The sequence below is a fragment of the Haliotis rubra genome, unplaced genomic scaffold (genome assembly GCF_003918875.1).
Source record: "Haliotis rubra isolate DU_JTF1 unplaced genomic scaffold, ASM391887v1 Scf144, whole genome shotgun sequence".
NCBI classification, from domain to species: Eukaryota; Metazoa; Mollusca; class Gastropoda; order Lepetellida; family Haliotidae; genus Haliotis; species Haliotis rubra.
Genome location: NW_025765381.1, coordinates 1,734,450 through 1,792,448, shown reverse-complemented (window position 1 = coordinate 1,792,448; position 57,999 = coordinate 1,734,450). Strand labels below are relative to the sequence as shown.

Below are 57,999 nucleotides of genomic sequence, written 5' to 3'. Positions count from 1 at the left end.
AGCTTCGTAGATCAGCAGTACCATTCGAATGATGTTTCGGTGAAAGAGTACTTTACTAAGTCCAAGCATAATTCCAAATTAGATCTGTAGGTGCAAAGAGGAGAAAAGCCAAAAATGTTTACTTTGATCGGATAATACATCTTCTCTGGATGTGTAGGTTAACATATGATCACTTAGAACATAGAGTTACTGCATGCTGACATGATAGTGTTTTTCAAGAGTAATGAAAAAGGTAACAAATTTCATTTCGCTGATTGCAGGCCTAACTTGTTTAATCGGATTTACGATATATACTGAAAGAAACAAATAAGGGAAGACATGAAAATTCAAGTGTTCCTTTCATATTTTCCAGTTTTCATCACCAGCTTTGAATAGCGCTGTGGGAGGAAATCTGAGAATAAAACAGGAACACTGCCATGAAGTGGAGACAAGTTAAATCAGTTGACTTATGAACATGAACAATAACAGTACAGTACTTTAAAGGTACCTAGGAGACAAAGTTATCAATATCCCCTGCAATGGAAAATAATCTTCATGAATACCTCAACTAGTTATGACTATGTCAAATGTTTTGGCGGGTATGTAGCTAATTTCTTTATAAATTTGTTTTAGATCAGGAACACTTTTGAAAGCATTTTTGTGACTTTGTTATTTCTGAATCTTCAATAACTATATTGGATTATTAGATAAGGGTACTTGTAACAGATAGTAACTTTGTACATTCTTCTCTCTTCAATCATGCCGTCATTTCTGAACCTGGTTTCACTATAACAACTTTCATCACTTTACCTAATGTTTCATGGGGGCCGTGGGGTAGCCTAATGGTGAAAGCGTTGGCTCGTCACGCCGAAGACCCGGGTTCGAATCCCCACATGGGTACAATGTGTGAAGCCCATTTCTGGTGTCCCCGCCCAGTCAGTCAGTAATGTTTCATGATCCATATGTTTCCATTTTACTTCAATTTGCCCAATTCTGTGGGTAGGTTTCCTGTTTCATACACTTTCACTTGTAATGGATGCTTGTGAAGAGTTAGTACACAAGTCTTTCTTGCTGTCTGGTGTAATGATAGGTCCACCTAATGACATCAACTTTTCTTTGTTATCTGCAAGGGCTTGAGAGTTTTGAAAGAACAGATGCACCACATCAGTGGGAAAAGTGAAAGTGTCAGTATTTTCCAGTGATTGCAGTTTTCTTACATCCTCATCTTCTACTTTCCCAACACAAATTCTTGACAGTAATTTTGAAAACTCAGGATCTCCTTTCTGCAGAACAGTTCGAGTTAGTTCATGCAGACAAAATGGCTTCTTCCTAGCCTTGTCTTTTCTTCATCTACTGACATGTGCTTATGTGATCTTTCTTGATGTGTCAACATCTTCCTGGCTTTGTCCTTTCTCTAGGAGCTGCTAATTTGGACACTGATCTGATTTCATCCTCTGTTTATTGTTCTCTCTATTTATTGCTAACTTGGATGTAGACATGGTTAATGGTCTTGTCTTACTGGTTGGGTTCAAGATATTGTCCTCACCATCAAGTTTAAAATATGATAAAGGAGTTCTTTCTGATTTCAGATGTATGACATTTAAACATAATTAGAAATCATATCAGAGACAGGACAATATGATTGTAAATCTTCAAGATATTGTCCTCACCATCAAGTTTAAAATATGATAAAGGAGTTCTTTCTGATGTCAGATGTATGACATTTAAAAATATTAGAAAATCATATCAGAGACAGGACAATATGATTGTAAATCAACTCATGGCAAAAAACAAAACTAGATTTGAATGTCAACAAAACAGTTTCTTCTTCAAACTGAAAATATCATAAAGGAGTCCTTCCTGACGTCAGATGTATGACATTTAATAGTCACATGTTTTTTAATAGTCACATGTTTGTTATTGTCGTTTATTTGATATCGGGCAAAGCACTTCCAAGTGGAGATGTTGCCTCCGTGTCAGAAGTGCTTGTGATGTTGACTAGCATAAATTGCAGGCTCAAGACTGTTTATTACGTCATCAATTCCGTTGTACATCATGATGTGTCACGCATTACACATATGGTCTAAGGGAGGCAACTCCAACTGGCCTATGTCACAGTGCTTGGAGCCTGTTTGTCTTCGGTAGATTCATCTTCAAAATCATCAGTGAAACAGGCCATGTGTGCATTAGATAGTAGCTTTAGCATATATGCAATTGTTTGATCCTTGGCAGCCAAACTCTGGTTCAGTCGAAAGATCTTTCTCTTCAGTTCCTCAATTTGTTGCTTCAGTATGTCTCCCCTACCAATCAGTAGATTGGATGATCTTCATCGGCTCAAATCATATTTTGAAATATCTTTGCAGGACATCTTGAAATTACCATATAAACTTTAAAAGACAAACATTTGCAAAAACTGAATCGGATGAGAGATATTGCACTTTTATTAGAAAAATGGACATTTGTAAGTACTGACTTGAATAACAAATTAATACAATGTATTGTCATCATGTACACATAAATCCAGATGTGTAAGACAGTATAAACATTGTTGTTAATATTGATCTAACGAAAAACATACAGATGTAACTATCCATATACTAGCATGCTTGTATCAACAACAGACTGCCTGAGTGCTTCCACGGTTTGATGTACCTCAGTAGTGTTGACACTGTTGATTTATGCCATTATGTTCTTGAATACCCACAAAGTGGAAAGGTTTTATACAGTTCTGCTCCAGAAAGGAGCACTACCACCAATTTCAGTTGACGTCAAACTTGTTGCCATGGAGACGCAAAAAAAACATTATATTCAGAAATCCAAAACTACCAAAGGCACCAGTTCACCACCAGACCTATCATGTGAAAAGTTTGGTGAAGAAATAATAAACGGTTTTAATGTTCTGCTCCGGAAAAGAGCAGCAACACCAATTTCAGTCAAAGTCAAATTTACTCTCTCATGAAAGACATAATGTATTGAAAGTTTTCTGTATCTCATCCTCTTGATAAGGTCAATGCATTACAAGTTTCAAACCGTTGAACAGAGGTTGGTACTGCCTTTAGACTGATACACTATATTACACTGATGGAATTCTAGATGATATTTCTGACCTCTCTAATCTGTTGTGATGTTAATTGACAGGAATCTTTTCTTCACCAAGGCAGACTTGCTTGTTCTGTTGTTCAGGAAATGTTTGATTTTTAGCTCACAACACTGAAAGTCAAATGAGCTTTTGTGATGGCCTGCTTGTCCATTGTCCATTGTGAACAGCATCTAAACATCTCAGAAATCATTGTATCAGTAAAACTGTATAATTTACATAGCATGCTTATAATGTACTGTGGAGGCCAGAATTTCAGAATGCTATGATCTCATGTTTAAGTCCTACATTTGCCCCGATTGCAGTTCTGAGTTTCACAGCACCATACCCATGCTTGTAGCTGGTAAGTTGCACCAGGGCCCACTTGCACAGAGCAATCTTAGCGCTACAATTATTGTAAATCTTTAAGATCGCGATCTTAGGCTTCGCTACAATCGCCATCCACTTGCACAAAGCGATTGTAGGCTAAGATCATTGTAAGTTACAATCGAAACTTACAATTGGTCCTGACTTGCAGAAAACTGTAGACAGGAGTTGAGTTTAAGAAATTTGTACCTCCACCGTTGAAGAGTTTGATCTTAAATACAAGCCGTCTTACAATCGCACTAAGATCGTCTTTGTGCAAGTGGATTAGCGTAATTGTATGGTGATTGTAAACTTGATTGTAGGGGCCTAAGATCGATTGTAACTAAGATTGTTCTGTGCAAGTGGGCCCAGGTCTGTGACTGGCTTTATATCAAGTGCTCTACCCACAAAGCTGGAATACAGTACAAATTTGCTTGAAAATCACACTTTTGTGTGATGGTCATCTAGCTCTGTGATACTTTGTACTGATGTTCCCAAACATTCATGAGCGTATTTGAATGAGGATTGGATGATGTCACTGATTGCGCTTGTCATACAACTGATATTGTTCAAGATGAAAATGTCTGGGAGATGAATGATCAGCTATATGTCCAAAACAAACGTAAACAATATTGTTGCTATCAAAAGTTGGACGGTCCAACTTATATTCTTGCGATCCATTATCTGTCAGTTACCTTGCAATACTGACAGTAATTTGTACTGTTTTACATATCCTCTTGCTTGTATATTTTGTCTTCTAGGATGACGCATTCACCAATAAAACCATTCCATATCAGTTCACCTTGGAATGTCTTTATTTATTTAAGTTCTTGTATCAGTACCCAACTTTCCAAAGGACAATTTGAAAAGCTGAACTGCAGAAAGAAAGTTTAGTAAGTTAAATGTTGCAGAGAAACTGCATGTGGTGATCCTTAGCTTAAGCTGTATGGAGACATCTCAGACCGATGATCATGTTTGTCGTCAGAGGTGACTAAACATTGACTTGACATAGCACAATTCAATGCCAATAGTGAATGAGTGAGAATATTTTTCTCGTAACATTTTCGGCTCCCTGGGGAGTATACAACCCAAGCTGTCTTTTAGGGTCATAATGCCATCAACATTACCATCTAATCCAACAGGGTTCTGCTGGGTGAATAAGTGACCTGTGTAAGGAGATGCTGCACCCAATAGGCTTCTCACTTTGTACCCTTGTAGGGATTTGAACCCGGGTCTTCGGCTTGACAAGCAAACACTGTAACCACTAGACTACCCCACTAGAGGTCTTGTATATCTCCACTCTGACTCCTGTTGTTTGAGCTAAGAATGGGTTATGGGGTAGTTAGTACAATGTGTGAAACCCATTTCAGGTGTCCCCTGTCGTGATGTTGCTTGAAAACTGCTTAAAGCAGTGTAAAACCCAACTCACTTGAGCTACAAATATGAAAGAGAACAAACACACATTACATTTACCATTATTCAGAATCACGCATAAAAGTTTATTTTTCATAACTGGCATATATCATTCATACTTCCGTCCAATTGTACAGACTCGGCTCACATGTATGCCACCTATTTGTTATGTATCGTCATCAGTATTTCAAGGCAACCAGTCGTTTATTATCACTTTCTCAGTAAAGTACAAATTCTAGAGTTTTTTAGGGGAATTCAATACTGACTCAAACCTTTGCTCTTAGACTGAGACACCAAATTGCCATCACACAAAGTCAGCGACTTTACCCACGCAGCCACCAAGGATTCCACAAATTTGGCAACTGGTAGTCAGCTATTAGATGTTGGTTCAATCCAATCATTGCTCAACCCAAAAAAGTACTAGAATTTCCACTGTACTAAGAAAGTGTAATCCACAAAATATTGAAAGTATCTGCAAAAAATAACAATATAGAAAAGTATCTTGTCACAGGGGATGTAGGAGCACTGTAGATAAAGATAAGGGACCATTCATACCTCCTCTCTCCCCCCAACCCCCCTAAAATTTATGCACAAAGTAAGTGAACCCCCTGCATGTCATGTACAAAGTCAATGCCCATAATTTTTAATCATAACTTTTAAATATTCCTATGTACGAAATTGTTGACATCCCCCTTACATGTGTGCTAAATTTGATTGTCCCTGCCTGGCCCCTACACCCCCATCACACTATAAAACCACAACAAATCATCATACACACGCATGCACGCCATTTCTCTTTACACGTCTCTTCCTCCCCCTCCTTATGAACTGTCCCCTAACACTTTTCTGTCATCTAACATCATGAAGTATGTCCCAGATCAGCTACGCCACATTAGCATCTCACTTCTAGTACAGTCTCTCCCCACAGTGACAGATACATCTCACTGATACAACCTACCAGGTACCCACATACTGCTGCACATTAAAATTTCAACATTAAAACATTACACACATGCAGAGATGACATGATGAAATACAATGATATGTCCATATTTGTATTTTACACATATTTCAGACAGTTCAGTTAAAATGTTCTGAAAACAATGCTGTAATATTAAATTCCCACAAATCATACTATATATATATATGTTTCAACAATATCAGTGTAAAATTCAACAGATGAGGCATATATATTAATCACTACAGGTAATCTGTACACGAGTAATACATGGCACAATACCCAGCATAAAGAAACCGTAGCCTTTCAGAGAGTTCAGAGAATCTGATAGCCAGTCTTTCAGTCTAAAGCGTTATTATTCATTGGTATGGTGGGTTATCAAGAGTCATGGGTTATCATTTAGAGAACATGGTGGGTTATCATTCTGCCTAGTGTTATTCAAAGAATCTTATGGTTATCATTCAGAAAATCTATTAGCTTTCAGGGATCTTTTAAAGTTCTTATTTTCTTACCTTTAAAACTAATTTAACATGACAGTCTGTGTGATAAAGTAAAACTAAGCATGGAGCCAAGTCCTATTGTTTGTCTAGTTAACAGTGAAATACAAATTGCCTCAACAAAGCTATGAATATTTACGTATTGGGGAGTAATTGATCCAATTTAGGAACTTCCTGAGGAAGTGGGTGGACCATCAGCCTCTAAATCCCTGGCTACCATCCCCCAACATCATAGGTCATTGCTCATTCCATCGACCACTGGTTGAGCCTGGTATCATGGTACAGGCTGTCGTGATATAGCGGGAATGTTGCGGAGTATGGCATAAAACCAATGAGGAATATGAATGATCATATCATGGATAGTGTAAGCCATGTAACAAAATGATCCAATATTGCAATCCAATAAAATTATGCAAATGAGGACCTACTTTTCAGTAGGAACTACTTTCAAAAAGTTCTTGTTCAACATAGTATTGCCATACTTTCCATTTGATTTGAGGCAGGTGTTTCTTGATGTGTCGATGTTTCCGTTGATAAATATGGCTTCAAATCATTTGGAATGATATTATTCATTTGTGGTTTCTAAAGTCATTCATATTCATTCAAAAAATATCTTAAACACTTCTTACACATTGATAAAGAGACCATTACCCTCATGTGTTTCCTCGTCATAAATATCATATATTAAAATATGAAAAATGATATAGAATAAAATTTAAAACAGGAATGAGAAATATGGATTCTACTTTCCATACATGATTTTTAATCCTGATAGTGAAAAATGAAATTTATGATATGGTAACAGAGAAGGATAATAATCTCAATTAATACATGTTCACAAACTTGTTTCCACTCACGATTATACGATCCTGTAAGATGCCAATATTCAAATATAAAACGAATGAAAATATATATATTATGACAAGTGTTTGTATCTTCAAGAGGTAAATCTTCATAAATAACATTCTGCATTGATAAAACTTGTAAATCTGTAAAAAGTCTGACTTTCCCTTGAGACTGATGCTGCGGTGGTTGACAAGGTCTCCCATCTACGCTTGGGCAAGGAAGGTGGAGATGAAGACACTGGTGTCGATGTTGAGGGTCCCGTGCCACCAACGGTCGGGGAAGTATATCAGCTGCAACAAAAGGTATGGTATGTAACCAAGACAACAGAGTCCTCTTTTCACGTCATGATGCTGTTTGGAGCAACCCTATTCAGTTGGACATTATGCTGTGCAGAGTTGTATCCCCTAGATGTGCCAGGATTCAATCATCATGGGTTGTAAAGAGATCTCCAGAGGCAGAGGTTGTGAAATTGGGGACATGCACAACCTAATTTTTATCCACTGAATTACATTTCCATTTTATTATAACCCGTGAAAATCCGTGTTAGAATTGGTCCTTAGTAACCCATGCTTGTCGTAACAGGCAACTAACAGGATCGGGTTGTCAGGCTCGCTGACTTGGTTGACACATGTCATCATATCCTAAATGCGTAGATTGATGCTCATGATGCTGATCACTGGATTGTCTGGTCCAGACTCGATTATTTACAGACCGTCGTCATATAGCTGGAATATTGCTGAGTGCGGCATTAAACAACAACCCACCACGACAAAGGCCATGCTCTTAAAATTTGAAAACGAGTAAGGCAAAAGATATTTGAGAAAGGTGCAGGAGAGTTTCCACTTTTTTAAAGGTGTGCACTGTCATACATACATTAGTTTTCGTATCAATTACATGAATAAAAGAAAAACTTGATGAGTTACTTATCATGCTGTGAGATATTGTGGCTGTGAATGTCAATTATTAACTGCTGAACAAAGAGTATTGTAACCATCATACTGACCTCCCCTTTAAAGTATTGTAACCATGATACTGACCTCCCCTTTAGAAATGGTACATTCCAGAGGTTTGTTCATATGATCCAGAAGCGGGTAGTCCTCAATCAGCCAGTGGAGGGTTGTCCGGTTGGGATGAAAGTCAGGGGTCTCATCTGGGGGGTACATAAACCACCTCTGGAAACACATGATCATCCATGGATTAACTAAATGATGGCACTGATAGGCAGGGATAAATACATTATGATTGTGTATCTTCATATTATGATGGAGTCTGAACATGTACATGTTCTGTGAAGTGTTGCTGCATTAGTACAACAGACAACAACATATACAGTACAACCAGAAAATTATTGAGAAGTTAAAGATTGTAATATTTAAATTTTTTCACTCATTACTCACGTATTAAATGTGAATATTAGCAGAACATAACTCCAGATTCAAAGACATTTTCTATTGGATTTAGGTCAGGGTTATAGCTTGGCCAATCTAATGTCATATTTTGGGTCCGAAACCAGGCCTGTGAATGCTTTGAACGATGTTTTGGGTCATTTTCGTGCTGGAAAATCAGAAAATTTCCATAGAACACGTGAGCAGATGGTAGTAAATGTCCCTCGAGAATATCTGTGTACCGCTCTCTGTTCATATTCCCTTCAAATACACAGAGGGGCGTTGCCCCTAACACAGATATGCCACCCCACACGTTAAATCTGGGACTGTACTTTGGGCACTGATACAAAGGTTTTTCAGTTTGTTTGGTCCAGAATTTCAGTGTATTAGGAAACAGCCACACAGAAATTTCATCTGAGAAAATCACATTGTCCCAGTTAAAATTTCTATGCTGTTGGCACCAGTTCAACCTTCACTCCTTTTGTTCAGGTTTCATGATTGGTGATGGAATTCCTCGACTTTTCTTCCAACCCATTGCATGCAGCTCAGTTCTAATTGTCTCCTTACAGACAGCCACAGTTCCTCTATAAATCATATCCAGCCTTAAGTTTTCTAAACTCCTTCGTTTGTTTTTAGAAACAAGAATACCAAGACGCCTCCTGTCACCGACAGTCAATTTTCTGGGCCTACCTGCGCCTCCCTGGTGCTCAATGCCATATCCATTTGCAATATTTTTCAAAACACGATAAACAGTGGACAAAGGGATGCCTGTTCTACTTGAAATCACTTTAGCTGATCTGATGTCCTTGTTATAATACTCTAAAATCAACTTCCTCTTCTCTAAATCATCCATACTGAGGATCACTGAAAATGTCGTCTGCTAGCAAGTAAACAAAGGGGGATAACTCTTCACAAACTAATGAAAAAGGATTAACGGAGTTGTCTGTCTTGAATGAAACCAAGCACTTGATAGCTGGTCAAGGTTGTTTATACTAGAAATCCAATTAAACATATTCCTAAAATTCTCAATAATTTCTGGTCATACTATGAAACATACCAACACCTGATCTCATCACACCATCATTCCACGAAAACCCACCTAAATATCCTACCTTCTACTAGTAGGTAGGAAAATAGATACTGCATTTGTGTAATGAGTTTTGGCCTCCCAATCTTGATTTTCTTTGCAAGATGCATCTTTGCTATCTTCAGATCCATCTTTGCTATATTACAGATCAATTTTGCTATGTACAGATCAACCACTGTTCTCAACAGAACCCCCTATGTTCTCTACAGATCCTTCTTGCAGATCAGTTATTGCTACCTACAGACATACCTTTTCTATTTACAAATACATCTTTGCTACCTCCAGAAATAGATCATCACTTGAGTTGCTCTTTATCACAAACAGGGACTTAATTAAAGAAATCCTCACCTTTCGTCCGAAAACAACTTCTCCAAATCCAGGCCCATGGAAATGGAAGGGCACCCCAGTGCCCGCACCTGAAGCACAAAACAGACTACGTTTATATTAAGTGACTCACATCAGTTAAATCAGTTTGATGCATGGAAGGATACACTATAGTGATTCAGATCTTCCACACCAACCAACATTTCCCATAGTGGTGACACTCACAATCATGGGCACAGTGCTGACAAGAACCTAATAGAATAGGGAATCTAACTCATTACATAGCTTTTTTGCATGCTTAAGAGAGAGTGAGTTTAGTTTTACGCCGCACTCAGCAATATTCCAGCTATATGGCAGCATGCTTAAGAAACACAACCCTGTATATAAAAGTGACTATTGTGACCATCAGATACCCATCGGCTTGAAAGTGTTTATTGTATTGTGAGTGTTACCTGCCAGACCGAAGCTGTAGACGGCAGACATCTTGGGCAGCCTGTAGGGAGGAGGCTTGTACAGGCTGAACAGGGTCTCCCACTCTGTGTGGTTGTTGTCTCCGAACCAGTAGAACGTTTCTGTGAGTAGTTCATGTCTTATCAACAGAGTTGAATATAACTTGTTTGTTTGTTTATTGCTTAACGCCGCACTCAGCAATATTCCAGCTATATGACAGCGGTATGTAAATAATTGAGTCTGGACCAGACAATCCAGTGACAGAGATCATGAGCAATCCAGCGATTGAGATATTGAGATCAGGAGCATTGATCTACGCATGACATTCATCAACCAAGTCACCATGCCTCACCACCCGATCCCGTTTATCGCCTCTTACAACAAGCATGGGTTGCTTAAGACCAATTCTAACCCGGATCTTCACGGGTGGCTGAATATAAATGGCAATATTGAGAATATCAATTTGAGGGCCTGAATGTCCTTCCCTGTCTCTCTCAATAATTGATACAGGGTCCTTGAAGACTTTGGAATTCAATACTCAGGTCCAACACTTCAAGATGTATGGTGCCCCAAAAACTTGAAATACAATCACTTTGTCAATTTGCATAATTTGCAGTTCTGCCCAAAATGCATATGCAAACATAGACACTTATGCTATTGTAGTATCCGTACTTCGGCGTTTTGTAACATAATCATTTGTACATGAAATTACTACACACTATTAACAAATATAACTGAGAACAAGGAAACTTTATGGAATAAGTTCATGAAGCCTGGCTTCAACCATGATGTCAGCAACTCACCGTTCCCGAGCATGTCAAGTGTCTGTGGTTTCATGATGTCATGGACATACTTGTGTAGACTCACATCCACTGAAATGTAACACAACAAAATAAGGGATAAATCGTTTCCAGACAGGTGCTGTGCCAGACTGGTGGGACCATTTACATACTCGTGGCTTCAAACAAGATACACACTCAATTCATACACTCAAATACTCAACACTTCCTGATTATTTAATAATTATGAGACTGAATGACCATAAATATGAACATTACTGGAGTAGACATATTATGGTCTCTAAACTTTCAGCATGGAAATAGTGGTCCAATTAGAATGTAACTGCTGATTTACACTTTCTCCACTAGATGTTAAGGGCAATCCAAGTTCAAGATCAAAACAGGATCGGAACTGTAGGCACACATAGACTTTCCATTCAGACAAAAGTGGAATGTAAAGGTTCAAAATGGTTTTGCAACCAGTATTTGACTTCCAAGGTGACCACATTGAAATTTCGACTGCCATAATATTAGCACATTTGGGAGGCATTGTTTGGGGAATTGTTGATTTTCTGTTTTTGTATGTTTGTTTGTTGTTTAACGCCACACACAGCAATATTCCAGCTATACGGTGGCGCTCTGTAAATACTGGAATCTGGACCAGACAATCCAGTGATTAACAGCATGAGCATCCCCATCTACGTAATTTGGATACAATGACACAGGGATTTACCTTGAGTACTGTATTTTAGGGTCCCTGGGATTAATACTATTAATTTTGAGTGGTCCTGGACTACAAAGGGGGCCCAGACACTTAAATATTATTATTATTACTGTTATTGTATAGTGTATCATGATCACCACATTAAATGTTACAGTAAGTAAATTGCAAATAATACCATAACCCAGCTAGTAGCAAACTCAGTGATAAATTATTGTTACTTGATTGGAATTTTTACAAAAGTTATTTGGACTTTTCTCGTCCCTTTGGACGTGTTAATAAATTGTTTTTCGTCCATTGTCAATTTTTATCATTATAGGATGCAGGACTTCGCGTCCTGTAAATCCCTGATGCCATGTGTCAACCAATTCAGCGAGCCTGACCACCTGATCCTGTTAGTCGACTTTTACGACAAGCATGGGTTACTGAAGTCCAATTCTAACCTGGATCTTCACCAGAGTTCTTCATTCTGAGCTTTACTGGACTCATTGAAAACTGAGAAAGATAGACAATAAACCACATACCAATGTAAACAACTACTAATCATATTTGTGTTTACCTTTATTATAGGAGTATGTGTTTGCTGAACTGAGACGTATCTTCTTTGTTCCATGCTCGGATAACATGTAATCTTTTCTGCAGGCATCTTGAAACTTCTGAAATGTTATGTCACTTTTCATTAGTGAAATTATTTAGAACAATATATGGAAGGTCATTTACTTACTAATATCATATACAAAAGGAATTAAGGACCATCAATTTTCTTCATACTACCAAACACATACAATTGTCAAGACATAACTATAGTTATCCGAAAGAATTTGGTAGTCTTACCTTAGAGTAGTATATTTGAGTGAAAGATTGTTAACCTCCCATATAACATGGCACAAAATTTTCTTGGTCTGGCCTAACAGTTATACAAGGAACATCAATGGAGGAATTTATGTGCCCGGAAGGACCTCAAAATGCTAAGTAACACTTTCAAATCTGAAAACACCTACTGTCTATTTCTTACATGTTGCTTTTGCTACTATCGCTGATAGAATTTACACATAACAATGCTGGTAAAGGTTCTGCCCCATGCTACACTATACTCACTGTGTTATCAGTTGCGTGTCGTATCACAACCGGCTGAGTGAAAGCATATCTAAAAGAAATTATAAATTCAACATCATCATCATCATCATCATATAATTTAAATCTTGACACGATGGAATGGATCACACAAAAGGTATCCAATTAACTGTCATAGGTAGAAATTACTGTCAATGTCTGCCAGACCAAAGATTGACAGTATGTAACATGCACCACATTGCTTTGGGAAAAATATTAAAGGAAGGACAGTCATTTGATGACCAGGATAAATTTGTCCCTGCAAACCAACGAGACTATGAGATAACTGAATGGATCTGATGGTGAAGCTTGGTGACCTGGGCCCCGTTTCACAAGCTCTCGTAAGCCTAAGATCTTGTAACTATTCTCGTAGCATTCGTACCTCCTATACTGTAACATTGAAGTCACGAATGTTTTGAGAAAAATTGAATCTTGAAAAGTTTAGAGAGCTTAGTAAAAGCGGTAATAACGGAACCATGGCTGAGTGCTAGTGTCGTCATCATAATCTAATGGCATGGATTGTTGTTCACACTGTGAGTCACAGTAATATCTGGTCAAAACTGAATTATTTACAGGCACTAGTTCAATATGGCTTAGTGCAGAGTTACATTACAAACAAAATTCAAGAACTCACAATATTTTCACATTGTCTTTGTTATTATGTTTATGTAATGAAACCATGCAATGATGTTAACTTGATAACCTATGACAGTTTTACTTTTATCAAAAGGAACCTATGAAGATCCAGTTTAGAACTGGCTTCAGCAGCCCATGCTAGTAGGAGGTAACTAACAGGATCGGGTGGTCAGGCTCGCTGACTCTGTTGACATGTCATCGTTTCACAATTGCATAGATGGATGTCATGATGTCAGTCACTGGATTGTATGGCCTGACTCAATTATTTACACTCCAGAGTGATGTCCATTCTCTTCCCTCAAGTCATATCTTCCCACATAACCTCTGTTCTAATACAGCCCTTTCATGGTGCGAGTGTTCAGGATTCGTGATTGGTTGCAATCAGAATTAGTTGTGCAATCAGCAACGTTGTTTCAAAAGTGATCATTCGCAAAGCCTCGGAAATTTCCGTATGCTGCGGAAAAACTAGAACCTCTTCCCCTGCACGATGCCCAAACGTTTCTCCTATGAGTCATGTAATCAAGGTAATGGCGGACCAATGGCATCTCCATCGCCCTCACTGACTATTGGATCTAAGTTGATGTAACATGTGTTCTGATTGGATAGAAAGAAGGGAGATAATTTGTGTTGCGATTTTTGCCGCCAGGAGATTTTACAAGAACCGGGAAATATGGCCATATTAGAACAGAGGTTACGCGGGAAGATATGACTTGAGTAACCTCTGTTGGAAGAGAATGACTGATGTCATATTGCCGAAATATTGCTGAGTGTGGCGTTGAACATCAAACGAAAGAGGACACAAGCTAAGAATAAGATAGATCAATAGTTGAACACGATACCCACTTCTCTAGAAACTCCTTCTGCGACAATGAGTCGGCCTCTCGGACCTCGATACTACATGGGCCAGGGTGGGCCAACAGGAGGTGCTTCTCTGTAGCCCTGGCAAACAGAAAAAAAGAGTCCAGATAATGTTACAAGATAGTCATGGTAGTCTTCACTGATGTCATCCACTTCCATCATCTTCACTTCAGGAGTGACATCACCTTTTCAGTTTCTCACTTACAGAATGTCTCAAAGCCCATGAACTTCTTATCAACAAACTCTCAATAGGCATCTTTGTTTTTAATTTTGAACAGCTCTATATTCAAATTCACTGTCCTGCATGAGAGGACCCTAGTTATATTGAATCTACAGTTTTAATGTTGTTTACATGAACATTGGCTAGCGAACAGTTATCGCCAATACATCAGTATCACGTGTGTGCAGTTCTTGTCAATTACAATTCCAATATTTTATCCCTCGGTATTTGACAACAATATAGGACAGTGAAAGAATAAATTCTTCACGGTAAGTAACATGAGGGAAAAATTAAAGATAAAGTTATGAACCCTATAACAGTTTTTAACTTAGTCGGGGGGATGTCACACGATCTATATAATAGCAAGTCATTAATTTTTTCATTCCCTATCAGTCTACTGTAATAAACACTCAATTAGTCACACAATTAATTATTCATGGTTACTTTATTATATGAATATATATTATTTCACAAAGGACATGAGAAATTCTGAAGTGGCGATAACTGTTACAATTAGTTGTCAGAAAACAATTCTTTGTACTGCCATGATTCTCTTCCACTACGTTATAGGAAAACATGATCGGGAGCAGTGAACGGGCTGGACACATCTGTGAATAGCTAATTAAGTATCATAATTCATTTTGTTACATTACTTTAAGAAACGGCGGAGTAATTTTGTAAATAGCGTTTAGTCAGCACAGCAGCCAATAGTCGAGAGCCAATATGGGGCCCTACAGTCATAATTTATATATGCGATGTTGAGTAATGTCTTGACTGTAGGACCTTATCGCGGCTCTCGACTGAGCCGCCAGTATGTTCTCCACAGTAGCTTTAGTCACTTTACTAACATGTGGCAGCTGATGAGATGCAAGCAGCAGTGACAGACAGTCGGCCAATTCACCTTTATTATCATGATCAATGCCATTATAACGTACATGCTTAATGGATTAACATTGAGCATGGTTACATCCCTTGAAAGACAAATATGTGAGCACTACAAAACAGAAACTCATCAAGAGGATCCCGAATTCTCTCTATTTCTATTTCAAAATTACTCATCGAAAGTAAAATCAATATACAAATAAACTGACGCATGTTCTAGGGTGCGCGAAAATCGAACCTGCTTCAGTACATTTGCGGTTATTGCATGGTAGATTTTAAAGTACGCAAGACTCACCATCCACCATCATCTTCGGCTTCTTCTAAGCATAAGCCAACTGTCCACAAATGAATTAGGAGCAAGATTCGCATGTCTGAACATCAAAACCAGCAGCTGTACCGGTCATAGACGCTGTCTGCTAGCGCTACACGTGTATTTCCGTTTTGTCGGAAACGAGGTCGATGTAAATAGATAACGACATACAACCTCCAACAACTTTGTTTAAACATGAAGTGAGTCACATTACATCAACTTCTTATCAAGGATAATAACACGATTAGCTATGATAATACTGTCTTGATTGATATACACTGCATGATATTTTCTCTCGCGCAAGAACATATGTCGCAAAATCGGAAAAGACTTATTTACGTTGAAGCATGCCGTTTGTTGATGAAAAGTGAAGCTATCTTGTGTAATTTACAAGGAGTAGTGTGCATGCAGTTCCGGCTGTTCAGAATGCAACACTGACGTTTACGTATATAACCACTGCCATGTTAGGGAGTACTGCACTAGCCCCATGTTAGCATGTGATGCCTTTATTTCCTGATATGTACAAACACATTTGGTAAGTTACGTTTAGAAATGGTTTTATGGAGGGTTGGCTCTGTTGATAGCTTTATCATTATTCACCTAGTTCATAGTAGTTTCAACTCACCGACAGATATCCTCTCTGATCTGTATAGAACCATGGATAAAAATACGAAACGTCAACAGATATGGTCTAGTACTACCATGTTTTCTTAATTTTATCATGTTAATGTTAAAAGACAACAAAATGACACTAACCAAATATGTTTTTATGATTGATCAGATTCAGTTCAAGATGAGTACTGGTGAGCAATGATTTCTTGATATTATGGGTTTTTTCTGTATTGCTAGTTTTAAACACACACATATACACACACTGTGTGACAGAGCTGTGTAGACAACACTAACATATTCTTTTCCACAGAATTTGGCATCATCAAGTGACCATGTTTGTTCTGGCGGAGATGAAGGATACTGTCCGCCTTCCTCCTTGGCTCTTCAACCTTGACCAGAAAGATGCCATCATTGAAACTCTCAACAAAAAACTGGCAAACAAGGTAATCACCATGATTAAACATGTTAAAGTCATGCTTCATTATGTAAATACTTGACATGGATGAATACAATGTCATCATGCTCGATATTGTCTTAAGTTGTCCACATCATAGGTGGCAGGAGTGAAAGTCTGTGAGTAATTGCTACGCATGTGCTGGCTGGTACACCTCTGAGCTTTGACTGACTTCCATGTACAGGAGGGCACATGTAGCCTACTCATCTGTGGCAAGGGAATTTGATGAGTGGAAACCTTTAGGCATACAAGCTTAGCAAATGATAATTTGTTTGTTATAAAAAAGCTTTATCAAATCAAGCATGTTTAATAAGGGTGTCAAGATGCCAATCACATACATCAGTGTATCTTACTATTCATGAATCATGCAATGATTCAAATCTTGATGCTTGGTGTTTGTCAATTTTGTGTGTTATTTTACTGTGTAACATTCTCTGTGTTTCTTAGTTAAGAAGGTTGGATTTTGACATCCCTCATTTCTGATATTGATTATCCTGTTTAAGGATAATGCTGAGAAGGGCAAGGCTCCATTTGACATTGTAATAAATGCCTAAAGTGAACATGGTACAGTTGCATCAAAGTGTGTATATTTCTGATAGCATGTATAGTCTAACTGGTACTTGATTGACTGACCTGATAGTGACACATGCGAAAGTTAACAGATCAGTAAACTTGATGAATCATCTTATTTTGATTATAATATACTTCATCATCCGGTTTCTCTTCTTCAGGTGGTGTACAATGTGGGTCTGTGCATTGCATTATGGGATGTTCAGAGACTAGAGGATAGCTACATATTCCCAGGAGATGGAGCATCTCACACAGTTGGTATGTAGCATTCTAAGATGCCTAGCTGTTAGAACAATCAAAAAAAACAAACATTATGAGACAATAAAGGTATAGTTTTTTGATGACGTAACAATTGAATGACGTTATCCCTTCACTGCGCCATTCTAGTGTGCCCCCTCGTAATCGAATTATTTTACATTACGTCACAATGTAAGTGCACAATGTAAGTGACGTCACGATGCATGTCAGTTGTCATCGCCTCGTACGGCCTCCTACAGTAAACTACTCCGTTGCATCCCGTTTCTTGGTTTGCAGTTGCTTCACGCAGCTAACATCACTGGTGGAAACATTACGTTTATGTTTTACAACAGTTAAAATGTGTCAATTCGACTCACAAGTTTTCAGCGACACGGTAGCGTTTGCAATGTTTACATTCCCACAATGCAATCGTGGAATGTCGCTGACTACTCCGCTTCATCTGGATGTACTGATCTAAACTTACGTTGGTACAAGAAATGCGACGTTGATATTGCCCCAAATGGTTTACGTTAATGACAGATGTAATTAAAATAATTCAGAGAAGATATTTAATCAGAACGTAAACCGTCATCAAACTGTTATCATTTGTTTTTTCTGGTAACGTTCGCCTTAACGTAGGGGGCAGACACATCAATAGAACAGCGCACCAGTTAGCCCTGAAAATGCGAGGATTCTTAATTTAGGTCACCAACACCGCCATTTGTTTTCTGCCTTAAATTAATCGTAATTATCCTTAGAAAGTATTAAATTTAGCATCTTAGAAAGATGTAAAGTTATTGACGCTCTACCCCAATGTGTTTTGTAATAAAAGTATAGTTTTGCCCTGAACTATTATAATTTCATCAAAGCACTCGGACTACCGGTCCTCGCGGCTTTTAATTATAATAGTTCAGGGCAAAACTATACCTTATTACAAAACAACATTTGGGTAGAGCGAATTAACTTTATTTATTAAGTATAATGTGGAACTGGAAATCTTCCAGGGTAGGGCTTAAGTACCCCTTGCTTGTTGTTAGAGCCTTTTTTTACTCCCGTGATCTAAAAATCAGGCGGGTGGTGGGGTAGCTGTGTGGTTAAAGCGTTTGCTCATCACGCCGAAGACCCGGGTTCGATTCCCCACATGGGTACAATGTGTGAAGCTCATTTCTAGTGTCCCCCGCCATGATATTAATGGAATATTGCTAAAAGCGGCGTCAAACTACCTCAGTCACTAAAAATGAGGCAACTTTATGAGACCTAGTTAATTGCGTCTCATTGTCCCCCAGTGACCTGGGTCATGGCTCATAATGTCAATCAGTGGTTTGTGTGGTCCAGACTGAATTATTTTCAAGGTGTCATCACACACGTTTGTGAGTGCAATATTAAACTAGCAGTGTACAAACGATGTCAAGGAATTACTGCGTTGCTGCAGTGTTCGATCTGATTGTAACTTTGTCAGTCTCAGACTTTAGCACCTGGTCTTAAGTACAAGTCTTTTGAATGTATGGTATGCCAATCTATTCATAGTCCATATATTAATATTGATGTGTGTCCACATTGATGCTCAGCGACTATTTTGGGGGTTGTAGGTGGAAAAATGTTTGGCATAGACGATCATAGTACTCTGACAACATGGATTCTTGCTCATGATATTGACCACCGGGTGACAGGATGTACAGGATGATTACTTTTAGTTTCAGTATAGCTGACTACTCTGCAAATAAATGTTACTCAAAGAGGAAGTTTTCAGGGGGGACAACTCTTGAGCTCCTAAGGCAGTCTTGCATCTTCAGATCCTATAGTTCTCATGATGTTCATTCAACAAGTCCCTGAGATAATTCCTGGTTAGCATTGGAACCAAGCAGCCTATGCTGGTTGCAAGAGTTGACCAAATGGTTTGTGGAGTTAACACACAAACACTGACTGACTGAGTTTAGTTTTACGCCGCTTTTAGCAATATTCCAGCAACATCACGGCGGGGGACACCAGAAATGGGCTTCACACATTGTACCCATGTGGGGATTCGAACCCGGGTCTTCGGCATGGCGAGCCAACGCTTTAACCACTAGGCTACCCCACCGCCTCCCCCCACAAACACACCAACCTTTTGCATGGCTTGGCATGGGTGATAGTTCATGAGTAATAGGGCAGTGGGGTAGCCTTGTGGTTAAAGCGTTCGATCATCACGCCGAAGACCCGGGTTTGATTCCCTACATGGGTACAATGTGTGAAGCCCATTTCTGGAGGTCCCTGCCGTGATATTGCTGGAATATTGCTAAAAGCGGCGAAAAACCAAACTCACTCACTCACTCATCAGGGGCGTAGCTACCATTATGAAAAAAAGCCCGGGCTTACACATGATTGTTGCTAAAAAGGTTGGGCAAGCCCTCAGTACTATCTAAATATATAGCTTTGCAACCTATCGGGCTTACACGAAACAAATGGTTTGCTACGTGCCTGCTCATGAGTAAGAGATGGTGATGTGGTTTTAAGAATGGGTATCTCTTGTAGGCAAATGGTCTTCAGTGAATCATTGAGATGTTGGATTTTAGTTTACTTTTACCATGGTGTCTACCTCTGTTTATGCTGTGTTGCATCCTATCTATAATCACATTTTAAACATGTTATACATCGATCTATCTTTCAGTTCACTTCCGCTATGTAGTATTTCGGCCCTTTGTGGACGAGGTGCAGTTGATTACAAGGGGAAGATCAAGAGCTGCAGTAGAAGGAGGGTGTACAAGGTGAGACAGAAATGTGTTGCATAAAAACATCAGCTATTCACAAAAAGATTGCAGTGGTAGAATTCCTTTGCATGTCCCTACCTCTGTTGACATATCATGCAGGTAACATCAAAGCTCAAGGCATTTTCTCCTTTAAACAGAACCACAAATATCCCTTTATTGCCACATTGTTGATGGAGACGCCATTGAAAACATCACAGGGCTATGCATCGCGCAGGGAAAGAGACAGTCACACATTCACTAAAATGATCAAAAACACACAACATCTGGAGGAATCCTGGGGAGGTAAATGAAACTTAATCATGTTGATATTAACTGCATGCCTCTAATACAACAGCTTTACTCCTGGTATACAGATTATGCATGAACACATAGAATCAACTTAATCATGTTAATTGAAAACATGGAAAATGTAAGAACTGTATTTGTATAGATGTTTTCTCAGCATGCTAACACTCTTACACTAACAGCTTATATTTTATAACTATGCTTACTTATCACTGCTTACTGTCTAGCTTATAGTTACTTTCATGTTTTTTAAATTTCAGAATTATTTTTTTAAAGTGTGTAATGAGATTTTCAGTGAATCTTTATGAATTTCTCTTTCCAGTGTCTATTGGATTCTTCGATGACATCCTCATCCCACCCGATGCTCTTCAGCATCCATCCAGATTGTATCCTTGTGACATGGTGAACATTGTCTTGTTTCCTCACGTGTAGTAGTGCTCATATCTCAAACTGACCACAGTCGCTATCGAGCTGGCATATTATCTCATTCAATACACTATTTAGAAATTAAAAAACCCAACACTTATCATGCTTAAGATAATGATAATATGACTATATTCCAAGTGATTCCATGGCTTTTGATCGGCTGCTCATTGTAGCCATGCTCTGAGGTTGACTACTTTACCTGACTGGCTTATAATTAGTCTTTGAATGGCATTTCACATAAGGAAGAGAATGTTTATGGATGTCAACTTCTTTATTATGATAATAGGGTGGGAGGGGCATGTGTGGCAGTATTGCTGGTTGTGATTATTTATTATTTATTAAACAAGATGTTATTGAGATAAATTCATTTCGACGTGGCGTGTTGGCCAATTTCGGGTGTTATTGAGTATTTGAAGCACGGAATTCATTTGGAACCGACGGCGCCAGCTTGAGGTTTCAAATGAAATATTCCCGTGCTTCAAATACTCAATAACACCCGGAAATTGGCCAACACATGATGTTTATCGACATTGTAAACACAAAAGTAAACCAAAAGGTCCACACACTGTTTTTGTGTCTGCACTCATTGACATCAAGTCCGGGTACAGCAGTGAAATGTCATCAGCCGGACGTTTTGGCTGTCTCCAATGGTAGCATCTGGAACTGCTCATTTGTGATGTCATTCGGACTTTACGTCACAATATGATTTTAATGACGTCATCACAGCTGACGACGTAACAATGCAATGGTGTGAGCGATGTTTGTATGTATTAATACACAGCGAATTGCCGGGAATCAAATACCATTTGATCACATTTTTCAACCAATCAGATTAAAGAACACAGTGACTTTTGGTTTACAATGTTTCTTCATACGAACTGAATTGCTTAATGTTTGTGTTTATGGAGATATAAATGTCAGAACTGTACACTTAGTGCAAACCTACTGTGCTAGTTTATGCAATGTGCAGAACTCTATTTATCTTCATGCTGCAATATACAGAGACACATTGGTATCTGTTCTCAGATACTCCACACAGGAGGAAAAACACAAATTTTGTTTGTTTTGTGTGGTTTTGGGTCTGCAGATCATGACGCCATGAGATAATGATACCTTTCCATATTATGACTTTTCATCCCTCACGACGCAGTACATATTTTTTCTGCATCCATTGTGTATGGTTGTGAGTACTTTGAGTACTCAATTTTGTGTCACGAAGAACGCTAATGAAGAATAGTCATTCCCATGTTGTGACCTTGACCTTGTGAGTGATGAGCAAGAGCAGCTGTGGGCATGGGAGTACCAGTTGGATGATGGCAACAAACATGACCTGTTCATGGACATCGGAGAGCAGATCAGGTGAGCTACCTAGTTGATTCCGGCAGCATGGTTGCCATGGTCACTTGATGGGGGTCACATGTGGTGGGAGACTTAGCTTCTAGAGCAGGTGTAGACAAGCACAACCTAGCAACGGCTGGGGAAACATCACCAGCCACGAGGTAGATGCTGTTGGTCATCCCCAACCAGTCCACATCATATTCTAGACTATGTTCTTATTAGGAACTTTCAAGATTTTCCTAAGACCGAGAATGACTAAGTGGCTATGTCTGACCCTGCCATGGACAGCATACTTGATATAGGAGCAGTGTTAGACGTCATCTTGCGACATCTATCCTGTTACCGGTAGCTAGTCGACCATTCAGACCCTGAAGCAAATATATGCAAGAAACCCCACGCAGGTCTAGAAAATGTGGCAAGTCTACATTTCCACACCTTCTGAAAATGAAGAAAGTCTCAGGTAGTGGTGTTCCGATGATCGAAAATCGATCGAAAGAAGGCTTAAAAATGATTATCGATTTTAAAAAATATATTTTTGATTAATCAGAATTTTGTTGTTTTTGTATAACACCCTTGAATTAAGTATACTAACCATTTAATTTGATGAATATTCACGAACAAACATGTGCTCAACAGCGTAAAGCTATGCGCATTGTAAAATTTTAACCTCTTATTGTTTAATTACAATTCCAGTGTCTTACTGGCATGCGTGGATTTCATTGTATTACAGTAATTTTTATTAAAAACCCATTAATTAGACAAAACCTGGGGAAAAACCCTTAAAATTGGTGATTACATTAAAAATGTAGTTATCATCCAAAACTGTGTTCCACAGGAGATATCGCTTGTGTGAGATCAAACGATATCTCCTAGGAGATATGGTCTTGACAGTAGATTTTGTACAATACCCTGACAATGCTATGACGTCACAATGCTATGACATCGCTGCACTGCAAGTCTAACGGCAGAACAGTGGTCAGAGATGTACATTTTTCAATGAAAACTAATGAAGAGTGATTTTTGGTGATAAATAGAATCTCACCATCGTGTCTACTTCAAATATATCAACCACTCGTTGATAAAAGTAAAAATTTGAAACTTTATCAACTCGTGGTGATATATTTGATATCAAAAGACACTCGGGTGAGATTCTCTATATGGTTTGATTATAATCTATAATCATTCAGCGCAAGTCCTCCGATAATCGATAGTGTATTTGGTTTCCGATTCCCAACACTAGTCTCAGGGCTCCTTTTCATTATATTTTATTTTTTTACTATGTTCATTTCAGAGACTAGTTGTTAGTGTACCTGTTAGCCTAAGCCGTGTTAAAATTCAATGGGACTATTCAAATAAATTTTTATGAGATCATTAGCTGAGTGTGTTTCAGTCTTAACAGTATCATATTTTAGGAATAATGTATTATTAATAGAGATAATTTTTAATGGTTATACATGATATTGATTACACAAAAAAGCAAACCTAACGCAGCAATCACTATGTTATGTCATGCTTAAAATGATGGATTTGTTTAAGATGTAATTTAGCTGACTGAAGTATGTTTCGAAACTGCTTATGATTACAATGTTAAGTGCCCTATTTATCAATCATTGACACATGACCTGCTGACAGGTGTCGACAGAAACGTGATGTATTGGAAAACCACTTACTACACATATTTGGCATGTTAGTCAGAAGTTTACTGAGAAAGAAAACATTACATCAATGTAGGGTGCTTTAAGATAGAACCTGATAGATGACTTCATTTGCATATTCATTAGATTGTGATATTAGTTTTTTGATTGGGTTTTCGAGTATTAGATTGATATCACTATTCATGAACCGTTACGTGACAATGCACTGTTCGGTTTGCCTTCTGACAAATTGTCTGACAATTATTCATCTGTGTCAAGATTTGTATGCCTTCCAAGAGACATTTTAGACATTCAGTGTGGAGTTTTTCACTCACAGTGAATCATTTGGACTGGCATATCTGTTTTCTGTATCAGAAAGATGAACGAAAATAGGCAGTTCCAAATTGAAAGTAATAATGGCCGATCAACGTTGTAGATACTATGGAGTGGCTTGGCATTTAACATGATGAAATTTTCGAATTGTGGATAGAGGTGTCACATACATTTACCAGACAGTCATTATGACTGGCAGTGGATTGTGTTGAGAAGATTTTAGATGTATTGAGGACAAATTGCTTCAGAAAGTAACATCAATCTGCATATTCCTCGTTTTGATTGATCGCTTTGTCCTGGGTTCAAGTGACGTAACCTGGTATGGGGTATTTCTAAGATCTTGGTAGAAAGGAGCATTGAATGAGAGTTAATGATCTAATCGAGACTGAGAAGTGGGCGTCTAGACTGAGAGAAGCACCACTATAATCAAGTCTGTATGGTCACTGGGAAACATTGGATGAGCCTAGATGTTCTACCAGCAAATGCAGAAAACATTCCGAAAAAAACCTGCCCCATTTTACATAGGTCTTAAATTTATAACAACCAAACATAAGTCTTTAATTTAGATTACTTTTCCGAAGTGAAGTTTCAGAGTGAGAACCTATGTTTGAAATAAAGGAAATGAAATAAAAGGCTGTCATGAGGACCCTCAGACTTTAGAAGCTGTAGGCTCTGGCTAAACACCAGAGTCTGTCTATTCACTAAAAACTACAGCTTATTGTGACAAATAAACTGCCCGTGTAAATTTACCCCTGACCTTAATGACCGATGAAATTAGAAGCTATGGTTCTGGCACCAAATCTACCTGTCACTTACTTAAAGACCAGCACTAATTTGACACTGTTGAGAAGCTATCTCAGAATCACAGTAACCAGCTGGCTTTGATACACCTAGTTTGCTTGGCATGTTGAAACCATCATGTCTGTGTTTAAACTTAGACTGTTTACTGCATGTTTAGGGCAGAGGGTTCATTAATTATTGTTTGTTTCGTTGCCCTGGTAGTTTTCCAAATGTCTATGTGACATTTAAGACATCCGCTGGATCCGTAGTCACTGATTAAAAATAGAGATGTTTACTTTTTGTTGTTTTACCCTGCCAATAAAAAACATAAAATGTCAGAAGGCATGGCGTTTGATTCGTAAATTGGGGCCTTGTCCTGGCAGGAATTGTCCTGTGGTTGTCAGGTTCAATAATGGTTTGGAGTCCCTAGCTGCTGTGAATGTCAGCGCACAGGGATATTTCAAATGTCAGTCCTTATGTTAAATGTTAGTGGAGTCATTTGGAGTTGGGTGAAAGTGGAATTACTGAATTGTCAAAGGTTAGATTATTTTAGAAATGGTAATTAGATAGCATTTAATAATCATTCACCTTACCTTAATTTATTGTTTCGGTAATGATGATAATGTTTTGTATTTCTTGTACAACTGAAGATGGTGACATTTTAATGATTATCTTTTCTGTGTGTAGGTGTTGGGTGAGTGAGTGAGCTGGTTTTATAAATGCAGCATTCAGTAGTATGGTTGTCACATGTAGCATGTCAGTCTGGACCAGAAAGTCATGTGAAAGATATTATGAGCATCAATGAATGTTGGAAGGGTATGATGACAGGAAATCAAGCAAGTCAACTAGTCTCTTCACAGATCAGTTTAACTGTCTCTCATGATCAGGACAGTTTGAGAGGAACCTTTCTAAACCCAGCAACCCCAAGTCTTTCTCACATTTTCTGAACCATGTTATTTTCCGTCCCTTTCAGCCCACCCATGCTTGTCATAAGAGGCGACTAATGGATCGGGTGGTGACTCACTGACTTGGTTGACATATGTCATTGTATCCCAATTGCATAGATTGATGCTCGTGCTGTTAATCACTGGATTGTCTGGTCCAGACTTGATTATTTACAGACCGCCACCATATAGCTGGCATATTGCTGAGTGTGGCATTAAACAACAAACCAACCAACCAAATCCTCTCAGCCCTTACTGTAATGCCATAGTTGTAAATGAGGTTAGGTGAGGTGAAATTGGGTTTTACGTCGTGCTTGAGAATATTTCGCTCATATGACGATGTGCATGCGTGTGCATGTGTATGCGCGGCTGCTTGTACTAGCCCAGACTTAAGCTGGTTTTATAGTGCTGGCCCACTAAGATACCATACCGCAGTGAAGCATGAATACCCCACTCAGACACATTATACTGACTCCGAGCCGACCAGTCCTTGTTGTACCCATTAATGCCGAGTGCCAGGCAGGGACCGACAAGTACCATATTTTAACGTCTTTTGGTATGACGCGGTGGGGGATTGAACCTGCGACCTTCCGCTCTCCGGGCGGACGCTCTAACCACTCCACCACAGAGGCGGTCCAGTTGTAAATGAAGCAAGTCAAGATTTTCCATTGGTCCTCCATCTCCATGATCTCACCTGCAATTCTGTTGCATTAAAATAGGGTTGTTTGTTTCTGTGAAAATATATTTCAAATGTTAGTCTTGGAATCCATGCATTTCATTTACCATTGACTTAACAGTAGTTTAGTCAAATCAAAGCTTACTTACTTGAGATGGAAGGAAGTGACATTTTGACGTTTAACCACAGTCATGAAATCCATGAGCATGGGTAAAATTCAGACTAACTGGTAACACAAGGAGACTAAATGGGATTCAACCTTCTTGTGAATAAACAGAAAATACTAGGGTAGTAAGTCTCTGGTGAGCATTTAGAATTTGTTTGAACATGAAAACATGTTTATTGCTTGTGATATTTCAGAGGTACATCTTGCCCTTTCATCTTTACCACGGTTTCTGTACATGAAACAAGCAAACCTATCTATGCCTCCCTCAGGGAGTCGGGATCTGAAAGATTCTTAGTTCAGGTCAGGTTTCGATGGACTGGAGGACCCCCTATCAGGGGAGATAACTCATGCCTTCACTTTTCTAACACATTCAGGTGTGGGAAAGAAGTACATTTTAATACAGTTGATGCAAAAATCGGTTTACAAGATGGTGAAGTTTGGTTGTTGAAAGTATGGTACTCATGTCTGGAGAGATTGACTGATTGATTCAGTTTAGTTTTACACCGCATCATGTCTGCGGAGAGGCCTCTGTACCTTTTTGTTTGTTTGTTTCATGGCATACTTAGCAATATTCAAGCTATGTGGTGGTGGTCTGCAAATAATCAAGTCTGGACCAGACAATGCAGTCATCAACAGCATGATTATTAATCAATGCAATTGGGATACGATGACATGTGTCAACCAAGTCAGCAAGCCTGACCACCCGATCCCATTAATCGCCTCTTACGACAGGCATGGGCTGCTGAAAACCAATTCTAACCCGGATCTTCATGGTCGTATCTCATACCTGCCCCTAGAAACTGATTAGAAAGGGTTTGGGGGTAATTGTTGGTTGTTGTGTGCCACAGTATCCTGAGTTTGTCCCGATTCTTGTTAACCCGAAATGGTAACCATAGTGATGATACTCAGTTTGTTACACAGTTTTTGTTGTCCCCCGCTGCAACGCAGAATGGGGGACTATGTATTCAGCATCCATACGGACGTCCCGATTCTTGTTAACCCGAAATGGTAACCATAGTGATGATACTCAGTTTGTTACACAGTTTTTGTTGTCCCCCGCTGCAACGCAGAATGGGGGACTATGTATTCAGCATCCATACGGACGTCCCGATTCTTGTTAACCCGAAATGGTAACCATAGTCATGATGCTCAGTTTGTTACACAGTTTTTACGGGGGACTATATATTCAGCGGCGTCTGTCCGTCCGTCCGTAACGCCCCGAATATTGTTAACACGATATCTCATGAACTATTGTTCCCAATGTCTTCAAATTTGGTGACAGCCTATATTAGGGGATTACCCACACACCAGTGGATTTTGATGACCTCGACCTTATTTTCAAGGCCACCATGACAGTTTGACCTCTTTTCAAACTCTTGTTGACACAATATCTCATGAACTGTAGTACCCAATGTCTTCAAATTTGGTGACAGCCTACATTAGGGATTACCCACACACCAGTCGATTTTGGTGACCTTGACCTTATCTTCAAGGTCGCCACAGCACTTTTCAAACTCTTGTTGACGTGATATCTTATGCACTGTTGTACCCAATGTCTTCAAATTTGGTGACAGCCTACATTGGGGGTTTACGCAGACACCAGTTAATTTTGTGACCTTGACCTTCAAGGTTACCACAACATTTTGACCACTTTTCAAACTCTTGTTAACGCGATGTCTCATGAAACATTGCACCCAATGTCTTCAGTTATGTTGGCAGCCTACATTGGGTGATTATGCCACCAGTCATTTCAGGCATCTTGTATGTGACTAAAAAATAAAAAAGTAGTAAATATGTTATAAATATTCCATTCTTTAGCGGCGGGAGACATTGCCATATCAGTGGCAAACACTTGTTTTTTTTAAAATGTCATGGCGGGGACACCAGAAATGGGCTTCACAGATTGTACCTATGTGAGGAAACAAACTCGGGTCTCCGGCATTATGAGCGAACACTTTAACCACTAGGCTACCCCACCGATTATAGGAAAAAGAGGGTTTTTTTTTTACAGAACACCACCCTACCACCTCTAAAATTTGTCCAGACCTTGGGCCCATTCCTCAAAGGGATCTTAGCGCTAAGGTGTTTGTAACTCCTATGGGTCCAAATGGGGCCCAGCTAGTTTAGAACAGGAAATCATCCTCTTAAAGGAGAATACGAACGAAAACAAAACTTTTGATATGTTGTAAAGGGTATTCTAAAAGTCACATTCTGTGATTAAAATTGAACAAAAAGTTTGTAAAATAGCAATAAAAACACAAAAACGTATTCGTATTTCCGCCAATTACGGAAACACCCGACAGTTAATTAGCAGAGGGGGTATCGCGTGACATGACATCATATGTGCCTGTTGCTGATGGCTTCTTCTTTGAGTTTACCTCACAACTTAACAGTGTCCGTGGATTCTGAAGCAGTAAAAGATGTTCCTAATGTCATTTCTGAAATGGATGTTAGACCGTATCAATACGATCCGATTTTACATCTTGCAAGACAATCTTCCAGTGAAGATGAAGAAGAAGAATCAAGCGAAACGGAGGCACCGCTTGAGGTCAAAATAAATTTAAAAATAGACCATATCGTTTAACAAGATTACTATTTGTCAGCAAAATGTCATACAGTTCCAGCCAGCAAACTCACCCCTATAAATATATGACCAGTCACAAAGAATTTTTTTTTTAAAATGTGATTACAGTTCATTTTGTGTCAAATGGGTGACTGTAGGGTGTCTGGGATTTAAAAACAAAATAATTGTGCTTCAGACGAGGGAAAATAAAAATTATCTGCTTCAAAAATTACACTGGAATTATTTTGTTGAAAAAAGTTAGGATCCTAGTTCTCATTAAGTACTTCATGATTTGCCGTTGTATTCAGCAATGTTTCGAGTAGACTGCATCATTTAGGGCTCCAAACCGAATAGAACGTTATATATAGCGAAACGTTTTCAAGCTCTTGTGAAATCTCTTACTGATTTTATAATTCATATCTCATGTGTACCAGTCGAACTGCCCCAGCTACAAAATGCCCCAGCAAATTTGGTCATTCATTCTAATTTGTTCAAATTTATTTATAATGATTGAATATATGCCGTAAATGCATAGTTTTTGTCAACTTATTATGATATTATGTTCTTCATATAAAAGTTATTAGGAAGTACTATTTCTGATAAATGTTTCATTAGTAAACTCATAACTATGTATATACTTATATATGAAGAAGATAATATCAAAGTTGACAAAACTATGCATTTATGGCCTATATTTATTCATTTTAAATAAATTGGGGCATTTTGACTACCCCACTGGGGCAATTTGACCAAATTGGCTTGGTCATTTTGTAGTGGGGGCAATTTGACTGGCAATCGGACTTGATTTAATTTATGTTAAAAGTACCACTGACAGTAAGTTGTTACAGGGAATGATGGAATATAAATGAATCTCGTGGGTACTTCTTCCTTCTTCAGCCTAGCTTGGGGATTTTCATACCCCGTGTGTGCATGTCTCTTTCATATGCGTCCGACTCGGAATGATAGGTGCATTTCTCCTGCCGAAATCTGTCGTTTTACTTGGAAAACGGAAGAAATGGTGGTTCTTTTCCATGTTCGATGATGCCGTGCATTCCCAGGCAACGCAATACACCATCGTACCATTTTAAAAAATGACAGAAACAACACGATTTGTACTACGGTAGCGCTTGGTCTTTGGCAAAATGGTGGACTCCAGGCACATTTGACGTCACGGGCGGAAAGGTCACGTGGTTTCCAGCGAAATATGCATAATGGCTGAAGCCGAGATTTACAGGAACTGTTTTCGCGATTAAAACATAATTATACATAATTTTTAATTGAAAATTTGGGAATATGTTTCTGATGACTTTATCTTTCATCCAGCAAATTATTGCAATTCACTCGTATTCTCCTTTAAATACAGATGAGCCTGCTAATTCTATTTTCCTCACAGCATTGACAGATTACAGTTCCTGGTGTTTAAAATTCATGAACCTGAAAAATATAGAGGAGAAATTGATATAAATGTATTATTCAAGTGTGTTAGGCATGTATTGAATTAACGTTTTCTGAAAATAATTTAACTGCGTTGAAAGAAAATACTCATTTACTTCATTTGCACAGCCTGTTAAAAACATTTCGTTTTGAAACAAGCTCCATCACGATTCCGAATGGGAAGCTTTTCATCATACTAATTCACCCAATTACATAAACCACAAATAACTTGTTGAGAAAATAACATGCTGGCAACTTTTGATCAGAAACATCCGGGCGGACTCCCATCTTCAGAGGTCTAGATGCTGACGGATGAGTTTATATAATTTCTTAATTTATCTACCAGCATTTTTACCATTGGAGCGCTTGATGTGTGGCTTGAAATAACATGGCCTGAAAATAACATCCGTATGTCTAATCTTTTCCGAACACGTTAAAATGTGATACGACAGGTTTTTATCATCAGGAAATGAATCCATTAAAGCTCAGCTAACAGGTAGCATGTATTTAAATCCGATAAAGTTTGCTTCAGGACCTTGTTGGCTGGCTCAACATGCTTAAGATTCATGCTACTAATGCATGTCGGAAGATTGTTTTGAGGATTCACCAGATAAAATTGGAGTTGGGAGGAATTCAGCAGGTCATGAATCTTGCTTCCTTCCGATTGTTTCATTTTCTTAGATGCTGAATGGCTCAGACAAGCATTGGTTGAGGTTTATTTTGATGCATTTTTTTTAACTAGAGTCTTTGAAACAAAAAGGGTCTGTCTGTCTGTCTGTCTGTCTGTCTGTCATAACCTCCCCTCTGTCTGATAATTTTAACCTTTATTTTGTTTGTTCTTTGAAGAAAATTAATTTCACTGTGGAAAGAAGATTAACAATGATAATGTGTGGTAATGTCGCCCATTAAAAATAATTATTGATTCAGTTTAAATTGTTGAAGAAATGGCTGGACATGGACTGAACAAAGTTTCTGAGAACTGACTGAATTAATTGTGTGTCGTAGTAATGCTGGTCTTATCTCGATGTGTTTTTTAAATGTCGGTGAAACATTTGTGCTGTGTTTAACTGCTGCGTGTTCCACAGGCTGACACGTTTTATTGTCACTTCATGGGGACCACCATCGAACTTTCTCACAACTGTCACTTATATCTTCGATCTCAACTAACGTCAGGAGACAACATTGGAGGGGGGTACATGTGTATCTTGATTGTACTCGTTTGTTGTTACGTCAAATAAAGTCACCTGTTTCATATGGAAACTAGGTATTAATGGGGACCAATCATTTTTTATCTTCCATTTATGAAACATGGCTATTTAACAGTCAGCATGTCTGTCTGCCCAGCCTTCTGTCTGTTCCATTTCCAGAACAGGATTCCAAAATCAATGAATATTTCTGGATGGAAATTGCCCAACTGAATATGTCATAAACAATGATATATATATTTTGGGCTGGTCATGAAAACAATAAGGGACATTTAAGGGACCGTTCATAATTTATGGCTAGGTGGGGTGATGATGATTTTGATGGAGAAGCATGTACAATGTGAATGACCCCCCTAAAATTTATGTACAAAGTAAGTGACCCCACCCTGCATGTCATGTACAAAATTAATGACCCCCCCCCTCCCTTCCCGTAACTTTGTAGCATATTTTAAAAATATTTTTATGCACAAAATTGATGACCCTCCTTAGCACATGTGTACAAAATTAATTACCCCCTGCCTCCCCAGAACAAAATGGGTGAGGTGATGAACACCCCCACCCCCACCCCCTCTCTCAAAATCATCATCACCCCTAGCCATAAATTATGACCGGTCCCTAATAATGAAATATAAAGGGCTTTTGCAGTCAGTCTTTTCAGGGATGGGAAATGCGGACAAGGATTGGGGTCATTTAAAGATATAAGCGATAGTGTAGGGTCACTATTTTCAGTTCATTAGTACTTCAAAAACCTCTGAACAGCATCTCCACCCCTACCCCGACCACAGGATTTATTTTTTCTGTGCGCATTCCTGTCAAGTTTTGAGGTATATGTAATTAAATTTGAACAAGTTAACAATTCCTGTATGCTCATTTTTCAAATCCGTTGAATAATTGCAGCGCCTCTCTCACCTGCAGACGATAGAAGTCATGTCGGGTTGATAATGATGTCGGCATGAGGAGGCTGTAGCCATTGCCCCCATTCCTCCGCTGTGGGCCAGGCAATTACTTGTGTCTCATCCTACATGTGTGTAACAATAACATAGTGAAGACAATCTAACCTGGCAGTGGCGGCACAGAGGGAGCTTCACGGCCTTAACGAAACTGTAACAACATCGTTAAATGAGAAAATGGGCAGTTTTGAAGCGAGGAAATCAAATTTATGGGGAATTTGCGGACATATTGAAATCTTTTTAAAAAAGTAACTTCATCTTTATAGATGAAATATTTACCTAGTTTTGATTGAAACAATGTGTTTTGAAACTAATTTGGCAAGTGCTTTGTGGTAAACATTAGATTTATGAAAAGCGCATAGTTGAGATTGTTGAGATTAGATGTTTTACATTGCATTCAAGATGCTTGCACTTTTATCTTGAAACACGTGTGAACATGATTGTGGATGAATGTACAACTAGATTGATGTCGTTTTCATTGAACTACTGACTGACTGACTGACTGAGTTTAGTTTTACGCCGCTTTTAGCAATATTCCAGCAATATCACGGTGGGGGGCACCAGAAATGGGCTTAACACATTGTGCCCATGTGGGGAATCGAACCCGGGTCTTCGGCGTGACGAGCCAACACTTTAACCACTAGGCTACCCCACCGCCCCTTCATTGAACTAAGCTACATAGGGAAACAGTATACCATGGTATTAGTAAAACCACAGTATTTTGCTTTCGGTTCGGTATACCGTAATGCAATCCAAAAACTTTGGTATTTTCGGTTTTCATACCGTCATTTCTATCTAGTCATAGAATTACAGTTTTGTTTATTTCATATAGCAAAGATTATTGTTATTTCTTTTCCACGTTTCTATTAAACAATGTAAGTTTTGGCTCTTGTCAATTTTTTGCATTATGATCATATCCCATACATAGGCGGATCCAGAGGGGGGGTGCAGGGGTGTGCGTGCACCCCCCTTTTTGTCCTGAAAGTTTATTAAATGACCCGTGAAAACGGTCGAAAAGGAAGTGTGCACCCCTCCTTTTATCAAGAGTGTGCACCCCCCTTTCTCAAAAAGCTGTATCTGCCTCTGCCAGATACCGAACCGAAGGCCTTGTACCACAATACGTACCGTACTGTGGGAAGAGCGAACCGTTTCACCCCTACTCAGCCACTCAGCCACAGTATAACAACTCCAAGCCTACCAGTCATTACCCTAAACACCAAGCACCAGGCAACGTAGCCTCTTTTAACGCATGATGCGATCAGCGGATTCAACTACCGACCTGCTTTCGGTCCAGGAGCTAGCAGATTGGTGCTACAGAAGTAACAAAGAAACAAAGCTTAAGACAACAATATTACCTCTAACACATAATTCTGCCCTCACCTTGTGACACCCCACTGACCAAGGAACCTGATTTATTAGTTTCAGTTATCAGTGTCATAATATAATGGTAGTTATTGTAAAGATAAATGTCTGACCATGCTTGAGAGATTCCGTTGTAGAAGAGTCAACATGAAACAAACTGATGTGTCTAAATACACCTTATCACTTGATTTGGTTATCTAGGAGATCTGTGAAGCTAAATCTTCTTGTCATGCACCTCAGACTCAACTTAAGAAGGTGTAGTTTGAGGTAAACAGAATGCCTGTGAATTGATTATTCAGGGGGTATTTCCTGAGTTTGTTTGTGGGGACATGATGGATGACATTCCATTTTGTGATTACATTATTGAAGAATATTCATGTTTTTCACACAGAGTGTCTGAATCATTAGGTTATGTTGTTGCTGAATGCTTCATGGTGTGGGTAGTATGTTTCACGGTCTGGTGATTTGCTGGATGGTCTAGTGGAATGCTTGAAGGCATAGTGGAGTGCTTAAAGCTGTAGTGGTATGCTTCATGGCCTGGTGGTATGCTCCATAATCAAATTGTATGCTCTATTTCCAAGTAGTATCATTCATGGCCTAGTAGTATGCTTCATGGCCTAGTAGTATGCTTCATGGCCTAGTAGTATGCTTCATGGCCTAGTAGTATGCTTCATGGCCTGGTGGTATGTTTCATGGCCTAGTAGTATGCTCTATTGCCTAGTAGTATGCTCTATTGCCTAGTAGTACGCTTCATGGCCTAGTAGTATGCTCTATTGCCTAGTAGTATGCTCTATTGCCTAGTAGTAAGCTTCATGGCCTAGTAGTATGCTCTATTGCCTAGTAGTATGCTCTATTGCCTAGTAGTATGCTTCATGGCCTGGTGGTATGCTCCATAATCAAGTGGTATGCTCTATTGCCTAGTGGGGCGGTGGGGTAGTCTAGTGGTTAACGCCGAAGACCCGGGTTCGAATCCTCACATGGGTACCTCGTGTGAAGCCCATTTCTGATGTCCCCCGCCACGATGTTGGTGGAATATTGCTAAAAGCGGCGTAAAGCCAAACTCAGGCAGTCTGTTGCCTAGTAGTATGCTTCATTGCCTAGTAGTATGCTTCATGGCCTAGTAGCATGCTTCATGGCCTAATGGTAAACTTCATGGTATGCATAATGGTCTTGTGTGCACCCTTTAGACAAGTATTGTACTCATGAGATATTTGACTAAGCTTAAGGACTAAATTAAGATGTTGTGCATCTGACTCCTTTAACATGTTTAATGACCTGTTTACCTCAATCTGTTGTCAGCGCTGAATGTCAGATTCTCAAATCACCATCTAACAAATAACATGTGAACTGATACCTATTTATGAAGGTCGTGTAATGCTTATGGCAGGCTACTTTTGTAGCGTTAGCAATTGAGGGAAATACAACATGCATGTTTTTAACCATTCAATAAAAACAAACTGGGTTGACATTTAGAAATTGTTATGTTTTCTCACAGATGAACTATTTATCCATGTGTGGTTAAAAAGCATATAAAAGTTAAATTCTTGTAATTATATTTCTTCTTCTAGGCAATACTGTAATTTCCCTGTAGGCCTATATTGTAGAATGTTTTTTTGTTGTTGCCCTATATAGCCAGTTAACTGTACATGACAACAGAATGCAGATAAACCGTTTCTTTCTTTCATCTGCAAAGTTACATTCCATCATATGGATTTGAAAAAAATCGGTGCTGAAATTGGAGGAGCCTTTGGAAATACTATACATTTTTTGGTTACTTCCGGCAAGCCGAGTGTGAAAGTGTCCTTTTTCTGTGAAACTTACAGACAAATTATTTGCTTTCAATAATTTTGCAAACGGATTCCTGTTCTATTTCAATGTCCCGGGTAACAATGTCTCAGGTGTTCCCCTACCAATCCTTTAGCATGTCATGTAGTCGCCCCTAAAGTGGATTAACATGCTCTCTGTGTTTTATTAGTCATCAAGGATGCACGTCTTGCATATTTTAATGTTCTTGTGGGTGTACACTTTTTTGAAAGCTTAATGTTGTGAAAAAAGTAGTTACAGATTTGGGAACCATTTAATTCCTATATAAGTGCTTAAAGGGATCAACTCTTAGCATGACCTTGAACAACAGAAAAACGGTTCTGGGTCTCAAGTAGGTTTCTGTGTAGTCTGGAGATAATGTTTTCCTAAACACTAATGTTTCCAGGATTGTCAATATCCCCTATTATCTTCAAGTATTCCTGTGTTTACATTCCGACATGGAGGAACTGTTACTATGACACTGTATTTTGTCAGCTGCCATTGGTAATTGTTGACATTTATCATGTGACTGTCTGAGAACGGGCAATATGCACATTTCTGTTGTGGTGATGGCTGATGAAGAGAGATTATGTATTATTCATCAATATTTTAGTTATGGCTCATTGTGTTCTGTTGCGGATTAGGTTAGACTGAAGCTGTACAAATAGCATTAGAGATGTTGATATTGCACCAGACAACGAGGCACTGGAGGCATTTCCATAGGTCATCCCTGTGGACAGGTTAGGTCATGGGGTGATTCAGTAGGGTGTGACCAGGTTGCTTGTTGTGGACATGTGCTCATGATGTCAACCACCAGTCTACCTAGGCCTAGCAGGATTATTTACACTCACTCGATCACACACTCATGCACACACGCACGCAACCACCCACCCACTCACCTTATACTTGTTGACTGTCCTGTTTTCCATGTTGATTGTGTGTACAACCCAGTACAAATAATGTACCAAACATAACGTATTGACATATGCAGTGTATGTATGAGTAACACGTTATGTTTATTCAAAACAAATACCACTGATAATTGCAATGCACCAAATACCCACACCTAAAGTAAACCTGTTACACATACACGCCAAGCTGGTCTACATAGGAAACAATGTCGAGTGTATTTATCTTGCAGAGGATGGTGTTCAAGATATTGTAGGAATCCAACACAGAATGACACCTGTATTTATCTGTCATTATCTTGTGCTGTAATTCCGATAATTGGAGGTAAACATGGTGAGCTGCAGACAACCCATGTGTTTTCTTATACAAAACAGTTTCGCTTACCTCCACTTGCAGAAGAGCATAATCATAGCACAGCTGATAGGAATTTATAAATACTTTCTGTCTGTTTGATAAGGTTGGGAAGGCTGGCACGGCATGATGGCTATTGTTGTTTGTGTGAACAAGGGGAAAGATACTGATGTCTCTGGTATCCATTTGGTCTGAAGATTCTGGACTTGTTTATTTGTGCCATGATCTTTTCCGTATCTTGTTGACATCTACAATGGAAAAAAGTATTGTTTATATCTTTTCAATTACTTTTGACAGTGCTGATTAAAATTAACATCAGTCCTGCTCCTGTATTTGAAAGAAATTGTTTTCTTAATAAGTAGAATGATAAATGTCTAATATTGTATATGTGTTGTTTTCTTTAACATCATTTAACTGTAGGGCCAATTTTTCAAAATGGCTGCCAGTTGAAAGATCATGTGCTATTTCTGATCACATCAATTATCTCATTGAATTGTAGTTCATGCAAAGAGACTGAGAAGATGTCGAGAATTGGGAAGTTGTGCAGTATATTCAGCTAATTACATGTAATTACTGCTGTAAAAGCTACAATTACCACTCGCCTTCAAGCATCTGGAGTACATTGACTCAGTTGTACTTTTGCACCTCTATTTATTAAAGAGCAGTGATGTTTGACAGAGTGGTTGATTATGCCATCTTAATTATGCCAATTTAGTAATATAATTGTGAAAAACATTAGTCAGTTTGTTATTTTTCCCCATAGATTACTTCCCAACAAAACATTTCCATAATGGATAGTGTAAGCTTAATAATTAAAGGAACCCACCATCCCTCATAGTGAGGGGTTTTCAATAGAAGTGACGATTGTTTGTAATGACCTGTGCATTAAATGAGTTTAGACAGCACCCAAAGTACCTAGGGCTAGTCAACTAAAAGAATAGATGTCACCCACCACCTAGTTAATCTCAGAGGGTATACATCTTTAAATTCCACAAGCATAATATTTGACGTCAAGACATGAGACTGCTTCATCCTTTATTTCCCTTTGAAGACCTAAATTGCAAGCGAATTAGTGTATGTTCTTATTTCTATGACAATGCTTCAGTAAATATTAATTTTGTCCAGTTGCTTACTAGCTGTGGCTTTCATAGTGGCGTGATCTCTGTTATCTGAGTAATTGTTTCACCAGGTTCCGGGTGGTTGATGAGCTCTTTGTGGACACAACTCCAGCAGGTCCTGATGGCGGTGCAGAATATTGCACGGAACCCTCAGCTTCTGACATCACCATTGTTGACCCTGAGGCTAAGAAGTCACCCTACTCTCTGACAGTAAGTCCCCATCTATGGTCCTTGAGGTCAAGAAGTCACCTTACTCTCTGACAGTAAGTCCCCATCTATGGTCCTTGAGGTCAAGAAGTCACCTTACTCTCTGACAGTAAGTCCCCATCTATGGTCCATGAGGCCATGAAGTCACCCTACTCTCTGACGGTAAGTCCCCATCTATGGTCCTTGAGGTCAAGAAGTCACCCTACTCTCTGACAGTAAGTCCCCATCTATGGTCCTTGAGGCCATGAAGTCACCCTACTCTCTGATGGTAAGTCCCCATCTATGGTCTTTGAGGTCAAGAAGTCACCTTACTCTCTGACAGTAAGTCCCCATCTATGGTCCTTGAGGCCATGAAGTCATCTGACTCTTGCAGAATATTAAACATGGCTGTACAAGGGTGTGATATGGTGCATGTGACTTGTTTGTACGGAGCTCAAAAGCTCTTTAATGACACACCCCATGTCTATCCCATTGAGTTAATTGTCTGACATAATTAACATGTTATTAGCAACACAGTGATAAATGTGAATATGTTCACAGATACAATCATGGCAGAATTTAGGGTAGATTATTCCAGCTGATACATTTACTGATGGCTCTCATGCAAAATTGTCAGTTTGATATATTTTTCATTTCTAAAAAGCGAAACACAGTCACCATGACAGACATACTTAAACTGAACTTTCACAGTTATTTGTAATTGTGCAGGGGCGGTGGGGTAGCCCAGTGGCTAAAGCGTTGGCTCGTCACACCGAAGACCCGGGTTCGAATCCCCACATGGGTACATTGTGTGAAGCCCATTTCTGGTGTCCCCCGCCGTGATGTTGCTGGAATATTGCTAAAAGCGGCGTAAAACCAAACTAAGTCAGTCAGTCAGTCAGTGTAATTGTGCAAGTGTACTGCACTAGTATGTATACTGTGTGCAATATTTTAAAAAGATATTAATTTAAAAACTTTTGTGGTCTTTTATAAAATGTATTTATATGTTTCTATCACATTGCAAATATAAAAAAAAACCTTCGGTAGGCTGCAGTGCCTGATGATTATATTTTTCTAAATAAACCAGTGTGTAACCTTGCTTTAGCAACACAGTTTGTGTATTCTGAAGAAAGAAGATGGACATTTCTGCTTGTTTGCAAAAAACTATTTGTTGATAACACTTGAAACAAGAGTCATCAGAAGATGACATATCCCCCCGGCCCCCACATCTTTGAAAGAACAAATCATCTGACAGTTACTTAAAGTCCAGCTTGATTTTAGACTAAGTGCAAATCGTTTCCATGGAAATCATGAAAATAATAAATCACAAATATCTGCAAATAGCAAAAAGGCACCACTTTGGGATCTGCCTCACATATCTGCCAAGTTTTGCTGAAAGATATTGAGAAGTTTTCGAGTTGTGCTCCGGAAACGAAGCCCACCCCTCACTTTTGGGACTAAGTCCGAATCGTTTCCATGGAAACTGGGAAAAATAAAAATGCCAAAAATCTGCAAATAGCAAAAGGCACAACTTTAGGATCTGTTTGATATATCTACCAACTTTTGTTGAAAAATATTATAAGGTCTTTGAGTTGTGCTCCGAAAACGAAAGCAATTCTTACTTTTTGAGACTAAATCCAAAATGTTTCCGTGGAAACCAAGAAAAATAAAAATGACAAAAATCTGCAAATAGCAAAAGGCACCACTTAAGGTTCTGTTTGATATATTTACCAAGTCTTGTTGAAAAATATTGAACGGTTCTTGAGTTATGCTCCGGAAACGAAGCCCACCCTTCTTTAAGACTAAGTCCAAAACGTTTCCTTGGAAACCGAGAAAAATAAAAATGACAAGAATCTGTAAATAGCAAAAGGCACCACCGTAGGTTATGTTTGACATATCTACCAATTTTTGTTGAAAAATATCGAACGGTCTTTGAGTTATGCTCCGGAAACAAAATGACGGACAGACGGACGAGGCGACGACTATATCCCACCGCATTACATGCCGGTGGGATAAATATCAATGATGCTTTATTTAGATTACATCTTACAGAAGCTTAGAGACAGAATAAGCATGAAACCAAATTAAAAGAAATGACCTTCTAAAAAACACTCAGGCTATATTGCCAGGATATCAGATACATTGTCTGACAATGTGTTTTTTCATTTAACCATGACTGATTGCTACATCCTTGACTTCCTGTCTGTAAGTTTATGGAAGCAGATTAGATCTGAATGGTACTTGTTAACACCACGCCCAGCAACATGAAATGATTCATGAAGCTACCAACATGTGTAATAGATATCTTTATGATTTACCTCTTGTCATAAATTCTGAGTAAAACCCTTCAAGTACAGTTTGTTCTCACATAATTACATTTTTATAATTAGATTACCTTATCTTCAATGTACTTTATCACAGTGAGAATTCCCCATGTGGCTCACAGTCTCATCGTATTGTGATACTTTTATTTCTTGGAGCTGACATTATGCTTATCGTTTGCAGTGGAGGTGATTTGCAGCTATCACCATGTGCCTTAATAGCTAAGCTGCTGGCATTGAGATGCCAGTGGATGATTTTAGATATGTAGCTGATTTCTACTATCATTGTGAGGGTTTGCCTGTTTATATGAAACATTTGGAAATGGGTTCTTATCAGTGTGAAGAGGTCATGGTGAACTTTGTTCGAAGATGAGTAGGAGTTTGGTGGTTGTATCAGCTCTAGAAAATCTGAACTGTTGTATGCTCCTTTAGGATTTTTTTAACCTCTCTTATTGTTAACATTGTCACTTGGTGGTAAACTGTTGAGAAAGCCTTGTTTGGGGCAGATTGTTATAAAACTTTCTCACAGTGTATCTGTAGCAGAAGGGATTCTTTACTTAAAATGTCAGAGCATCATTTTGGAATTCTTATTCTTTTTTCAGCTCTGTTCTTGTTTGAAAGTCATAGTTTTATAGTGTCTGGAAAAGACTTCAAAGAAGGCAATGATTTCAAAGAAACGTGTAAAAAACAAAGTAGCATATTTGACTGGCTTTGCGAGATGAAGGTGGAACATTACTTGTGTGGTGCAGTTGAGAATATGTCAATGTATCGTGATGAAGAGTAAAGAATTGTTTACTCACTCTTCGAGTTTGCATAACTGCATCCGTTTGGAATGGCAGGATTCAAGTGTCATAGGTTTGTATCCCAGATTATCCGAGGTTTCTCTGCATCAATATTTTGGTTTGGATTTCACAAAAATAGTTGTAAGCATTTACAACACATAAAGCTGACATGCTACGTTGTTACTGTCACTAACTGATATGCATGGTGATATTGTGGAATGTATGGAAAGATTGGGTTTACATATCTGTATTCATCTCTGTATCATTGATATAAGTCTGCTTACTCCTGATAAATTCATGAATTTCTGATGTTTTCATATGATACATTACTATATGTGGTTTGTACTAATATTTACAGATGTAAAACAACCAATATTCTTTGATGTGTACCATGCAGACATGTTCTACAATTGGATGTTTATTAGTCCGTTGTATGCTTGTGTTGATATTCCCTGAAGGTTATTGTTTGTTTCAGGGATCCATCAGTGAGTCTGGACTGGGTTTGCTGTCCTGGTGGAACTCGTGATATTAGATGAAGATGTCAGTGACAGGTACTTTACATAGATCTGTCAAAGATGGATTCCAGCAGACATTTGTTCATGTCCAGTAAGTATTACTGAAGGCATCAGTGATTGGATGAGGTGGACACTGTTTACATTCAGTGAAGACTTCACTGTCTGCTTGAAGTGGACATAATGTTTACATCAAGCGAACAGATCACTGATTGGTTGAAGTGGACAACAGGTTTACATGACAGCAAGACTTCACTGATAGGTTGAAGTGGACATATTGTGTCTCACAAGAAGTGAAGACGTCACAGATTGGTTGGAAGTGTATGTATTGTTTCTTACAAGTCACAAGTGAAGAACAAGAAGTGACAGATTGGTTGAAGGGGACATATTGTGTCTAACATGGAGTGAAGACGTCACAGATTGGTTGAAGTAGATATATTGTTTCTTACAAGAAGTGAAGACGCCACAGATTGGTTGAAGTAGATATATTGTTTCTTACAAGAAGTGAAAACGTCACAGATTGGTTGAAGGGGACATATTGTTCTAACATGGAGTGAAGACGTCACAGATTGGTTGAAGTAGATATATTGTTTCTTACAAGAAGTGAAGACGTCACAGATTGGTTGAAGGGGACATATTGTTCTAACATGGAGTGAAGACGTCACAGATTGGTTGAAGGGGACATATTGTTCTAACATGGAGTGAAGACGTCACAGATTGGTTGAAGGGGACATATTGTTCTAACATGGAGTGAAGACGTCACAGATTGGTTGAAGTAGATATATTGTTTCTTACAAGAAGTGAAGACGTCACAGATTGGTTGAAGGGGACATATTGTTCTAACATGGAGTGAAGACGTCACAGATTGGTTGAAGATATATTTGTTCTAGGGGACATATTGTTCTAACATGGAGTGAAGACGTCACAGATTGGTTGAAGTGGACATATTGTTTCTAACATGGAGTGAAGACGTCACAAATTGGTTGAAGTGGACAACATGTTCACATAAAATCAAGACATAAATGATTGGTTCAGATGACAGTCAGGATATCGAGTGAAGAGAGTAAAATAGATTCCAGATGGAATTGCTTCAAAACATCCAGCGGTTTGTTTCTGGAGTCACATGTCTTCATTTGAGAATGTAGTAGTCAGTAACAGACGTCAGACATGGATTCAGAAAGTCTTTGTGGTCATGGCAACAAGTGGAGATAACTGAATTGGTTACATTCAGGCATTTCTCTAACAATCGTGTCTGTTAGCATTAGGACATGATCCTTAATGTTAACAGACACTGTGTAATCAAATTTTGGACCAGACCAGGGGCACTTTCATTGTTTGAAGACATGAAGATGTTTGGTCCTCATTTGCCACTGGCAAACATGTCTTTGATTTGTCAAATCTTTCAGTAATCTCATGCCCTTGTTGTGTAAGTTGTATAAGTATACTAAACAATGTTCAAGCTAAGGGGAATGCCTTGTAAAACATTGGAACCATACCAAACAAGGAGTCTAGATCAAATCCCATAACTGATCAAGTCCAGGATCCCTAATGTCCACCGGAAACATCGTTAATCTGAAAGAGACAACTCTTGAGATATTCAATCACAGGTCAATCAATATCCATCTTTTGTGCTTTTGTGGAAAGATTTAAGGTAAAGATAATAGACTCTTTTGATGACTTTGTACACATGTCCTTGATCTTGTCTTCAAAACTGATCTTGTCTTCGAAACACGTATATGTAAATCCAGCTAAAATTTCGTAGAGATTCTGGATAAGACACAGATTACAAATATTGATGATCGTTTACTGGTGCGTTAATTTACTTTAGATATATCACACTCACTGACACACTCACTCTCTCATTCACCCACTGTTTTGATAGACAGGAATCATATACATTGTCGAACTGCCACTTTGCATCATAAAATCCATATTTAATATCAAAATATAAGATATATCAAATCATATCAATAAAGCATTTTATGTTGGAGCAATTTAAAAGTGTGGCGGGCGTTGGTGATCTATCAATAAAGGGCACTGCAACTTGCACAGAGTTGTGTCCCTTTGCGCAGGTAGGATCTACAGGAGAGTGAATATCCTGAATCTGTGCTTAGACGTTTCCTGACACACAAGGATGGCACAAAGTGAAGTATTCTACTGCTTCAACCAGCATTATAACCAACTCCCTAACACAATAGGCTTAAAACAACATTGTACCAATGTCACACACAGTGAAGTACTCTTTTGCTTACACCAGCATTATATCAAACTCTTTGACACATGGTCATGTATGGTACTCACATGTGGTGAAGTATGGTTCTGCTTAAACCAGCAATATACCAGACTCTCTCCAATATAAGTCACCTTAAAATATCCCTGATACAATTCATTGTCAGCAAACTATGCTCAAGAGATACCTTAGGATCTAACAGGATCCCAAGGTCACTCTCCCTTGGTCACTCCATGGCTTGGTTAATGTATGTCATGGCATCTAAATTGCATAGATCGATATTTATGTGAATCACTGGATTGTCTGATTTACCAATGGTGTTTTATAGCTGGACTATTGCTGCGTCCGATGTGACACAGCAAACAAACTCCAAGGCATCAGTGTCAACAAACAAACAAACAGACACATTCGGCTGAAGTCAGCATCAACATAAGCTCTTTCACACAACGTGAGGTATCCACTGATTAAACCAGCAAAAAATTAAACTCGCACAGTTCCGCAATGTTCCTTTCTTGCCAACTTACTACCACACCACTGCAGTTTCCCATGCTGAAGCTTGTCTCTAATTGGAATCAATAAGCTCGGTCAGAATATACTCGAGATGTCATTCCTCGTGACATTTGTATCGATGTACTTTACAGACAAACTGCTAACTCTTACTGGACACATCTGGATAAGTAAGTAGTATAGTTAAATTCCTAACGAAATGTTCTTCACATGGAAGCCAAACACTAATCCTAACGTGGTAAGCGTACGTGCTGTGGGGTTTCTTATTTGACTGTTTTGCGGGAATAACTGCAAGATTGGTGATGTTGCAGTAAGAAATATTCATCCTGAATATATGAACACCACGACAAAAGTGGGATGGAGGTAGTCTTCAGCAACCCATGCTTGAAAGAGGCGACTGATCAGACAAATGGTCTCGGGAAATATATAATTTGGATAGAACCAGATAACGTTCGCATTTAAATGACAACGTCACGAGTCGAATTTCAAACGAATGACTTTTAAATAATCATTGATGTTTTATGATATAAATCACAATGTCTATCTTGAAAGAAGAAAATTATCTCTTGAATTTCTTTCATATTTGTAGTAGATTGTGTACCTTGATTGGATGATAGTTGCTCTTGTAGTTTGTACGGACGAAACAGCATTCCAGAGACAAGAGCCCAGTACTTCTGACATTAACACAGTCTTGCCTTGTGTAAGTACCTTTGACAAGCCTAAACATTAACGCCGTGTGGTTACTGTCACTTACAACTGTTGGAATGGCATTCGAGCGGGTAGACAGAAGCTCGTCCATTATGTTCCCTAGTGCCCATGACTTTGGCATTTGACCGTGATGACTCTTGTGGCCTTGGCAATGCCTTTCATCTCTACATATCCAGAACAGCAGTGTGTATACACCACCACTCAGACGGTAGTAAATGTGTTTCCGCTACTTGCGATCCGACTTATTTATACACCATCAACAATCCAGGAACATCTACGATAATGTAATTAGTGCTACTAGAACATTATTTTGGTGACAATTGTCTGCTATTGATAAAACCATCACCAGACAGGGATACCGGTGTCACTTGCATGGCTGCTTCTTTACAGAAAAACAAGACAAAATGTGTCCGTGCCAAGCCAGATGCCTCCGTCTGTTCCACATGGCATGTAAGCTATAATGGTCACTTAGGGGTTTCCTTCGTGGGCTATATGTTGCTGCCCTGATCACAGAAGTGGTATCCTTCATAGTACGTCTTAGGCTGTGCATAGATGCTGTTATGTCAGAAACTCCAAAAGGTGGAACTGGGTGACAAAAGCTTCTGGAGATGTCGCCTATATTTTCTTCTTCTAATATATTAATGTGATAATAAAACGTTGAGGTAATTGTCTTGTTACACGTTCCAGACAACGATGTGAATACCAACTTAGTAATATGGGTCTGTTTAAAACTGAAAAACCCCAGCACACCTGCTGTTTGACGAAATTCAAACAAACGTACTCTTGCACATGTAATCCGACCATTACAATATTTCAGGTGTGTGTCTGTCTTCTGTAAATAACCGCGTCTGGACCAGACAAACCAGTGAGCCACTTCCTATGTCGTTGGGTTCAATACACGAAATTGACCGAGCCACGGTGGCCTTACCTGATCACCCACTTTCCCGGGTCAAGCGTGCCCACAAGCTCATGTCAAAGTGTAAAACCAGTGTCCCAGCTAAGACAGATAATGGGTACAACTAGTTAGGACAGGAGTTAGGACTTTTATAGACACTTGTGGACACGCTTGCTAAGGGGAAGATGCCAAACACTTGTGACCCTTGTGACAAGCTCAGGTTGCTGGAGTTCTTGAGGTATAGAAGACCGCAGTGTTTGGCTCTTCACAACAGAATCTACACCTCAACCCCCAACCACCTGATTATGTTTTGCGTGAACTTTTCTTTCTTGTCCAGCAAGACCCTTGAAGGTCCGGGTTAAAAATTTGATCTTCAGTAACCCATGCTTGTAATTATATAAGAGGCGACTAACGAGATCGGGTGGTCAGGTTCGCTGACTTGGTTGATACATGTCATCGGCTCCCAATTGCGCAGATCGATGCTCATGCTGTTGATCACTGGATTGTCTGGTCCAGACTCGATTATTTACAGACCGCCGCCATATAGCTGGAATGTTGCTGAGTGCGGCGTAAAACAAAACTCACTCACTCACTCTTGTCCAGCAAAGTTCGTTTTGTGGTATGTGTCATGAAATCTGAACAAGTTAACAAGTTCAGTTTACTCATTTTCCAAATTCGTTAAATTATTGCAGCGCCTCTCTCACCTGCAGACGATAGAAGTCATGTCGGGTTGATAATGATGTCGGCATGAGGAGGCTGTAGCCATTGCCCCCATTCCTCCGCTGTGGGCCAAGCAATTACTTGTGTCTCATCCTACATGTTTATAACAACAACATAGTGAAGACAATCTAACCTGGCAGTGGCGGCACAGAGGGAGCTTCACGGCCTTGGTAACAACATCGTTAAATGAGAAAATGGGCAGTTTTGAAGCGAGGAAATCAAATTTGTGGGGAATTTGCGGACGTAATGAGATCTTTTATAAAAAGCAACTTCATCTTTAAAGATGAAATATTTACCTAGTTTTGATTGAAACAATGTGTTTTGAAACTAATTTGGCAAGTGCTTTGTGGTAAACATTAGATTTATGAAAAGCGCATAGTTGAGATTGTTGAGATTAGATGTTTTACATTGCATTCAAGATGATTGCACTTTTATCTTGCAACATGTGTGAACTTATGTGTTGATGAAGTAGATTTATGCTGTTTTCATAGAACTAAGCACTGATACGATGACCAACTCAGACAGAGTATACCAACTCCGAGCCTACCAGTCCTTGTTTACCCTTAATGCCAAGCACCAGGCAAAGTAGCCTCTTTTAACGCGTGATGTGATCAGTGGATTCAACTACCGACCTGTTCTCGGCCCAAGAGGCAGCAGAAGTAACAAAGAAACAAAGCTCTAGACAACAATATTGCCTCTAACACATAATTCTGCCCTGACATTTTGTGACACCCCACTGACCAAGGAACCTGATTTATTAGTTTCAGTTATCAGTGTCATAATATAATGGTAGTTATTGTAAAGATAAATGTCTGACCATGCTTGAGAGATTCCGTTGTAGAAGAGTCAACATGCAACAAACTGATGTGTCTAAATACACCTTATCACTTGATTTGGTTATCTAAGAGATATGTGAAGCTAAATCTTCTTGTCATGCACCTCAGACTCAAACTTAAGAAGGTGTAGTTTGAGGTAATCAGAATGAATGTGAATTGATTATTCAGGGGGTATTTCCTGAGTTTGTTTGTGGGGACATGATGGATGACATTCCATTTTGTGATTACATTATTGAAGAATATTCATGTTTTTCACACAGAGTGTCTGAATCATTAGGTTATGTTGTTGCTGAATGCTTCATGGTGTGGGTAGTATGTTTCACGGTCTTGTGATTTGCTTGATGGTCTAGAGATAGGCTTGATGTCTAGTGGAATGCTTGAAGGCATAGTGGAGTGCTTAAAGCTGTAGTGGTATGCCCCATGACCTATAGGTATGCTTGACACCACACATGACAAGGTGGTATGTACCATGGCCTAAGGTATGCTTCTTGACCTAGTGGTGTACTTCATTAGCTGGTGGTCCATAATCTAGTGGTATGCTCCATAATCTAGTAGTATGCTTCATTGCCTAGTGGTATGCTTCATGGCCTGGTGGTATGCTTCGTGGTATGCATAATGGTGTGCATCCTTTAGACAAGTATTATACTCTTAAATTTAGACCAAGCTAAAGGGCTAAATTAGTATGTTTTGCATCTGATTCCTTTAACATTTTTAATGACATGTTTACCTCAAGCTACTGTCAGCGCTAAATGTCAAATTCTCAAAAGGACATCACCATCTAAGAAATAACTTGTGAACTGATACCTATTTATGAAGTTCATGTAATGCTTATGGCAGGCTTATTTTATGGCATTAGCAATTGAGGGAAATACAACGTGCATGTTGACATTTAGACATTATGATTTCTCACAGATGAAACATTTATTCATGTGTGGTTAAAATGCATGTAAAAGTTAAATTCTTGTAATTATATTTCTTCTAGGCAATACTGTTATTGTGAAGAGTGATTTCCCTGTAGGCCTATATTGTAGAATGGTTTGTTTGTGTTTTTTGTCCTATAGCCAGTTAAGTGTACATAACACCAGAATTCGAACAAATCGGTGGTGAAATTGGAGGACCCTTTGGAAAATACTATACATTTTTTTGGTTACTTCCAGCAAGTCGAGTGTGAAAGAGTCCTTTTTATGTGTAACTTACAAATTATTTGGTCTCAATAATTTTGCAAACAGATTCATGTGCTATTTTAATGTCCCGGATGACAATATCCCAGGTATTCTCCCTCTAACCCTTTAGCATGTCATGTAGTCGCCCCTAAAGTGGATTAACATGCTCTCTGTGTTTTATTAGTCATCAAGGATGCACGTCTTGTATTTTGAATGCTCTTGTTGGTTTACACTTAATGTTGTGAAAAGGTAGCTACAGATTTGGGATTTTCAAGATCAACACATTTTTAGGTTTCTGATTTTCAAGTAGGTTTCTGTGTAGTCTGGAGATAATGTTTTCCTAAACACTAATGTTTCCAGAGATTGTCAATATCCCCTATTATCTTCAAGTATTCCTGTGTTTACATTCCGACATGGAGGAACTGTTACTATGACACTGTATTTTGTCAGCTGACATTGGTAATTGTTGACATTTATCATGTGACTGTCTGAGAACGGGCAATATGCTCATTTCTGTTGTGGCGATGGCTGATGACGAGAGATTATGTATTATTCATCAATATTTCAGTTATGGCACTTTGTGTTGGCCTTTTGGGATATTCAGTGATGTGGTCTGTTGAGGATTAGGTTAGACTGAAGCTGTACAAATAGCATTAGAGATGTTGATATTGCACCAGACAACGAGGCACTGGAGGCGGTTCCATAGGTCATCCCTGTGGACAGGTTAGGTCATGGGGTGATTCAGTAGAGTGTGACCAGGTTGCTTGTTGTGGACAGTTGCTCATGATGTCAACCACCAGTCTACCTGGGCCTAGCAGGAATATTTACACTCACTCGCGCACGCATGCACGCACGCACGCGCGCCTGCCCACTCACCCACCTTATACTTGTTGATGGTCCTGTTTTCCATGTTGATTGTGTGTACAACCCAGTACAAATAATGTACCAAACATAACGTATCGACATATGCAGTGTGTGTATGAGCAGCACGTTATGTTTATTCAAAACAAAATAACACTGATAATTGCAATGCACCAAATACCCACACCTATAGTAAAACTGTTAGATACACACCAAGCTGGTCTACATAGGAAACAATGTCGAGTGTATTTATCTTGCAGAGGATGGTGTTCAAGATATTGTAGGAATCCAACACAGAATGAAATCCTGTATTTATCTGTCATTATCTTCTGCTGTAATTCCGATGATTGGAGGTAAACATGGTGAGCTGCAGACAACCCATGTGTTTTCTTATACAAGACAGTTTCGCTTACCTCCACTTGCAGAAGAGCATAATCATAGCACAGCTGATAGGAATTTATAAATACTTTCTGTCCGTTTGATAAAGTTGGCAGGGCTGGCACGGCATGGTGGCTATTGTTGTTTGTGTGAACAAGGGGAAAGATACTGATGTCTCTGATATCCATTTGGTCTCAAGATTCTGGACTTATTTACTTGTACCATGATTTTGTCCATGTGTCGTGTTGACATCTACAATGGAAAAAAGTATTGTTTATATCTTTCTCAGTTCTTTTGACAGTGCTGATTAAAATTAACATCAGTCCTGGTTCTGTATTGGAAAGAAATTGTTTTGTTAATAATTAGAATGATAAATGTCTGATATTGTATATGTGTTTTGTTCAACGTCATTTAACTGTTGCTAATTTTTCAAAATGGCTGCCAGTGGAAAGATTGTGTGCTATTTCTGATCACATCAATTATCTCATTGAATTGTAGTTCATGCAGAGAGGCTGAGAAGATGGTGAGAATTGGGAAGTTGTGCAGTATATTCAGCTAATTACATGTAATTACTGCTGTAGAAGCTACAATTACCACTCGCCTTCAAGCATCTAGAGTACATTGACTCAGTTGTACTTTTGCACCTCTATTTATCAAAGAGCATTGATATTTGACGGAGTGGATGATTATGCCTTCTTAATTATGCCAATTTAGTAATATACTTGTGCAAAGCATTGGTCAATTTGTTGTTTTTTCCACAAATTACTTCCCCACAAAACATTTCTATAATGTATAGTGTAAGCTTAATAATTAAAGGAACCCCTATCCCTCGTAGAGAGGGGTTTTCAATTGAGTGAGTGAGTGTAGTTTTACGCCGCACTCAGCAATATTCAAGCTATATGGCGGCGATCTGTAAATAATCGAGTGTGGACCGGACAATCCATTGATCAACAGCATGAGCATCGATCTGCACAATTCGGAACCGATGACATGTGTCAACCAAGTCAGCGAGCCTGACCACCCGGTCCCGTTGGTCGCGCGTCGTTTTTGATAGAAGTGATGGTTGTTTGTAATAACCTGTGTATTCAATGAGTTCAGACAGCACCTGAAACAATAGATGTCACCCACCACCTATTTAATCTGAAAGGGTATACATCTTAAAATACCACAAGCATAATATTTGACGTCAAGACATGAGCTTCTGACCTCATCATTGTTGACCCTGAGGCGAAGAAGTCACCCTACTCTCTGACAGTAAGTTCCCAACTATGGTCCTACAGATCAGGAAGTCACTTTACTCTCTGACAGTAAGTCCCCATCTATGGTCCTTGAGATCAGGAAGTCACCCTACTCTCTGACAGTAAGTCCACCTATGGTCCTACAGATCAAGAGGCCACCCTACTCTCTGACAGTAAGCCCCCATCTATCTTCCTTTGAGATCAAGAAGTCACCTTACTCTCTGACGGTAAATCCCCATGTATGGTCACTGGGGCCAAGAAGTCACCCTACTTTCTGAGAGTATGTTCCCATCTATGGTCCCTGAGGTCAAGAAGTCACCCTACTCTCTGACGGTAAGTCCCCATCTATGATCCTTGAGGTCAAGAAGTCACCCTACTCTCTGACAGTAAGTTCCCATCTATGGTCCTTGAGGTCAAGAAGTCACCTTACTCTCTGACGGTAAGTCCCCATCTATGGTCCCTGAAGCCAAGAAGTCACCCGACTCTCGCAGAATATTAAACATGGATGTACAAGGGTGTGATATGGTGCTTGTGACTTGTTTGTACGGAGCTCAAAAGCTCTTTAATGACACACCCGATGTCCATCCCATTGACATAATTGTCCGACATAATTAACATGTTATTAGCAACACAGTGATAAATGTGAATATGTTCACAGATACAATCATGGCAGTATTTAGGGTAGATTATTCCAGCTGATACATTTACTGATGGCTTTCATGCAAAATTGTCAGTTTGATATGTTTTCCATTTCTAAAAAGCGAAACACAGTCACCATGACATACATGCTTAAACTGAAATTTCACAGTTATTGGTAATTGTGCAAGTGTAGTCTTCACTAGTATGTATACTATGTTCAATATTTTAAAAAGATATTATTTTAAAAATATTTTGGGCTTTTTTAAAATGTATTTATATGTTTTTATCACATTGCAAATATAAAAAAAGTCCGGTAGGCTACAGTGCCTGATGATTATATTTTTCTAAATAAACCAGTGTGTGACCTTGCTTTAGCAATACAGTTTGTGTATTCTGAAGAAAGAAGACGGACATTTCTGCTAACTTGCACACAACTGTTTGTTGATAGCACTTGAAAAATTCAATGAGTCTCTATTTAGATTACATTGAAAAGAAACAGAATAAGCATGAAACCAAATTAAAAGAAATTACCTTCTAAAACACACTTAGGCTATATTGCCAGGAAATCAGATACATTGTCTGACAATGTGTTTTTCATTTAATCATGACTGATTACTACATCCTTGACTTCCTGTCTGTAAGTTTATGGAAGGAGATTAGATCTGAATGGCACTTGTTAACACCATACCCAGCAACATGAAATGATTCATGAAGCTACCAACATGTGTAATAGATATCTTTATGATTTACCTCTTGTCATAAATACTGAGTAAAACCCTTCAAGTACAGTTTGTTCTCACATAATTACATTTTTATAATTAGATTACCTTATCTTCAATGTATTTATCACAGTGAAAATTCCCCCTGTGGCTCACAGTCTCATCGTATTGTGATACTGTTATTTCTTGGAGCTGACATTATGCTTATCGTTTGCAGTGGAGGTGATTTGCAGCTATCACTGTGTGCCTTAATAGCTAGGCTGCTGGCATTAAGATGCCAGTGGAAGATATGTAGCTGATTTCTACTATCATTGTGAGGGTTTGCCTGTTTATGTGAAACGTTTGGAAATGGGTTCTTATCAGTGTGAAGAGGTCATGGTGAACTTTGGATATTGGTGGGTGTATCAGCTCTAGTAAATCTGAAAATCTGAATTGTTGTATGCTCCTTTTGGATTTTTAAAATGTCTCTGATTGTTTAGATAAGATAACATTATCACTTGAACAAAATGTTGGTCTAAGTGGTTACCTGTCGAGAGAGCCTTGTTGGGTGCAGATCGGTATAAAGTCTTTTCACAAAATGTCTGTAGCAGAAGGATTTCCTTATTTAAAATGTCAGAGCATCATTTTGGAATTCTTATTCTTCATTCCGCTCAATTCTTGTTTGAAAGTCAATACAATGAGTTTTATATTTATGCCTGGAAAAGTCTTCAAAGGAGAAAAAGAGTTCAAAGAAATATGTAAGTAACAAAGAACCATATTTGACTGGCATTTGAAGGTGGAACAATGTAAGGTGCTGTTGAAAATATGTCAATGTATCTTGCTGTGGTTGGCTGAAAGATGGTGTTGAAGAGTAAAGAATTGTTTACAACCTCTCCGAGTCGCTCCATGTTTCTTTGTGTATCCAGGGCAATGGCTAGCTCGGTTGTGAAAAGCCAGACAATTATATTTGCATAACTGCATCCGTTTGGAATGGCAGGATTCAAGTGTCATGGATTTGTACCCCAGATTGTGCCATGTTTCTCTGCATCAATATTGTGGTTGCAGGCTTCCCCTAAATGTTATGGTATAACTGATATGGTGATATTGTGGAATGTAAGGAAAGACTCGGTGTATATTTCTGTATACGTCTCTGTATCGGTATATAACTCTGCTCACATGTAAATTGTTACAGTTGAATTTGTGATGTTTTCATATGATACATTAACTAATATTTACAGATGTAAAACTACCATTTCTCCTTGATATGTACAATGCAGACATGTTCTACAAATTGGATGTTTATTAGTCCGTTGTATGCTTGTGTTGATATTCCCTGAAGTTAAATGTTTATTTCAGGGATCCATCAGCGAGTCTGGACTGGGTTTTCTGTCCTGGTGGAACTCGTGATATTAGATGGAGATGTCAGTGACAGGTACTTTACATAGATCGGTCAAAGATGGATTCCAGCAGACATTTGTTCATTCTAGTAAATATTACTGAAGGCATCAGTGATTGGATGAGGTGGACACTGTTAACATTCAGTGAAGACTTCACTGTCTGCCTGAAGTGGACATAATGTATCCACCAATTGAAAAGTTCACTAATTGGTTGAAGTGGACAACATGTTTACATGACAGCAAGACTTTACTGATTGGTTGAAGGGACATATTGTGTCTCACTAGAAGTGAAGACGTCACAGATTGGTTGAAGTAGATATATTGTTTCTTACAAGAAATGAAGACGTCACAGATTGGTTAAAGGGGGCATATTGCTCTAACATGGAGTGAAGACGTCACAGATTGGTTGAAGGGGACATATTGTTCTAACATGGAGTGAAGACGTCACAGATCGGTTGAAGGGGACATATTGTTCTAACATGGAGTGAAGACGTCACAGACTGGTTGAAGGGGACATATTGTTCTAACATGGAGTGAAGACGTCACAGATTGGTTGAAGGGGACATATTGTTCTATCATGGAGTGAAGACGTCCCAGATTGGTTGAAGGGGACATATTTGCTCACATGAAATCAAGACATAAATGATTGGTTCTGATGACAGTCAGGATATCGAGTGAAGAGAGTAAAATAGATTCCAGATGGAGTTGCTTCAAAACATCTATCGGTTTGTTTCTGGAGTCACATTGGTCATGTCTTCAGATGAGAATGTAGTAGTCAGTAGCAGACGTCAGACATGGATTCAGAAAGTCTTTGTGGTAATGGCAACTCGTGGAGACAACTGGATTGGATACATTCAGACTTTTCTCTAACAACCATGTCTGTTAGCATTAGGACATCATCCCTAATGTTAACAGACAATGTGTAATCAAATTTTGGACCAGATCCAGGGGGCACATTCATTGTTTGAAGACATAAAGATGTTTTGGTCCTCATTTGTCAAATCTTTCATTAATCTTATGAGCTTGTTGTGTAAGTTGTATAAGTATACGAAACAATGTTCAAGCTAAGGGGAATGTCTGGTAATACATTGGAACCATACCAAACAATTTTCTGGTTTAGTCACATTTTGGTTTAGACAGATTACAAATATTAAAATATCCGTGTTAGAATTCATTGTCAACAAACCATGCCCAAGAGATACCTTAGGATCTAAAGGGATCTCATGGTCACTTTCCCTTGGTCACTCCGTGGCTTGGTTAATGTATGTCATGGCATCTAAATTGCATAGATCGATATTTATTTATGTTAGTATTTACCGATTGTGTTTTATAGCTGGACTATTGCTGCGCCCGATGTGACACAGAAAACAAACTCCAAGGCATCAGTGTTAACAAACAAACAAACAGACACATTCGGCTGAGGTCAGCATCAACATAAGCTCTTTCACACAACGTGAGGTATGCACTGATTAAACCAGCAATAAATTAAACTCGCACAGTTCCTCAATGTTCCTTCTTGCCAACTTACTACCACACATATGCAGTTTCCCATGCTGAAACTTGTCTCTAATTGGAATCAATAAGCTCGGTCAGAATATACTCGAGATGTCATTCCTCGTGACATTTGTATCGATGTACTTTGCAGACAAACTGTTAACTCTTACTGGACACATCTGGATAAGTAAGTAGTATAGTTAAATTCCTAACGAAATGTTCTTCACATGGAAGCCAAACACTAATCCTAACGTGGTAAGCGTACGTGCAGTGGGGTTTCTTAGTTGATTCTTTTACAGGAATAACTGCAAGATTGGTGATGTTGCAGTAAGAAATATTCATCCTGAATATATGAACACCACGACAAAAGTGGGATGGAGGTAGTCTTCAGCAACCCATGCTTGAAAGAGGCGACTGATCAGACAAATGGTCTCTGGAAATATATAATTTGGATAGAACCAGATAATTCCATTTAAAAAAGAGATCTAGGAAAAAACATCATATTCTGTATATTCTGAAAGACGAAGACACAGTGGTTTTGTGCGACCAGAGTTTTACAACGAAAGTTAACGCAAATATTTGACACTATTACCCTCTACCAGGTCAGTGAAAGGAAATAATCCTCGTTTTGTACAATCAAATTGCTGAAATGCACATTTCACAAAAATGATATAGGGCCAAGTTCATAATGTACGACTTATTTAAATGCATCTATACTATTTTACCATTTCAAACGTTCGCATTTAATGACAACGTCACGAGTCGAATTTCAAATGTATGACTTTTAAATAATCATTGATGTTTTATGATATAAATCACAATGTCTATCTTGAAAGAAGAAATTATCTCTTGAATTTCTTTCACATTTGTAGTAGATTGTGTACCTTGATTGGATGATAGGTTGTACGGACGAAACAGCATTCCAGAGACAAGAGCCCAGTACTTCTGACATTAACCCATTAACACAGTCTTGACTTGTGTAAGTACCTTTGACAAGCCTAAACATTAACGCCGTGTGGTTACTTTCACTTACAACTGTTGGAATGGCATTCGAGCGGGTAGACAGAAGCCCGTCCATTATGTTCTTTAGTGCCCGTGACTTTGGCACTTGACCGTGATGACTCTTGTGGCCTTGGCAATACCTTTCACCTCCACATATCCCGCCGAGAGTTGATACAACGTCACTCAGACAGCCAAACATGTGGTTCCGCTACTTGCGATCACCACCATCAACAATCCAGGAACATCTACGATAATATAATTAGTGCTACTAGAACATTATTTTGGTGACAGCTGTCTGCCTATGATAAAACCATCACCAGACAGGAATACCGGTGTCATTTGCATGGCTGCTGCTTTGCAGAAAACAGAAGACGAAATGTGTCCGTGCCAAGCCAGATTCATCCGTCTGTTCCACATGGCATGTGAGCTAAAATGGTTTCTTTCGGAGGCTATAGGCTGCCCTGATTACATAAATGTTATTTTTCATGATGCCTCTTAAACTGTACATGGAATCTGTTATGTCAGAAACTCCACAAAGTGGAATTTGTGACAAGAGCTTCTGGAGATGTCGCCTATTTGTACTTGTTCCAGTTTATTTAATATGAGAACAAGCGTTGTGGTAATTGTCTAGTTAC

General features: G+C 38.8%; 2 protein-coding genes and 2 long non-coding RNA genes across 4 annotated transcripts; 2 read left to right on the top strand and 2 right to left on the bottom strand.

Annotated features, from left to right (window-relative positions):
* Nucleotides 1–933: 933 nt before the first annotated feature.
* On the top strand, nucleotides 934–11,496 carry LOC124269350. Its single transcript, XR_006896494.1, has 3 exons — nucleotides 934–1,442; nucleotides 4,311–4,314; nucleotides 11,485–11,496. It is a non-coding gene; the product is annotated as an uncharacterized LOC124269350 (long non-coding RNA).
* Nucleotides 5,635–16,051, bottom strand: LOC124269348 (jmjC domain-containing protein 8-like). The gene is made up of 9 exons (XM_046704366.1): nucleotides 15,886–16,051; nucleotides 14,474–14,569; nucleotides 12,980–13,028; nucleotides 12,441–12,537; nucleotides 11,185–11,253; nucleotides 10,384–10,503; nucleotides 9,956–10,023; nucleotides 8,173–8,307; nucleotides 5,635–7,425 (listed from the first exon to the last, which is right to left on the bottom strand). Exons 1-9 carry the CDS (start codon nucleotides 15,957–15,959, stop codon nucleotides 7,339–7,341), a joined length of 795 nt encoding a protein of 264 aa, XP_046560322.1. The 5' UTR covers nucleotides 15,960–16,051; the 3' UTR covers nucleotides 5,635–7,338.
* Nucleotides 16,052–16,249: 198 nt separating this feature from the next.
* LOC124269349 (DNA-directed RNA polymerase III subunit RPC8-like) lies at nucleotides 16,250–55,377 on the top strand. The gene is given in 10 exon segments (XM_046704367.1): nucleotides 16,250–16,435; nucleotides 16,823–16,955; nucleotides 17,698–17,794; nucleotides 20,421–20,476; nucleotides 20,479–20,530; nucleotides 21,128–21,191; nucleotides 22,501–22,590; nucleotides 38,869–39,007; nucleotides 42,562–42,891; nucleotides 55,154–55,377. Coding segments are annotated over 8 exon segments (660 nt in total). The 5' UTR covers nucleotides 16,250–16,435; nucleotides 16,823–16,844; the 3' UTR covers nucleotides 42,613–42,891; nucleotides 55,154–55,377.
* Nucleotides 28,371–28,793, bottom strand: LOC124269352. The gene is made up of 2 exons (XR_006896495.1): nucleotides 28,751–28,793; nucleotides 28,371–28,464 (listed from the first exon to the last, which is right to left on the bottom strand). It is a non-coding gene; the product is annotated as an uncharacterized LOC124269352 (long non-coding RNA).
* Nucleotides 55,378–57,999: the final 2,622 nt, after the last annotated feature.

Coding starts and splice junctions, on each gene's coding strand:
- LOC124269348 (XM_046704366.1), bottom strand. CDS start 15,959: ATGCGAATCTTGCTCCTAATTCATTTGTGGACAGTTGGCTTATGCTTA. Junction 10,504..11,184: donor ACTTGACATGCTCGGGAACG/GTGAGTTGCTGA, acceptor AACTACTCACAG/AAACGTTCTACTGGTTCGGA. Junction 10,024..10,383: donor CTACAGCTTCGGTCTGGCAG/GTAACACTCACA, acceptor TTTGTGCTTCAG/GTGCGGGCACTGGGGTGCCC.